This window comes from Phyllobates terribilis, unplaced genomic scaffold (assembly GCF_046119375.1).
Source record: "Phyllobates terribilis strain yellow unplaced genomic scaffold, ASM4611937v1 Scaffold_11__3_contigs__length_659146591, whole genome shotgun sequence".
Taxonomy (NCBI): domain Eukaryota; kingdom Metazoa; phylum Chordata; class Amphibia; order Anura; family Dendrobatidae; genus Phyllobates; species Phyllobates terribilis.
Genome location: NW_027362771.1, coordinates 308,155,381 through 308,227,469, shown reverse-complemented (window position 1 = coordinate 308,227,469; position 72,089 = coordinate 308,155,381). Strand labels below are relative to the sequence as shown.

The window sequence follows — 72,089 nt, the reverse complement described above, 5'->3', positions numbered from 1 at the left end:
CCCTTTATTTTTTTGAGCAGTGTAGTTTAGAGCATATCTGCTATGTTATAGAGGCCTCATCCACACTAAAATACTTTCTTCTGTTACGTCATACACTGGGGGACATCTCAGGGTGCCAAGGGAGGGTGGCTCACTGCGATTGAAGGGGGGTTGGTGGTACCAGACAAATTGTTAGTGAAGGTGCAAGAGGCGAGGAACAAATGGAAGAGGTGATGGGGACGAGCAACAGTCAGAACATGAAGAGGATAATCATCCCCTCTCTGTTCGTGTTTGGTGGGAGGGGACAGAGGAAACAAGCTTCAGAATTACCCAGCCACCAACACAGCATGGGCTTGAACCTCTTCGAAGAGTCCAACATATGAGTGCCTTCTTGCTGCACTATCTGCAACATGATCCCCGTATAGTTATGATTCTAAATAATGCTGACTACTGGCTTGTAATTCTGTTCGATCCATATTATAAGAGTAAATTTTGCCACATGCTTCCCGCCCTGAAAAAGGACCCTCGAATACTGGAGTATTGAAACACGTTTTTACAAAACCTCAAGAGAGTTTTTTCCCAAGACAGCAATGAGGCACTCGGAATGCACTGCAGCTCTACACTTCCAGCCTCTGGCACGTCAATTTATCAACACAAAAATATTAGTAGCAGCAGTAGTGTAAGTGGCAGAAGCAATTTCTGTGAGTCCTTTCACACATTTTTTAGACCAGCTCATGCACCAGCACATCAGAGTACAAGTCTGACACATGAACGACTGGAGAGGATGGTGCACTCCTGATTGAGTCTCCATCTGCTGAGTTGGCTGTAGTGGAAGAGGTTTTGGTCTCTATTATAATAGTTATACTTTAGTGAAATACATTTTTTGGTGCAGATATTGATCTCCACACAGGGGTACACAAACATGTTAAACTTAAAACTGATTTTCAATAAACAACCATTAGCCAACCCATCAAACGCATCTGCTGCTTCTTCCTCCTCTTTTGTTACCATGCAAAGTATTGTCAAGCAGGTCTCCGACTGCAGAACCTCCAGTTCTTTACCCACTTCAGTCAGGCTGAGTGAGAGCCCATCACCTGTAATGGAAGAGGACATGCCTGCTGTTTTTGACCGATCTCCGAGAACGAGCACACCACAACCTTATCCATTGTAACATCTCCGTCTGCATCTCACTCACGGTCCAGCTGTTTGTCCGGTCCACCGTACTCCGCCCTTTCTAAGCACTGCAGCCTGCAAAAGATTGTTTCCTCCTACACATGACAAAGCTAAGAGACTGAACTCCACCATCTCCAATCTGTTGGCCACGGAAATGGTGGTGTCAGGTCCTAATTTTTTGAAATGTGAACACTCCTGGTTGGGTCTTCATTTGCTGGATTCGCTGTAGTAGGTGTCGGTCCCCATTATACTAGTTCTATATCTAGTGAAATTAATTCTTTGGTACAGATATTGTCACAGGAGTACACATGATATAATCGAAATTGGTTTTCTTTGTACTGTACTGTAGTGATTCAGTGGTTTCTCAAAAATTACCCAGATCTGCCAGAGCTGCTCATGAAAACGCCGCGCATGTGCCCATTTTAGAAAGTCAGCAACAGCTTTCGCCACCCTGGCAGTGCTTCAGCAGCGTTTGCAGCTTCCAGCTCACCGACTGGTGTGTGATGTGACCATACGTTGGAAATCAACATTGCAGATGTTGGGAAGGATTTGTGAGCAGCAGAGGGCAGTTGTTGAGTGCCAGCATCAACATGCTCGTTGGAATTCAGGTCAGCCTCCACACATAATAGCTGATGAGTGGGGATGGATGTTTGACATCTGTGTTGTCTCCAAAACTTTGAGGATTCCACGAAGATGGTGAGTGGCGATGACGCCATAATTAGCATCATCATCCCGCTTCTCTGTCTACTGAAATGCTCGCAGCTCACAAAGACAAAGCCTTGCAGGCAGAGCAAGGAACTATACAGGGTGATGCTACACAGCCCAGCCTCATCTTATCTCAAGGCGGATTGGGTGATAATGAGAAAGAGGAGAACATGGACAGTCGTCCTCTTAGTGAGGACAGGGAAGTCTTGGCTTTCTTGGAAGTCTTAATACCCCTCTTTCAGTCTGTGGGAAAGCTGTATGAGTTTCGCTTAATGATGACCTTCAGTGGCTTTCCTTATGCATGTTATTTCTGAAAACACATTGTAGATCAGGCCATTGCCCAACTCTATAGTCATGAAATTCAAGGTGCAAAGAAACATCTTTGTGTGTTGAAGCACCACCAAGAAGTGTGAGCTGATGTTGGACGGGCTGTCATTGCTTATGGAAGAAGCTGCATTAAAGGACTTTCCTGGGAGAAATGACAGCCGGCGTAGATACGGTTTCCCTCTATGCCAGTCCTTTCACCAAGCTAAATAATATGGCTGTGGTGAAATACAATTGTCACCAAGAAGCAATGTCAGACTGAAGAACAGTGGGCCCACTAGAGGATTTGATTCTGAGGGCTCACCTTTCTCCCCTGCTCAAGAGCCCCATAGCAGCTTTAAGGTTTGCATTATGAACTCTCCTAAAGGAGAAGCCAGGGCCCACCGAGGGAGTCTCCGGTTCACTGGTGGGCCCGTGCAACCCTGCCGAGAAGCATCCCTGGCCAACGTTCCCGGACACTCTATGGCTACTTTTTAACTGTGGACTGGCTCCAGCAATCTATAGCATTGCAATCTATAAGATTCATTCACTGACTCCCAATTGCCTAGCATATCCAGTTCAAACTTGCACCTACTGCCACTCAGTGTCTACAGCTCCTTTGTGAGAAACTAATGTTTGGCCAGCCATTCTACCAATTAAAATTCCTGAGATATGGAAATTGTGGATGGCTTCATTTCTGGTACTGGGTGCTAATACCAAACTGTAGCGTGCCATTCACTGGATATTCCTGACTGGTTGGAGACCAGCTCATTCCCACAGAAAAGTACCAGCAGCAAGCTAAGGAGATAGTGGCCTCTGTCATCATGAAGGAGTTTGCTCGTTGTCTAGGGGACCGATCACTGCTGCTGTCTACCTTGTGAACATTGTGTTGAAGCTTGTGAGGATTAAGAGGTTACATTGGCGAGTCTGGTTTTTATACTAACGATCCTACTGTTTTTATATTTTTAAATGAGCACACACCGACCGTGGTTTCTGCAGCAGCGCATCCAGGCCGGGATAGTGGTGGAGAAATTGCTATACCATCAGGTAAAGGATGCAAGACATGCAAGGCACGTGTGTGAGGTTGCCCCGGCATAGGGTCGCCACCAAGGTTGCACCGTTATTGCACACGACCTTCCCTTGCTCCAGGTTCAGTGGAGACAGCCATTGCGCAAACTCGGCCTGGAGAGCTGTCCACAACTCTTCAGCTGTATGACTGTGATCTCCAAGGCATATTCATTTTAACACTGCCTGATTGCGGTGAACCATGGCTGCGCAGTACGGAGGTGGGGGGATTCTTTCTGCACTGTTGGAACATGTGTCTCTTTAAGGCAGAGGTTGAGGGCGCAGATGGAGGCCCTAGAGGAGGCACAGGCATCGGACGAAGTGTTAGATATAGAGGTTTGTCCCACAAGCCTTGAGGATTCCAACACTTGCTGTCTAGGGACACCTTGATGTCTAGTGGTCCAGTTCTCCATCCCCTGGTGTGTAGTAATTTAGTTCTCCAACCATAGCTGTTTAGTAGTTTAGTTTTCCAACCCCTGTTGTCTGTTAGTTTAGTTCTTCATGTTCTGGTGTGCATTTGTTTCATTCTCCAACCTTAGCTGTTTAGTAGTTTAGTTCTCCAATCCCTGTTGTCTATTAGTTTGGTTCTCCATCTTCTGGTGTCTAGAGGTTTAGTTCTCCATCCCCTGGTGCATATTACTTTAGTTCTCCAACCCTAGCTGTTTAGTAGTTTAGTTTTCCAACGCCTGCTGTATATTAGTTTAGTTCTCCATGTTCTCGTGTGTATTTGTTTCATTCTCCAACCCATCCATGCACACCCCCAGGGGTTAACGTCTGATGACGAGGGTTTGGATTCTGTTCGGATCCTACTTCGTCCGGGCCTGGATCAACTGAAAAAAAATGTGGGCATTGCTACACATGCTTTCCCCCTCTCTTGAGTCTGTGAAGCTTTGTATCACACCTCTGATTCCCCAGAATAGAATGTGTGAACAGCTCTGCAGATTCGCCCATTTCTAGTTCCCCACAGTCAGTTGAGCAGTTGGAGATGGAGAGTTGTGATGCGGGGGAAAACAAGGTAATTGGGTTGCCACCTCTGAGGACTGTACTATGTGTGATGTTAAAATGGAGGAAGAAGAGCAGAGGCCACTTGATGCCACGTTTGTCATCCAACGGAACACATTCTTTCTGGCCTGCATCTACAAAGCGTACCGCTGTGTCTGCATCACCGACTTGGCCCTAGCTTGGATCTCTTCATACCTAACCAACCGGACATTCAGTGTCACCCACTCACACACCACCTCTACCTCTTGTTGGTGTCCCCCAAGATTCAGTTCTAGGACCCCTGCTCTTCTCCATCTACACTTTCGGCCTAGGACAGCTCCTACAGTCTCAAGGCTTTAGTATCACCTCTATGTTGATGACACACAGATCTACCTCTCTGGACCTGATATCTCCTCCATACTAACCAGAATCCCACAATGTCTGTCCGCTATTTCAGCTTTCTTCTCTGCTAGATTTATAAAACTTTACATGGTTAAAACCAAATTCATCATCTTTCCACCATCTCATTCACCCCCCCAACTGGCCTATCCATCAAAGTCAATGGCTGCCCACTCTGATCTGTCCTTCAAACGTCAGATCCAAGACCTTTCCACTTGCTGCCGACTACAACTCCAAAATATCTCCAGTATCCACACATTCCTCAACTATGAATCTACAAAAACACCAGTGCATGACCTCATCCTCTCCCGCCTCGATTACTGCAAGCTCCTACTCTATGGCCTCCCTTCTACCACTCTCGCACCCCTCCAATCTATCCTAAACTGTGCAGGCCGGCTAATCCACATGTCATCCCGCTATTCCCCGGCTTCTCTCCTCTCTCTGTCAATCCCTGCGCTGGCTCTCTGTTGCCCAGAGACTCCAGTTGAAAAACCTAAGTTTGGCATACCAAGCCATCGAAAACCTGTCTCCTCCATACATGTGTGACCTAGTCTCCCTGCACGCAACCGCCCATCCTTCCAAGATCTTCTCTACTTCCCTCTTATCTCTTCTTGCCACAATCGCATACAAGATTTGTCCCGTACTTCTCCCCTACTGGGTAACTCTGTACCCCAACACATCAGACTGTTGCCTACCCTGGGAACCTTGAAAAGGAAGCAGAAGACCCACCTCTTCCGACAAGCCTACAACCTGCAGTAACCCTCGCTCCATGACCAGCTCTACCCTCACCTACTGTATCCTCACCCATCCCTTGTAGACTGTGAGCCTTCGCAGACAGGGTCCTCTCTCCTCTTGTACGAGTCAGTGACTCCTTTTCACATGTAAAGCGCCACAGAATAAATGTCAATTGATGGCACTTTCCTGGTGTCTGCCCCTAATTTGATGCGTTTTGGCAGCTTTTGGACCAGTTTGAAGGTGTTGTGTATGCTTTTGTTGTTGCCCTCCATTGAATCTTTTGACGTTCGGCGAATTTTGCAAATTCGACAATCGTAATCTGACCTGAACATTGAAACATTCGCTCATCTCTGCTCACTAACATATCCCGAACAGGAACACATACATTCTGATCAGAGGCATAAGTAAAGTCTGATGGGCCTGGTGCAAGATTTGGACCATCCTCCACCCAGGAAAAAAAAAAAAAAAAAAAAAAAAAAATATATATATATATATATATATATATATATATATATACATATATATGACTTCCATCTGGTATATATGTCCCTCATCATGGTCCCTTATCTTAGAGCCCCATACTGGTATATACGGTATATATCCCCCATTCTGGTGCTGTTCTTTACTGTATAGAAAAAAAAGCAAAGCATTACACTCCCCAGGGGTGAACACAGAAGTCATAGTTCCCCATAGTCCCCCCTACAGTATTATGCTCCTACTTATAGTATAATGCACTCCCCATACTCCTCCATACACTATAATGAACCCCATAGTACTCCATACAGTATAATGCACAGCCCATAGTCCTCCCTATTGTATAATGCACTCCCTATACTCCTCCATATAGTATAATGCACCCTCAATAATCCACCATACAGAATAATGCACACTGTATAGTCATGCATGTAGTATAATGCACAGCCTATAGTCCTCTGTATAGTATAATGCACAGCCCATTCTAAAATATGTTCCCCATCCTGGTATGCGGCCCTCATCCAGGACCCCATCCTGGTATATGGCCCTCATCCTGGTATATATTCCCCATCCTGGTATATGGCCCTCATCTTGGTATTTGGCCCCATCCTAGAATATGGCGCTCATCCTGGTATATGTCCCCCATCCTGGTATATGGCACCATCCTGGTATATGGCCCTCACCCTGGGCCCCCATCCTGATATATGGCCCCGCTGTTGGTCAATACACAGAAAAAACAATAAATGCTCCTACTCACCTTCCTAGTACTCACCATGCTGTGCGGCGTCCACATCTGAAGCTGGCAGCTGATTTTGGTTGATTTTGACAGGAGCACATAACGTCACTGCCATGCACCCCCGGACGCCAATGATTGGCCAGCAGCATGTATTGCGAAGCACGGATCCGGCAAGTTTTTGCGCTGCAATACACTTCAGCTGAATATGTGTTCGAGGATGCACATTCAGCTGAAATAGAGGCTGGCACCGGCGGGCCCCTTGTCCGCCGGGTACGTTACGGCCCTGATTCTGATGTTCTATTGTATACCTGGCAGGAGCCAATATATTGTGATGCCTTCACGATTATATACCACCAGGAGCCCTTACATTATAGTGTCTTTAACAGTGAAACGGCTAGAATGTATGGGCTGCAGTCAAGACCTGGATGGAGACCATACATTGTAGGCTACATTCTGATAGCTTCATTACCATATACCTGGGAAGAGATCATAGATTCTGCTGCCTCCAATAATATATACCAAGCAGGAGCCCATGCATTCTCCTGCCTCCAATAATATATACCTGACAGGAGCCCATAGATTCTCCTGCCTCCAATAATATATACCTGACAGGAGCCCATACATTCTGTTGCCTCAAATAATATATACCTGACAGGAGCCCATACATTCTGCTGCCTCCAATAATATATACCTGACAGGAGCCCATACATTCTCCTGCCTCCAGTAATAAAAACCTGACAGGAGCCCATACATTCTGCTGCCTCCAATAATATATACCTGACAGGAGCCCATACATTCTGCTGCCTCCAATAATATATACCTGACAGGAGCCCATACATTCTCCTGTCTCCAATAATATATACCTGAAAGGAGCACATAGATTCTGCTGCCTCCAATAATATATACCTGACAGGAGCCCATACACTCTGCTGCCTCCAATAATATATACCTGACAGAAGCCCATACATTCTGCTGCCTCCAATAATATATACCTGACAGGAGCCCATACATTCTGCTGCCTCCAATAATATATACCTGACAGGAGCCCATACATTCTCCTGTCTCCAATAATATATACCTGACTGGAGCCCATAGATTCTGCTGCCTCCAATAATATATACCTGACAGGAGCCCATACATTCTGCTGCCTCCAATAATATATACCTGACAGGAGCCCATACATTCTGCTGCCTCCAATAATATATACCTGACAGGAGCCCATAGATTCTGCTGCCTCCAATAATATATACCTGACAGGAGCCCATACATTCTGCTATCTTCCAGAATGTATGGGCTCCTTCCAGGTCCTGGCTACAGCCCATACATTGTAGCTGGCTCACTAGTGAAGATGCTAGAATGTATGGGCTCCTTCCAGGTCCTGCAGGTCCTGACTACAGCCCATACATTCTAGTTGGCTCATTAGTGAAGATGCTAGAATGTATGGGCTCCTTCCTGGTCCTGACTTCAACCAGAGTCTTCTACTCATAGAGCGAGTAGTGATGGATCGGTTCGTGCACTCCTTACCAAGGCTGGTACAGACTTGGGTTGCCCAGGGCGATCCCCAGAACGCTGATGAACTGGTCGGATTGGTTGAGAGGTACCGGGGGGTCAAGGGTTCCGTGGGAAAACAACCTACTCCATATTGGGGATCCCAGTCGGGGGTGCAGCGTCTAAGGTCCAAAGGGGCGGGTGAGGTGGTGCCCAAGGTCCCCTCGGGAGAGATTATTTGTTGGCAGTGTCACAGCCCAGGCCATGTAGCTGACCTCTGAACAGATGGACTGTAGCCTGGGACATCGTTGTTCCAACTTTTCCTACCCCGCCTGCAGTGTCAGCCCGGTGAGAGGCCACAGTCATGTCCAGTGACTGTTAATGGGGTACTGGTGGCAGGGCTCCTGGACTCAGAGAGCTTGGTGACTCTCATAAGGGCTACGCCCCCACACCAATAGGTCCCCAGGAAAAATGTGGGTGTGCGGTGCATCCACGGTGATGCAAAGGATTACCCTATTGCCAGAGTGTCAATACACATTCACTGTGGAGCTGAGTCCCATGAGGTGGGGGTGGTTAGGAATCTGCTCCATCCGGTGATAATAGGGCGGGACTTCAGTCTGTTCTGGGACTTGTGGTGGAAGGCGGGGGTGCCAAGAGTCTAAACCGGGAGCCGGTCACCCCATGATGTATCACCATCGCGGCCAGCGGCAGATGACTTCCCGCTGTGTGTCCTTGTGGAGGACGAAGACGAAGTGTTGACCCCGGAAGATGAGGTCCAAGACTTGGGGGTGTCCGGGGGGAACTTTGGGACTGAGTAGATGCAGGATCTAACCTTGAAATTTGCATTTAACAATGTGTCTGTCAAGAGCCGGGGGCTGACACCAGGTTCCTATATTTTGCACTTAATGAGGAGCTTCTTTATAGGGTCACTAACCCAAAAGGGGAGGTAATAGAGCAGTTGGTAGTGCCGGGACCCTATAGTCATAGAGTGTTAGGCCTGGCCCATTCTGGCATCTTGGGTGGGCATCTAGGGGTAGATAAGGCTCAGGAGCGGGTTGTACAAAGGTTCTACTGGCCTGGATGTTACCGGGAGATTGTAAACTACTGCCGGTCATGTCTCACCTGTCAGCTAACGACTCCCATGTCCCATTTCCGGAGCCCTCTAGTGCCGTTACCTCTCATAGAGGTCCCATTTGACCAGATCGCCATGGACCTTGTCGGGCCCCTGGTGAAGTCTGCCGGGGCCACCAATACATTCTAGCTATATTGCACTATGCTACGCGATATCCGGAAGCGGTACCGTTAAGAAATTCCTCCACTAGAAGTATCAAAAGAGAGCTGGTACATATTTTTTCCCGGACAGTTCAGCCAAAGGAGATCTTGACGGACCAGGGAACTCTGTTTATGTTGAAGGTGATGAGAGAACTGTGTAAAGCCCTCCATAATACACAACTCCGAACGTCTGTATACCATCCGCAGACGGACGGACGGACTGGTGGAACGGTTCAGCAAGACCTTAAAGTCGATGTTAAGGAAAGTTGTGGAGAAGGATGGGTGACACTGGGATTGCCTGCTGCCGTACCTGCTGTTCTCCATTAGGGGAGTTCCCCAGATCTCTTCAGGGTTCTCGCCGTTTGAACTGCTATACAGACGATACCCTCGGGGACTCCTGGACATAGCAAAGGAGACCTGGCAAGCAGAGGTTACACCCCACCGGAGTGTCATCGAGCATGTGGCCCAAATGCAGGACTGGATTGAAAGGGTAATGGCAATCGTGAAGGAGAGCCTTCTACAGGCACAAGAAGCCCAGGCGAGGGTTTACAATCGGGCCACAAGGCTGAGACAATTCAGCCCTAGAGATCGGGTGTTGGTGCCCACAGTCGAGGGTAAGTTCCTGGCTAAATGTCAAGGACCGTATGAAGTAGTTGAGAAGCTGAGTGAAGTCAACTACAAGGTCCACCAGCCGGGTAGAAGAAAGCCGTACCAGATCTACCACATCAACTAACTGAAGCCATGGCGAGACAGGGAACAGGTGGAAGCTCCATGACTAGGGGCAAATCCTGAAGCCAGGGTTGAGGAATTTACAGTGGCAGAGACACTGTCATCGGCCCAGAAACAACAGTGCCGAGAACTCTTGCAGAGAAACCGAGACCTACACAAGTTGTGGAGCATGAGATCCTGACAGAACCGCACGTACAGGTGAACCAAAGGCCGTATCGAATTCCCGAAGCCCGCCGTGAAGTGTTCTCCAAGGAGGTGAGGAGAATGTTGAGCCTAGGCATCATTGAGGAATCTAAGAGTGGCTGGTCCAGCCCGATTGTTCTTGTGCCTAAGCCGGGCGGAGAATGGCGGCTCTGTCACGATTACAGGAAGCTAAACGACATGTCCAAGTTTGACGCCTACCCGATGCCCCGGGTCGATGAGTTTATTGAGAGGCTGGGGCCTGCCAGGTACATCACTACCCTGGACCTAACAAAAGGGTACTGGCAGATTCTCCTGGCCCCAGGGGCCAAGGAGAAAACGGCCTTCTCTACACCCGACGGGTGTTTTCAATACACTAGGATGATGTTCGGGCTACAGGGAGCCCCAGCTACCTTCCAGAGGGCCATGGCCTGGATTCTGGGCTCACATAAAAAATACGCTACCGCTTACTTGGACATCGTGATTTTCAGCCCACATTGGGGAACCCACCTGCAGAAGGTCCAGGCAGTACTGAATGCATTGAGAAACGCCAGGTTTACCATAAATGCAAGAAAATGCGCCTTAGGAAAGGAAGAGGCAAAATACTTGGGCTACGTGGTTGTAAGAGGCGAAATAAAACCGCAAATGAATGAGGTGGAGGCAATCCAGAATTGCCCGCAACCAGCCTCCAATAAACAGGTACGGGCCTTTCTGGTTATCGTGGGGTATTATCGGCGGTTTATTACGAATTTTGCCACAATAGCGGCATCCCTAACCGACTTACTTAGAGGTATGAAGACGGCGATGGTTAAGTGGTCTTCTGAGGCAGAGATTGCGTTCCAGGAGCTGAAACGTGCCCTTTGTAACCAGTTGGTCTTGATAGCACCTGATTTCCTTAAAGTTTGTGCTCCAGATGGACGCCTCAGACGTCGGCATAGGAGCCGTCTTATCGCAGGAGATAAATGGGGAGGAACACCCCATTCTGTAGCTGAGCAGAAAACTCTCGGCCTGCAAAAAGAGTTATGCAATTGTGGGAAAGGAGTGCCTGGCCGTCAAGTAGGCGTTTGATACTTGTGAAGACCCGGGGTCTTCCATGGGCGTAACGCTACTCAGACAACACAGGGTGAAGATAAAACAGTGTGGCAATACTTTATTGAACCACAAAGCGGACAATAAACACTTAGAACAGTCCCAGCAAGTACCCAAAATGGTACAACAATTACACAGTCTCACGCTTCCTTCTCCGCCTGCCTGGGATAGAACAGCTGTGACTTTGGAGACTTCCAGGGCCGACTACCTCAACCAGTGGCCCCCCGCTTCTGGTGGGTCCCCACAGAGAGAAGGTAGCGGCAAACTTAGGAAGCTAGCAGTACAAGGCCAGGAGACCCGAGGGTCCCAACCTGTCCTCTCTCTGAGATTTTCCATGGGGCCAGATAACCGGTGGGTTCCAATCTGGCTTCTCCGAGGGTTGCAGGCGACCGGTGGGTCTCTCCTGGCAGCCCTAAACAACATATCCATGGGGAAAGGTGACTTCTTTGTCCTCTCCTGGTCTCCCCAAAATGTGTCCATGGTCTCTCTCTGATGGTCAAATGGAGCAGATCTGTATCTTTCCAGTCAGGGTTGGTACCCTCAGACAAGAATCATGTAGAATACAAATCTGTGTCTCTTTGGGTAATGCCATGCAATCCATCTACTGTCCTGAAAGATGTCTCTCATTCTCCTTGTAAAGTCTTTCTCCAATCTCTGTTTCAAGTGTGACTGCTACAGAAACACATGTCCCTTTCTGCTTCTCTGGGCTCAGCCCCTTGAATGGCAGAACTGCTCTCACCCTTACCCCTTCAAAGCTAAGTGTGCATTAGTGGAGGTATCTCTCTCAGGTGGACTGCATCACCTGGGTCTACATGTGAGACTCCCTGTGGTGAAGGCTCCACCTGATCTTCTTTCAACACTTACACAATGGGCCTAGACAATTTTTGAACAATGGTAAGAGGCTCCTGAGATACTAATGAGATTAGTGGAATGCTGGACACTTTCCAAGTTAAATTTGTGTACATAAACTGAGGGGTAAGCAGAACATTAATACAACACCTGCAGCAATCGCTAATAAAACACAATAAGGTATTTCTCTTGGATTAACAAATCTAATCATCTGGCTAATTAAGATTTTAGGCTGTATCGTCACAATACCCTTAGGTACTACCTATTAGGCCGCAAATTCAGACTGGTCTCAGACCATGCACCCCTGAGATGGATGAGGGAACGGATAGGAAAAAATGCCTGGGTGACCAGGTGGTTCCTGGCCCTCCACGACTTTAGTTTTTTGGTAGAACACAGGTCCGGAAAACTGCATAAGAATGCCGATGCCCTGTCCAGACTTCCCTGTCTAGTGAGTGAAGGAGCCAAAACCCCCGGCTTTGGGCAGAGGGGTGAAATATGTGACAAAGTCACTGGTAGTGTGTCAGAAGGGAGGTATGGGTTGCTGAGACTCTTAGACTCAGTGATGTGAAAACATGCAAGTTCTCCTGCACAAGTAGGTGCAGAGAGAGTTAATAGAACCACATTTACAAGGGAATGTTTTCAGTGGATAAAGAAAGTGCAGGGTGGGACGTTATCCACCATCCCTCCAATCAGGGGAGTGCCTGGGTTTTAAATATCTAGCCTTGGCACTCAGGTGTTGTTCAATACCTGGGGAAATTTTGCTCCAGGAAGGAGCTAGCATGGGGTGTGCTGAACCTGGAAGTGGCTAAATGTAAGTGGCCAGACCTTGGCCGAGATACAGGATGAGCTGCAAGTTTTTGTATTTTGTTTTGTCTCTTTAGCCGAATGGGCTGTGTTTTCTTTATGGACTTCAGGGTAGTTTATGACTACTAAATAAACTAACCCGAAAATTTAAAGAGACAGTATCCCGTGTTTTACCTCCGCATACAGCCGAGCTTGTCGCTATCCCACAGTAGCTACAATCTCAGAACGAGGCTCCATAGGTTTTACTACGGAATCGGTGGACGTCGTGGGATCCCCTTGCAAGTTTTTTTTATGGATTTAATAAATTGGTGAAAGCGGGACTGTCTCTTGTCTTTATTTATTTAATTCTATCCTTTTATGTCTTCCAGGTTGCCATTTGTGGACTACTTCAGACCAGCATGGCTCTTTTTTTAATTAATAAATTGGTGAACCAGGGAGTTTTTTTTAAAAATAAATTATTTGTGTTTATTTTTTTCCTTTTAAATTACTGGGTTAGGAATGGGGGTGTCTGATAAATGCCTTTCCCTTACTACACAATTGGAACATCTAGTGGGATGCGCCTATTCTGGGGCAGCTGTGGACTGGTATTTTTAGGCTGGGAAGGGGCCAATAACCATGGACCTTCTCAGCCTGAAAATAAAAGCGCACAGCTATCTACTTTACCTGTGCTGGTTTGCAAAAATAGGGGAGACACCACATCATTTTTTTCAATTATTTATTTGCATAATACAAGTACAGTAAAATACACATGCAAAGCACTAATTATATATCTCACGAATATCTATCTATCTTTGCACATCTAACACCTAAACATCTGTCATTTCTATTCTACATTCTACTCCAGTATGTGTCACACGGATGACAAATTCATACACACAGATAGCACTGGTACTGTTTTTTCCAGTGCTAGAAATATCGGGAAGTGTGAAGGAGGCTTTTGAAGCGTTTTTTTTTATTTTTTTTTTATAAATTATGCATAAAATATGGAGCGATTTCTGAGTAAAAGCTGCCTGAAGAATGGCTCAGGTCACTTCTTTTAACCAGTTTGCAGCCTACGAAGCCTGTAGTGGTTAAACGAAGCTGAAAAAAAGCTGAACAAATATTATAGGAATATATCACTTTTCCCCTAATGAGGTATGTTAACAATCATTCATGTTTTCACATGCACCATTACTTTAACCACAAGTGTCAAGTGTGAGCTCTATCTTTTTGTAATCTGATGCTAGCAGAATAACTTAAGTTTCATGAGAAGGGAAGGTTACAGTACTACTTTTATTATTTATTTTCCAATCAAATAAACAATTGTGATCAAGCACTAAAAACTGCCCCAAGAACTAGTCACCTGGCTTACAAGAGTTCAATTGAAATTTAGCTTTAGACCTCCTACACATGAGTGAAAAACCGGTACCGGTGTCATCAGTGCTTTTCATGGTTGGATAAAGAAAGAATTAAATTGCAAAACTTCTCCTATACTTTGCAATGTTAAACACGGACAGCACACGGATGTGATCCGTGATTGTACGTGTTTTCACAAATCCATTGGCCCTTGTCATCCGTGCTGCCAGAAAATAAAATGGATGTCTCCATGTGTTTTGCACAGATGTAAAAATACAGACATGTGCATAGCACCATACAGTGGTGTGAAAGTGTTTGCACCTTCCTGATTTTTATTCTTTTGCATGTTTGTCACACTTAAATGTTTCAGATCACAAAACAAATTTAAATATTAGACAAAGATAACACAAGTAAACACAAAATACACTTTATAAATGAAGGTCTTTATTATTAAGGGGAAAAATAAATCCAAACCTACAGGGCCCTGTGTGAAAAAAGTGATTTCCCCCTAAACCCAATAACTGGTTGGGCCACCCTTAGCAGCAACAACTGCAATCAAGCGTTTGCGATAACTGGCAATGAGTCTTTTGCAACGCTCTGGAGGAATTTTGGCATCTTTGCAAAATTGTTGTAATTCAGCCACACTGGAGGGTTTCCGAGCATGAACTGCCTTTTTAAGGTCATGCTACAGCATCTCAATCTGATTAAAGTCAGGACTTTGACTTGGCCACTCCAAAGTCTTAATATTGTTTTTCTTAAGCCATTCAGAGGTGGACTTGCTGGTATGTTTTGGATCATTGTCCTGCTGCATAACCCAAGTGCGCTTTGTAACGGGTCTGGGAGGCGGAACCTCTGGGCTACTATACAAGGGAGCGGTCCTTGTAAGGGAGCAGGTGGCGACCAGGCAGGCAGTCACAGCAGGTGACCGGGACAGTCTCTGGGTGTACGGGCAGGAGGTCACGGCAAGTGATCAGGGCAGTCTCTGGAAGAACGGGCTGGAGGTCACGGCAAGTGACCGGGGCAGTCTCTAGGTAAAGGGTAGGTACGACCTGTGATGGCTGAACCTCCAGGTAGGCTAGCAAGGCAGATGGAGGATGTGTGCTCCCAGGTGAGCAAGCGAGAGTCTCTGGAATAGTAGGTGGTCACAGCACGTGACGGCGGAGCCTCCAGGTAGGCAAGCAGGCAGGTAGCGGAGAAGCGCTCCCAGGTGAGCGGGCAAGAGTCTGGAATAGCTGGTGGTCACAGCACGTGACAGCGGAGCCTCCGGGCAGGCAAGCAGGCAGGTAGCGGAGAAGCGCTCCCAGGTGAGCGGGCAAGCTGGTCCATAGACAGACTGACCGGAGTTGTAAGGCAGACCGTCGGACCTCAGGCAAGCAGGCAGGTAGCTGATGTGCGCTCCCAGGTGAGCGGGCAAGTTGGTCCTTAGACAGACTGACCGGAGTTGTAAGGCAGACCGTCGGACCTCAGGCAGGCAGGCAGGTAACAGGAAATCAGGCAGGATTAGGACAGCAAGCTGGCAGGAATCTGGCAGGTAACTGGCAACGGGACCTGAGGGCTGAAGCAGAGTAGAACGGTGCAACAACATTGCTCGGGCACCTCCATTTTGGAGGAGGTGCCTTATATATGGTAAAGTCCTCCGGCCATTGGCCGGGGACTCCTTAGGACGGCGCGCGCGGTCCCTTTAAGAGGGAGGGAGGGCGCGCGCGCGCGCCCTAAGCACAGTGGCCGGGAAGGAGAGCGCGCTGCCAGCAGAGCGGGAGAGGGACGCCGGGCACGGAGCAGAGCGGTGAGGGGAACAGCGTCCCTGCCTAGCAGAGGGCAGGGAAGCCGGCACTACAGTACCCCCCCCTTTAGGCCCCCCCTTTTTTAGGCCAGATAGAAATTTAGCTAGGATGAGAGGGGCATGGATGTTCTCCCGGGGCTCCCACGTTCTCTCCTCAGGACCAAACCCCTTCCAATCTACCAGAAAAAAGGTCTTTCCTCTTACCCTTTTGGTGGCAAGAATGTTCTCTACCTCAAACTCGTCCTCAGCAGAAACCGGAGCAGGAGGCGTACCTGTAGACTTGGAAAAAGAGTTAAGCACCACGGGTTTGAGGAGAGATACATGGAAGGAGTTAGGGATCCGTAAGTTGGCCGGGAGTTTCAATTTATAGGCCACCGGGTTGATCTGACTGATGACCTCCAGAGGACCGATGAACCGAGGTCCTAACTTGTAAGAAGGTATCTTGAGTCGAACATATTTAGATGAGAGCCAGACTTTATCTCCTGGACGAAATTGTGGAGGATCCAGGCGTTTTTTGTCAGCGTGTCTTTTCATACGCTCGGATGACAGAAGGAGTGCGGACCGGGTACTCTCCCATATGGAGGAAAATTTGCTAACGAGAGATTCCGCAGCCGGGTTGTCCACAGAGGTGGAGACAGGAAAAGGAATCCGAGGATGCTGACCAAAGACTACAAAAAACGGGGATTTGGAGGAGGATTCGCTCTCGTGATTATTATAAGAGAACTCGGCCCATGGTAGGAGATCCACCCAGTCAGAATGGTGGGCATTAACGAAGTGCCGGAGGTAACTGGTCAGGTTCTGATTGATCCGCTCCACTTGACCATTGGACTGTGGGTGGTAAGCGGAAGAGAAGTCCAGGGTGACGTCTAGTAGTTTACAAGTGGCTCTCCAGAAACGTGAGGTGAACTGTACCCCACGATCCGACACGATGTGGAGGGGCAGGCCATGAAGACGGAAGATGTGGCGGATAAAGTCTTTAGCCAGCTCGGGTGCAGACAGAAGGCCTGGCAGGGGAATAAAGTGAGCCATCTTGGAAAAGCGGTCAGCGACCACCCAAATGACCGTACAACCGGCAGAGACGGGGAGATCAGTTATAAAGTCCATTGCTATATGCTGCCAGGGGGCAGCAGGTACAGGAAGCGGGAGGAGGCGTCCGGCTGGCAGATGTCTCGGGACTTTGTTGCGGGCGCAGGACACACAGGCAGAAACAAAGTCTATTATGTCCTTGTGCAGGGTAGGCCACCAATAGTGCCGGGCAATAAGCTGGAGGGTCTTTTTCTGACCGGCGTGGCCAGCTAGTTTAGACGAATGGCCCCAGTGTAGGATCTTCTCCCGATCAGGTACTGAAACAAACGTCTTCCGGGAGGGAGACGATTTAGACTCACGGGAGCCACCTGCATTACTCTGGCGGGATCGATGATATGTTTAGGTTCTTCCTCGAGATCGGACACCAGAAAGGATCGGGACAAGGCGTCTGCTTTGACGTTTTTGTCAGCCGGGCGAAAATGAAGAACAAAATCAAAGCGAGCAAAAAACAAGGACCACCGGGCTTGGCGCGGGTTAAGTCTCTGGGCATGCTGGAGGTAAGCCAAGTTCTTGTGGTCAGTGTAAATTATTACCGGATGAAGAGCCCCCTCGAGTAGGTAACGCCACTCCTCCAACGCCAGCTTGATGGCCAATAACTCTCGGTCTCCTATGGAATAGTTGCGCTCAGAAGAGGAGAAGAGTTTGGAGAAGAAGCCACAAGTTACCATTCTCCCGGAAGATGATTTTTGAGTAAGTACCGCTCCGGCCCCAGAGGAGGAGGCGTCAACTTCCAGGAAGAACTGCTTGTTGCCGTCCGGGCGATGCAGCACCGGGGCGGAAGAGAAGGCCTGTTTTAGGGAAAGAAAGGCCTCCTCTGCTTCGGGCGGCCACTCTTTGGGATTAGTACCCTTACGGGTGAGCGCGGAAATTGGGGCAGTCCGGGAAGAGAAGTGCGGGATGAAGAGGCGGTAATAGTTGGCGAAGCCCAGGAACCGTTGAATAGCCTTCAACCCCTCTGGTCGGGGCCATTTCTCGATGGCAGACAGTTTCTCAGGATCCATTTGTAGGCCGGTCTGAGAGATAATGTAGCCCAGAAACGGAAGCGAGGTCTGCTCAAAGAGGCACTTCTCATATTTAGCGTAGAGATGGTTCTGCCTGAGCCTGAGCAGGACCTGACGAACATCCCTCCGGTGAGTCTGGAGATCCGGAGAGAAGACCAAAATGTCGTCCAGGTACACCACTACGCAGGAGTAGAGAAGGTCCCGGAAGATGTCATTGACCAACTCTTGAAAGACGGCAGGAGCGTTACAGAGGCCTAAGGGCATTACCAGATATTCATAGTGGCCATCCCGGGTGTTGAATGCCGTCTTCCATTCATCCCCCTGACGGATACGAACCAGGTTGTACGCCCCACGGAGGTCCAGTTTGGTGAAGATTCTAGCCCCCCTCAGACGATCAAATAACTCCGGAATGAGCGGAAGGGGGTACTTATTCTTCACCGTGATCTGGTTAAGGCCTCTATAGTCTATACAGGGACGGAGAGAGCCGTCCTTCTTTTTGACGAAAAAGAAGCCTGCTCCCGCCGGGGAGGTAGATTTCCGGATGAATCCCCTGGCCAGATTCTCCTCAATATATTTGGACATCGACCGGGTCTCAGCAGCGGATAATGGATAAATACGCCCACGGGGAGGAGAAGTACCAGGTAACAGGTCGATAGGGCAGTCGTATGGTCTATGAGGGGGTAGTGTCTCTGCCTCCTTTTTATTAAAGACATCAGCATAAGACCAATAAGGAATCGGAAGTCCAGGTAGATTAGCTGGGGTAGGAGAAGGACGGACGGGATGAACGGGAACCAGACAGGTCTTATGGCAGCCCTGTCCCCAGCGAAGGACTTCTCCGGTCTGCCAGTCAAGAATGGGTGCATGTTTCTGGAGCCAAGGTAGGCCTAGCAAGAGGGCGTGAGAGAGTCCAGGCAGAACATGGAAGGAGATACTTTCAGAATGCAGCATTCCCACCTGCAGAGTAATGGATTCGGTGATGAGTTGGATGGGGCGTGGTAAGAGCCCCCCATCCACGGCAGCAACAGACAAGGGTACAGCCAGAGGTTTGGTGGGGATGCGGTATTTCTCTACCAGGGACTGTGAAATAAGATTCCCGGCTGCTCCAGAGTCCAGTTGGGCTAGTTCGAAATAACGGTTCTCCCCGTAGACGATTGAAACTGACAACAGCAGGGATGGAGAGGATTTATTCTTGTCTAGGTGGACCTCTCTGAGCGAACCTAGACACAGGCGTTTCCCGACCTCTCCGGGCAGGCACGGATCCGGTGCTCCTTACTGCCACAGTAGAAGCAGGTCCCCTCGGCACGGCGTAAGTCCTGACGGGTCTTGACCATCTTGGTCTGGTCGACCTGCATAGGCTCAGGAGGGTGTACCTGGTTAGAGACAGAAGGAGTGACGGGTTTCTGAAAAGTAGGAGCTAGACGTGGTAACCTCCTCTCATGGGTGACCTCTCTGGCACGCTCCTGGAACCGTAGGTCAATCCGGGTGGCAAGAGTTATTAAGTCATCGAGAGTGGTAGGAATGTCCCGACTGGCAAGTTCATCTTTAATACGGCCGGACAGACCCTCCCAGAAGACGGAAACCAGAGCGTTGTTATCCCAGGCCAGCTCCGTGGCAAGGGTACGGAACCGTATGGCATATTGGCCCACGGTGAGACTTTCCTGACGGAGGCGTAGCAACGATGATGCGGATGAGGTCTTCCGTCCGGGTTCGTCGAAGACTTTCCGGAAAGCCGTGAGAAAAGCAGGCAAGTTGGACACCAGGGGGTCTCCTCTCTCCCATAGAGGATTTAGCCAGGCCAGGGCCTCCCCGGTGAGATGGGACATGATGAATGCAATTTTGGCTCGGTCGGAGTTAAACTGGTGGGACAATAGTTCAAAGTGCAGGGTGCACTGATTTATGAAGCCCCGAGCCTGGGCTGAGTCGCCTCCGAAGCGAGGAGGTGCAGAAAGCCGAGGTCCGGGGTAGGATATCATGGTGTTAGTGGACAGCGGAGCTGCCGGATTGCGAGACATGGCACTGGCGGAGGTTGTTGGTGGAGCAGTCAGAGTGTCCAGGCGAGTATTGACATTCCGCAGGTGACCCAGGATGGACTCCTGTTGGGACCTCTGACGGGACAGTTCATGACACAGGTCCGAGAGCGAGGGAGCTTGGGTGCCACCGGGTTCCATGGCCCGAGCAAACTGTAACGGGTCTGGGAGGCGGAACCTCTGGGCTACTATACAAGGGAGCGGTCCTTGTAAGGGAGCGGGTGGCGACCAGGCAGGCAGTCACAGCAGGTGACCGGGACAGTCTCTGGGTGTACGGGCAGGAGGTCACGGCAAGTGATCAGGGCAGTCTCTGGAAGAACGGGCTGGAGGTCACGGCAAGTGACCGGGGCAGTCTCTGGAAGAACGGGCTGGAGGTCACGGCAAGTGACCGGGGCAGTCTCTAGGTAAAGGGTAGGTACGACCTGTGATGGCTGAACCTCCAGGTAGGCTAGCAAGGCAGATGGAGGATGTGTGCTCCCAGGTGAGCAAGCGAGAGTCTCTGGAATAGCAGGTGGTCACAGCACGTGACGGCGGAGCCTCCAGGTAGGCAAGCAGGCAGGTAGCGGAGAAGCGCTCCCAGGTGAGCGGGCAAGAGTCTGGAATAGCTGGTGGTCACAGCACGTGACAGCGGAGCCTCCGGGCAGGCAAGCAGGCAGGTAGCGGAGAAGCGCTCCCAGGTGAGCGGGCAAGCTGGTCCATAGACAGACTGACCGGAGTTGTAAGGCAGACCGTCGGACCTCAGGCAAGCAGGCAGGTAGCTGATGTACGCTCCCACGTGAGCGGGCAAGTTGGTCCTTAGACAGACTGACCGGAGTTGTAAGGCAGACCGTCGGACCTCAGGCAGGCAGGCAGGTAACAGGAAATCAGGCAGGATTAGGACAGCAAGCTGGCAGGAATCTGGCAGGTAACTGGCAGGTAACTGGCAACGGGACCTGAGGGCTGAAGCAGAGTAGAACGGTGCAACAACATTGCTCGGGCACCTCCATTTTGGAGGAGGTGCCTTATATATGGTAAAGTCCTCCGGCCATTGGCCGGGGACTCCTTAGGACGGCGCGCGCGGCCCCTTTAAGAGGGAGGGAGGGCGCGCGCGCCCTAAGCACAGTGGCCGGGAAGGAGCGCGCGCTGCCAGCAGAGCGGGAGAGGGACGCCGGGCACGGAGCAGAGCGGTGAGGGGAACAGCGTCCCTGCCTAGCAGAGGGCAGGGACGCCGGCACTACACGCTTCAGCTTGAGGTCACCAACAGATGGCTGGACATTCTCATTCAGGATTTTTTGGTAGACAGCAGAATACATAGTTCCATTTACCACAGCAAGTCTTCCAGGTCCTAAAGCAGCAAAACAGCCCCAGACTATCATACTACCACCACTATATTTTACTGTTGGTATGTTGTTCCTTTTCTGAAATGTTGTGTTACTTCTACGTCAGATGTAATGGGACATACACCTTCCAAAAAGTTCAACTTTTGTCTCGTCAGTCCACAGAGTATTCTCCCTAAAGTCTTAGTGATCATCAAGATGTTTTCTGGCAAAACTGAGACGAGCCTTTATGTTCTTTCTGCTCAGCAGTGGCTTTCGTCTTGGAACTCTGCCATGCATGCCATTTCAGCCCAGTCTTTTTCTTATGATGGAGTCATGAACACTGACATTAACTGAGGCAAGTTAGGCCTGCAATTCTTTGGATGTTGTTGTGGGGTCTTTTGTGACTTCTTGGATGAGTCATCGCTGCGCTGTTGGGGTAATTTTGGTCGGCTGACCACTCCTGGGAAGGTTCACCACTATTCCATGTTTTCACCATTTGTGGATAATGTCTCTCACTGTGGTTCAATAGAGTCCCAACGTTTTAGAAATGGCTTTATAACATTTTCCAGACTAATAGATCTCAGTTACTTTGTTTCTCATTTGTTCCTGAATTTCTTTGGATTGCATCATGAGGTCTAGCTTTGGGGAATCTTTTGGTCTACTTCACTTTGTCAGGCAGGTCTTATTTAAGTAATTTCTTGATTGAGAACAGGTGTGTCAGTAATCAGACCTGTATGTGGATAGAGAAATAGAACTCAGCTTCCCAAAGATGTGATAAACCAGTTAAATTATGTTTTAAGGGTTGGGGGCAATCACTTCGTCACACACACCTATAGGTTTGGATTTCTTTTTCTCTTAATAATAAAGACCTTCATTTATCCCCTTAATGACCGTTAATATGCATTAAAATGGCGGTCGTTAAGGGGCCTTATTGCTTATTGTCATTTTAAAACGGCAATCGGGAATAAGTGTATAGCGCCACCCAGTGGCGGCAATTCCCCGGGTGTCAGATGTGGCAGTTGACACTCTGCAGGATCGGCCCAGACCAGTTTTGCAACCGATCGGGGCTGGTTAACCCTTTAAATACCTCTGTCAATTGCGACAGCGGTATTTAAGTTGTTGCAAGGGGTCATAAGACAACCTTTGCAACCATCAGACCTCCGTGATGAGAATTGCGGATCCCAATGGTTACCATGGTACCCTGAGGTCATGTGATGACCTCAGGGTACGGTGGCTTGTGAGATCCAGCTTTAAGCTGGGTACTACAGGCTGAGTCAGTGATTCACTGACTGCTCTCATGCACTCAGTGTATGAGACCAGCAGTCAGAAAAAACAAATTATACATGTCCCACAGTGAAAAAATGAACAATGTAAAATAAAATATATAAAAAAAACACACAAAAAAAGCGCGCACAATTCACGAAAAGCCGTTTCACCACTCAAACCGCAGCGTTTGTGATAAAACAAAAATAAATGAAAAAAAAATTACACATAATTGGCATTGCCGTGACTGTAAAGGACCCGCTCTATAAAACTGGCACGTTATTTATTCCGTATGGCGAACGCCGTAAAAACAACAATAAAAAACACACTTTTTCACCATACTGACTCACAAAAAAGTGAATAAAAAGCGATCAAAAAGTCATACGAAAAAAATGGTATAAATGAAAATGCCAAACCCTCCCGCAAAATACAAGCCCTAATATGGCTCATTTGGCAAAAAAATAAAAAAGTTACAGAATATGATATCAAAAATCAACTACAATTGGTTAGCATAAGTTACTCCAAACAGTATTAATTTCATATATTTCTCCAGTGATATTTGTTTGCTTCTAGTTTAGCTCACCATATTGGCAAATGACTGACGTGGTCTATAATAGTGACTCATTGTCTTATGTAGTGCACAGTATAGGGATATTATGCCCATTATATTTTTATTGCACTGCTGCACTTTATTTTCAATGAGCCAATCCCATATGAACTAGATACTATATACTATGTAGAAATTCCAAAGTATTACTGCCTCCTCCTGTGGTTGTGTCAGTGTGTTTTCATTTTTAGTAGATCCTTTAACCCCTTTACCCCTGAGGGTGGTTTGCACGTTAATGACCAGGCCAATTTTTACAATTCTGACAACTGTCACTTTATGAGGTAATTACTCTGGAACGCTTCAACGGATCCCCCTGATTCTTAGACTGTTTTTTCGTGACATATTGTAATTCATGATTGTGGTAAAATTTCTTCGATATCACTTGCGTTTATTTGTGAAATCAGAAATTTGGCAAAAATTTCGCAATTTTCAAACTTTGAATTTGTATGCCCTTAAATCAGAGAGATATGTCACACAAAATAGTTAATAACATTTCCCACATGTCTACTTTACATCAGCACAATTTTGGAAGCAAAATATTTTTAGGTTAGGAAGTTATAAGGGTTAAAAGTTGACCAACGATTTCTCATTTTTCCAACAAAATTTACAAAACCATTTTTTAGGGACCACATCACATTTGAAGTGACTTTGAGGGGCCTTTATGACAGAAAATACCCAAAAGTGACACCATTCTAAAAACTGCACCCCCAATAGGTGCTCAAAACCACATTCAAGAAGTTTATTAACCCTTCAGGTGCTTCACAGGAATTTTTGGAAAGTGGAAGAAAAAATGTTACTTTAGACCCAATTTTTTTATTTTTGCAAGGGTAACAGGAAAAAATGGACCCCAAAATTTGTTGTGCAATTTCTCCTGAGCACGCCAATACCCCATACAGTACAGACCAAAAGTTTGGACACACCTTCTCATTTAAAGATTTTTCTGTATTTTCATGACTATGAAAATTGTACATTCACACTGAAGGCATCAAAACTATGAATTAACACATGTGGAATTATATACTTAACAAAAAAGTGTGAAACAACTGAAAATATGTCTTATATTCTAGGTTCTTCAAAGTAGCCACCTTTTGCTTTGATGACTGCTTTGCACACTCTTGGCATTCTCTTGATGAGCTTCAAGAGGTAGTCACCGGAAATGGTCTTCCAACAATCTTGAAGGAGTTCCCAGAGATGCTTAGCACTTGTTGGCCCTTTTGCCTTCACTCTGCGGTCCAGCTCACCCCAAACCATCTCGATTGGGTTCAGGTCTGGTGACTGTGGAGGCTAGGTCATCTGGCGTAGCACCCCATCACTCTCCTTCTTGGTCAAATAGCCCTTACACAGCCTGGAGGTGTGTTTGGGGTCATTGTCCTGTTGAAAAATAAATGATGGTCGAACTAAACGCAAACCAGATGAAATAGTATGCCGCTGCAAGATGCTGTGGTAGCCATGCTGGTTCAGTATGCCTTCAATTTTGAATAAATCCCCAACAGTGTCACCAGCAAAGCACCCCACACCATCACACCTCCTCCTCCATGCTTCACGGTGGGAACCAGGCATGTAGAGTCCATCCGTTCACCTTTTCTGCGTCGCACAAAGACACGGTGGTTGGAACCAAAGATCTCAAATTTGGACTCATCAGACCAAAGCACAGATTTCCATTGGTCTAATGTCCATTCCTTGTGTTCTTTAGCCCAAACAAGTCTCTTCTGCTTGTTGCCTGTCCTTAGCAGTGGTTTCCTAGCAGCTATTTTACCATGAAGGCCTGCTGCACAAAGTCTCCTCTTAACAGTTGTTGTAGAGATGTGTCTGCTGCTAGAACTCTGTGTGGCATTGACCCGGTCTCTAATCTGAACTGCTGTTAACCTGCGATTTCTGAGGCTGGTGACTCGGATAAACTTATCCTCAGAAGCAGAGGTGACTCTTGGTCTTCCTTTCCTGGGGCGGTCCTCATGTGAGCCAGTTTCATTGTAGCGATTGATGGTTTTTGGAACTGCACTTGGGGACACTTTCAAAGTTTTCCCAATTTTTCGCACTGACTGACCTTCATTTCTTAAAGTAATGATGGCCACTCATTTTTCTTTACTTAGCTGCTTTTTTCTTGCCATAATACAAATTCTAACAGTCTATTCAGTAGGACTATCAGCAGAGTATCGACCAGACTTCTGCACAACACAACTGATGGTCCCAACCCCATTTATAAGGCAAGAAATCCCACTTATTAAACCTGACAGGGCACACCTGTGAAGTGAAAACCATTTCCGGTGACTACCTCTTGAAGCTCATCAAGAGAATGCCAAGAGTGTGCAAAGCAGTCATCAAAGCAAAAGGTGGCTACTTTGAAGAACCTAGAATATAAGACATATTTTCAGTTGTTTCACACTTTTTTGTTAAGTATATAATTCCACATGTGTTAATTCATAGTTCTGATGCCTTCCGTGTGAATGTACAATTTTCATAGTCATGAAAATACAGAAAAATCTTTAAATGAGAAGGTGTGTCCAAACTTTTGGTCTGTACTGTATGTGGGAGCAAACCACTGTTTGGGCACACGGCAGGGTTCGGAAGTGAAGGAGCGCCATTTGACTTTTTGAATTAAAAATTTGTTTAAATAATTAGTAGATACCATGTTGCGTTTGGAGAGCCCCTGATGTGCCTAAACAGTGGAAACCCCCCACAAGTGACACCATTTTGGAAACTAGACCCCTCAGGGAACTTATCTAGATGTGTGGTGAGCACCCTGAACCCCCAGGTGCTTCACAGAAGTTTATAACATGGAGCCGTGAAAATAAAAAAAATCTAACTTTTTCCACAAAAATGATGTTTTAGCCCCAAATCTTTTATTTTAACAACGGTAAGAGGAGAAAATGGACCTCAAAAACTTTTGTGCAATTTTTCCTGAGTACGTCGATACCCCATATGTGGGGAAAATACACTGTTTGGGTGCACGGCAGGGTTCAGAAGGGAAGGAGCACTGTGTGACTTTTTGAACGCGAAATTGGCTGGAATCGAGAACGGACGCCATGTCGCGTTTGGGGAGCCCTTGATGTGCCTAAATAATGGAAACCCCCCACAAGTGACCCCATTTTGGAAACTAGACCCCTCAAGGATATTATCAATGGGTATAGTGAACATTTTGAACCCAGAGGTATGACACAGAAATTGATAACATTAGGTCATCATATTGAATAAGTTGTCATTAGTCTTGAGCGCAAGTGCTCGCTACTTGAGTTTGCATCAGTAACTCAGGTATGCACCATGTATCGTGGGTGCTCGAGTGACATGTTCGAGTCCCCACCCCGCATGTTTCACGGTTGTTAGACGCCCAAAAAAAAAAACACGTGGGGATCGCTCGTGCATGTCAGGTAATTCCCGCCAGTTTTTTTGGTCGCGAAGCATATGGGGCTGGAGACTCAAGCATGTCACTCGAGCATCCGATTCAAACTCAAGTAGCGAGCACTTGCGCTCAACACTAGTTGCCATATCGTCATTTTTTTTTCTTTAGTTTTGAAAAAATCCCAAACCCAACACAACCCTAACCCTAGCACAACCTAGCATATGGGGCGGGTAGTCTAGCATGTCACTCGAGCACCCGATTCAAACTCAAGTAGCGAGCACTTGCGCTCAACACTGGTCGCCATGTCGTCATTTTTTTTTAGTTTTGAAAAAATTCCAACCCCAACACAACCCTAACCCCAGAGTTTATTTTTTACACCTTTCCTCGTGCCGTATAAGTGATTGGATGACTTTATTCTTCGGGTCGGTGTGATTACAGCGATACCAGATTCATAGCGGGTTTTTATTATTGACAGCTGTCACACACTAAAAGACGCTTTTTTTTTTTTACGAAGACTAGTTTTTGCATCGCCATATTTTGAGAGCTATAATTTTTCCATATTTCGGCCAACAGAGTCATGTGACGGCTTGTTTTTTGCGGGACAAGTTGACGTTTTTATCTGTACCATTTTCAGGCACGTGACATTTTTTGATCACTTTCTATTCCGATATTTGGGAGGCAGAATAAACAAAAACCAACAATTCAGGAATAGTTTTTCTGTTTTATTTTATGCCGTTCCGCATTTGGTAAAATTGATAAGGCAGCTTTATTATTCAGGTCGGTACGTTTACAGCTGTACCACATTTATATCTTTTTTATGTTTTGGCGCTTTTACACAATAAAAGCTATTTTATAGAGAAAAGAATATTTTTTGCATCGCTTTATTCTGAGAGCTATAACTTTTTTATTTTTCGGCTGATGGATCTGTATGAAAGCTTGTTTTTTGCGCGACATGATGACGTTTTCAGCGGTACCATTAGTATTTACATTCGTCTTTTTGATCACGTTTTATTCCATTTTTTTTTGGCGGTATGATGATAAAGCATTGTTTTTTTGCGTCGTTTTTTTTTACTGTTTTCACTAAAAGGGTTAACTAATGGGACAGTTTTATAGGTCAGGTCGTTCAGGACGTGGCGATATCAAATATGTGTACTTTTATTGTTTTGGTTTTTTTTTCATAATAATATTTATTGATGGGTACAATATATTTTTTAAATTTTTTTTTTTTTACTTTCTGATTCTTTTTTAACTTGAACACGTTGTCCCACTATGGGACTTTTTGCAGACTGATCGTCTGTATAGGACAGGAATGCAGCACCATCCCTGTGCTATACAGGATGTCAGCACTGCAGAGGGAGAAGATACTGTGATCATGCACTGCGCATGATCAAAGTATCTTTCTAGTGTCAGGTGACCCGGATGTCGTCATGACGACATCCGGGTCACAGGACAACCACGGGACCCGGCCACAGACAGCGCGGGACGCCGGTGAGGAGGTAAGTAACGGTGCTTACCTCCTCTTGCCACCGGAATGCTGCAATCGACCTAGCATTTCAGGGGTTAATGTGCTGGGAGCGGGACCGCTTCTAGCACATAACACTGGGTGTCAGCTGTGACAATCAGCTGACACCTGGCGGTGATTCCACCCGCACAGCCTGTGTGCTGGCAGAATCGCCAATGCGTACCAATACGTATCTGGTCCATAAGGCCCAGGGCGCAGATACGTATTAGTACGTATCATGTCAGAAAGGGGTTAACAAAGATTAACATTTAATTGATTTACTTCTACCATTTTTGTGATTAGATTTATTTGTGTGATTTGGAGAGCTCTCAGAATATGGCAATGCAAAAATTAATTCATTTTGTAAAATATATTTTTTTTATTTTTGTAAAAATAGCAAAGCATAAAAAAATATATAAATTTGGTATCAACGTAATCGTACTGACTCGACGAACAAATCGGTCTTATCAACTCTACTCTACGGTGAACGGTGCAAAAAATAAAAACAATAACTGAATTTCTGGTTTTTGTTCATTCTGTGTCTGAAAAATCTGAATAAAAAGTGATCAAAAAATATTATGTACCCCAAAATGGTACCAAAATAATCTCCAACTTGTCCCGCAAAAAATAAGCCCCCATACAGCTCTGTTCGCCAAAAAATAAAAAAGTTAGAGCTCTCAGAATATGGTGACAAAAAAAACTACTTTTTACAAAAAAGCATTTTTACTGTGTGACAGCAGCAAAAGAATCTAGATCTAGTATCGCTGTAATCGCACTGACCCGAAGGATAAATCCGTCTTATCACTTATACCGCACTATTCTTGTACTGTTGTCTATTCGTTCATTCTACCTCCCAAAATCAGAACAAGGTTCGGCTCACATTTATCCTGTGCTCTCCAATGAGCGCTTATGCTGGGGTTTCAGTGCAAATTCTCCAAAACAGTGATTTAGACAAAACTCCGGACTGAACCACTCACTTATGAGGCAGATGTAATCACTTAGGACTGGTCTGTGTTTTGGCGGTGTCCCATCATTTTAGGTGTCTTTTTAGCGCACAAGTGTGGGTGATCACAGATCTGTGCACACCTAAAAAGATGGATACCACTGGAACAGACGCCAAAAGGAGTACGAAGTGTCTCTATCTGCCTGATTATGGCGGGTAGTTCCATCGAGGGTTTCGTCTGAATCGCATTTTTGTGATATTTACACGGAAACCCCAGCGTAAATGCTCATCGTAGAACACAAGAATGTGATCCCAGTCTTATTCTGGAAGTGATCGGAAAATATTATGTACCCCAAAATGTTACCAATAAAAACCCTAATTTATCCCGCACAAAACCAGCCCCCACTCAGGTCCGTCATCTGTCACTGGAACTATAGGGGGTCCCACGTTACTGGTAGAACAAGGACTCTAGAAAAGCGACAGCTCCAACTCCCTCAAATAAAATCCAGTGAATTCTGTGCTCCCAAAACCAAATGCCCCCCTCCTTCTGAGCCCCACTGTGCCTAAACCGCAGAAAGCGGCCACATGTTTGGCATTATTGTAGTGGGGAGAAAGCACTTAATTTACAGGGTGCGTATCACCAGAAGCACAAGCTGGGCACAATGTATGGGGGCACAATGTATAGGCACTAAACTGGCATATTAGCAATTCTCCAGAAAAAAAGCCTGGCGTGAATGTTACAAAATAGTCACTGCAGCCGTAGATTAATTCATTGAGCGGTGCAATTTCTACAATGGGGTCACTTTTGGGGGTTTTTCAGCTGTTCTGGCATCTTTGGGGCTCTGCAAATGTCTGCTGTAAACTATTCTAGCAAAATATGTGCTCCAAAAGCTAAATAGTGCTCCTTCGTGCTCAGCCCCGACGTGTGGCCTAACAGTAATTTCTGATGACATATGGGGCATCACCGTATTCGAGAGAAATTGTGCAATAAATGGCAGGGTCCGGTTTCATCTATTAACCCTTGTGTACCTGAAAAATTTGCAGCAAATACAATAATTACATTTTTACCTCTAAAATGTAATATTTCCATGTCTCAATGTTATAAAATTCTGTGAGGCACCTATGGGTTCAAAATACTCACTACACCCCTAGATGAATTCCTTAGGCAGTGGAGTTTCCAATATGGGGTCACCTGGGGGATTTCTGCTGATCTGGCACCTCAGGGGCTCAGATAATGGAGCCCACAATCTATTCAAACAGAATCTGTGTTCTAAAAACCAAGTAACACTCCTTCCCATCCGACTGATCCGTGTACATGAAAGAATGAATGGGGCCATGTGTTGTGAGATTTTGAGTGCAAACCTCCTTCCATCAGCAATGGCATTGAAGATGAAACGAGGCTGGGTTTTTCAGCATGACAATGATCCCAAGCAAACCGCCAGGGCAACGAAGGAGTGGCTTCGTAAGAAGCATTTCAAGGTCCTAGAGTGGCCTAGCCAGTCTTCATATCTAAATCCTATAGAAAACCTTTGGAGGGAGTTGAAAGTCCATGTTGCCCAGCGACAGCCCCAAAACATCACTGCTTTAGAGGAGAACTGAATGGAGGAATGAGCCAACATACCAGCAACAGTGTGTGAAGAATTACAGAAAACGTTTGACCTCTGCCATTGCCAACAAAGGATATACAGTTATATGAAAAAGTTTGGGCACCATTATTAATCTTAAGCTTAATGTTTTATAAAAATTGGTGTTTTTGCAACAGCTATTTCAGTTTGATATATGTAATAACTGTTGGACACAGTAATGTTTCTGCCTTGAAATGAGGTTTATTGTGCTAACAGAAAATGTGCAATCTGCATTCAAACAAAATTTGACAGGTGCATAAGTATGGGCACCTCACCAGAAAAGTGACATTAATATTTAGTAGATCCTCCTTTTGCAAAAATAACAGCCTCTAGTCGCTTCCTGTAGCTTTTAATGAGTTCCTGGATCCTGGATGAAGGTATTTTTGACCATTCCTCTTTACAAAACAATTCCAGTTCAGTTAAGTTTGATGGTCGCCAAGCATGGACAGCCCTCTTCAAATGATCCCACAGATGTTCAATGATATTCAGGTCTGGGGACTGGGATGGCCATTCCAGAACATTGTAATTGTTCCTCTGCATGAATGCCTGAGTAGATTTGGAGCGGTGTTTTGGATCATTGTCTTGCTGAAAGATCCATCCCCTGCGTAACTTCAACTTTATCACTGATTCTTGAACATTATTGTCAAGAATCTGCTGATACTGAGTGGAATCCATGCGTCCCTCAACTTTAACAAGATTCCCGGTGCCGGTATTGGCCACACAGCCCCAAAGCATGATGGAACCTCCACCAAATTTTACTGTGGGTAGCAAGTGTTTTTCTTGGAATGCTGTGTTTTTTTGCCGCCATGCATAACCCCTTTTTGTATGACCAAACAACTCAATCTTGGTTTCATCAGTCCACAGGACCTTCTTCCAAAAATAAATTGGCTTCTCCAAATGTGCTTTTGCATACCTCAGCCGACTCTGTTTGTGGCGTGCTTGCAGAAACAGCTTCTTTCGCATCACTCTCCCATACAGCTTCTCCTTGTGCAAAGTGCGTTGTATAGTTGACCGATGCACAGTGACACCATCTGCAGCAAGTTGATGCTGCAGCTCTCTGGAGGTGGTCTGAGGATTGTCCTTGACTGATCTCACCATTCTTCTTCTCTGCCTTTCTGATGTTTTTCTTGGCCTGCCACTTCTGGCCCTAACAAGAACTGTCCCTGTGTTCTTCCATTTCCTTACTATGTTCCTCACAGTGGAAACTGGCAGGTTAAATCTCTGAGACAGCTTTTTGTATCCTTCCCCTGAACAACTATGTTGAATAATCTTTGTTTTCAGATCATTTGACAGTTGTTTTGAGGAGCCCATGATGCCACTCTTCAGAGGAGATTCAAACAGGAGAACAACTTGCAAGTGGCCACTTTAAGTAGCTTTTCTCATGATTTCATACACCTGGCTATGAAGTTCAAAGCTCAATGAGGTTACAAAACCAAAAAAAGTGCTTTAGTAAGTCAGTAAAAAGTAGGTAGGAGTATTTAAAACAAGAAAATTATAAGGGTGCCCATACTTATGCACCTGTCAAATTTTGTTTGAATGCAGATTGCACATTTTCTGTTAGTACAATAAACCTCATTTCAAGGCAGAAACATTACTGTGTCCAACAGTTATTACACATATCAAACTGAAATAGCTGTTGCAAAAACACCAATTTTTATAAAACATTAAGCTTAAGATTAATAGGGGTGCCCAAACTTTTTCATATAACTGTACATGTATAACAAAGTATTGAGATGAACTTTTGTTATTGACCAAATACTTATTTTCCACCAAAATTTGAAAAAAATTTCTTTCCAAATCAGACAATGATTTTCAGGATTTGTTTTCTCATTTTGTATCTCATAGTTGAGGTCTACCTATGATGTCAATTACAGGCCTCTCTCATCTTTTTAAGTGGGAGAACTTGCACAATTGGTGGCTGACTAAATACTTTTTTTCCCCACTGTAGTTGTAGAAAAAGACATGGACCGTGCATCCAAAACTTATACATAGAACTATAGCAGCTGGCAGTGGGCTTCTGTCTGACCAGAATGTTAACCCCTTTTTGATGTGAGGTGTAATAATACGTACCTGTGCCCTGGGCCTTAATGACCAGGTATATATTATTACGCCTCGGCAACTGTACCAGCACAGAGGCTGTGTGGGCACGATCTCCACCGGGTGTCAGCTGATTCTGACAGCTGACACACCCGGCACTCTGTGTAAGGAGCGGTCCGGCACTCTGTGTCAGGAGCAGTCCTGCACCGCTCCTGGCACAATAACCCCCGAAATGCTGCGATCGAAGTCAATCACAGCATTTCATGAGCAGACAGAGGTAAGACTGCCCCTCTTACCTTGGATCGGAGACCCCGCGATGTTAGCACGGGGTCCCGAACGTTGCCATAGTGACCCGACGACTTCCGGATCACCAGCAAGTCAGTTAGATCATGTGCAGTGCATGATCTATCTAACTTGTCTCAGTGCAGAGCTGACAGCCTGCATAGCATAGGGATGCTACTGCATCCCTATGCTATACAAGCGATCAACCTGCAAAAAATGAAAGTCTTATAGTGGGACAAAGTAAAATAAGTGTCAGAAAGTGAAAAAAAAAAATTGTAAAAATATATAAAAAAATTAATATATTGTAGCCATAAATAAAATTATGAAAAATAAAAAAACAATAGAAATACACAGATTTGGTATCGCCGCATTCGGAGCGACCTGACCTATAAAACTGTCCCACTAGTTAACCCCTTTCGTGAACACCGTAAAAAAAAAAAAAAAAAAAAAAAAAAAAAACAAAACCAAAAAACGGTGCTTTATCATCATACCGTCGAACAAAAAATGGAATAAAAAGCGATCAAAAAGACTAATGTAAATAAAAGTGGTACCACTGAAAACATCATCTTGTCCCGCAAAAAAAAAATAAAAAAGTTATAGCTCTTAGAATAAAGCAATGCAAATAAAATTCTTTTTTCTATAAAATATTTTTTATTGTGTAAAAAGCACCCAAACAATAAAAAATACATACCTACATAAACACACTGCTCGTAAGAAGCATTTCAAGGTCCTGGAGTGGCCTAGCCAGTCTCCAGATCTAAACCCGATAGAAAACCTTTGGAGGGAGTTGAAAGTCCGTGTTGTCCAAATGAGGCTCAGTATTGTGTGTGGCCTCCACGTGCTTGTGTGACCTCTCTACAACGCCTGGGCATGCTCCTGATGAGGTTGCGGATGGTCTCCTGTGGGATCTCCTCCCAGACCTGGACTAAAGCATCCGCCAACTCCTGGACAGTCTGTGGTGCAACGTGACGTTGGTGGATGGAGCGAGACATGATGTCCCAGATTCAGGTCTGGCGAATGGGCGGGCCAGTCCATAGATTCAATGCCTTCATCTTGCAGGAACTGCTGACACACTCCAGCCACATGAGGTCTGGCATTGTCCTGCATTAGGCGGAACCCAGGGCCAACCGCACCAGCCTATGGTCTCACAAGGGGTCTGAGGATCTCATCTCAGTAACGAATGGCAGTCAGGCTACCTCTGGCGAGCACATGCAGGGCTGTGCAGCCCTCCAAAGAAATGCCACCCCACACCATTACTGACCCACTGCCATCCACCAACGTCATGTCGCACCACAGACTGTCCAGGAGTCGGCGGATGCTTTAGTCCAGGTCTGGGAGGAGATCCCACAGGAGACCATCCGCAACCTCATCAGGAGAATGCCCAGGCGTTGTAGGGAGGTCATAGAGGCACGTGGAGGCCACACACAATACTGAGCCTCATTTTGACTTGCTTTAAGGACATTACATCAAAGTTGGATCAGCCTGTAGTGTGTTTTTGCACTTTAATTTTGGGTGTGACTCCAAATCCAGGCCTCCATTGGTTAATAAATTTGATTTCCATTGATGACTTTTGTGTGATTGTGTCGTCAGCACATTCAACTTTGTACAGAACAAAGTATTCAATGAGAATATTTCATTCATTCAGATCTAGGATGTGTTATTTGAGTGTTCCCTTTATTTTTTTGAGCAGTGTATAAATGTATTATCGCTGTAAACGTACTGACCCGAAGAATAAAGCTGCCTTATCAATTTTACCACACGCGGAATGGCATAAAAAAAAAAAAAAATCCTGAATTGTTTTTTTTGTTTATTCTGCCTCCCAAAAATCAGAATAGAAAGCGATCAAAAATTGTCACGTGCCCGAAAATGGTACGAATAAAAACGTCAACTTGGCCCGCAAAAAAACAAGCCCGTACATGACTCTGCCGGCGGAAATATGGAAAAATAATTATAGCTATTAAAATATGGTGATGCAAAAACTAATCTTTGCAAAAATAAAAGTGTCTTTTAGTGTGTGACAGCTGCGCAACATAAAAAACCCGATATGAATCTGGTATCGCTGTAATCGCACCGACCCGAAGAATAAAATCGTCTAAACACTTATACCGCACGAGGAATGGCGTAAAAAATAAACTCTAGGATTAGAGTGACGGCTAGGGTTAGAGTTGTGTTAGTGTTAGAGTTGTGTTAGGCCACGGCCTCACTATCAGTATTTGGTCAGTATTTTTTCTCAGGCGTGGGAGCCAAAACCAGGAGTGGGTGATAAATGCGCAATTGGTGCACTTGTTTTTATTATACCTTTTCTCTGATTGCTCCTCACCTGTTTTGACTCCCACTCCTGAGAAAAAATACTGACCAAATACTGATAGTGGGGCCGTGGCCTTAGGGTTAGAGTTGGGTTAGGATTAACGTTACGTTATGTTTTTTTCAAAAGTAAAGAAAAAAAAAAAAAAAAAAAGATGACGAAATGGAAACTAGTGTTGAGCGCAAGTGCTCGCTACTTGAGTTTGCATCGGGTGCTCGGGTATGCACTGACTATCGCGGGTGCTCGAATGACATGCTCAAGTCTCCGTCCCATATGTTTTGCGGCTGTTATACAGCTAAAAAAACATGCGGGGATTGCCTGCCATGCACGGGAAATCCCCGCATGTTTTTTTTGGGTGTCTAACAACTGTGAAACATGCGGGGCGGGGACTTGAGCATGTCACTTGAGCACCCGCAATACTTGGTGCATACCCAATGCAAACTCAAATAGCGAGCACTTGCGCTCAAAACAGATGACAACATATTCAGAAATATGATGACCTAATGTTATCAAATTCTGTGTCGTACATCTGGGTTCAAAATATTCACTATATCTCTTGATAAAATCCTTGAGGGGTCTAGTTTCCAAAATAAGGTCACTTTTGGGGGGGGGTTCCACTGTTTAGGCACTTCAGGGGCTCTCCAAATGCGACATGGCGTCCGCTCTCAATTCCAGCCAATTTTGCGTTCAAAAAGCCACACTGTTTTTTCCCCACATATGGGGTATTGGCGTACTCAGGAGAAATTGCACAACAATTTTTAAGGTCCACTTTTTCCTCTTACCCTTGTGAAAATTAAAAATTTGGGGCTAAAAGATAATTTTTGTGGAAAAAGTTTGATTTTTTTTTTCTTTTCACGGCTCTATGTTCTAAATTTTTGTGAAGTACCTGGGGGTTCAAGGTGCTCACCACACATCTAGATAAGTTCCAAAATGGGGTCACTTTTTGGGGGTTTCCACTGTTTAGGCACATCAGGGGCTCCCCAAACATGGCACCCGCTAATTATTCAAGCAAATTTTACATTCAAAAAGTCAAATGGCGCTACTTCCCTTCTGAACCCTGCCGTGCACCCAAACAGTGGTTTTCCACCACATATGGGGTATTGGCGTGTTTAGGAGAAATTGCACAACACATTTTGTGGTCCATTTTCTCCTGTTACCCTTGCGAGAATAAAAAAAAAATTGGGTCTAAAGTAACATTTTTGTGAAAAAAAAAGTTAAAATGTTTGTTTTCTTCCACATTCCAAAAATTCCTGTGAAGCAGCTGAAGGGTTAATAAACTTCTTGAATGTGGTTTTGAGCACCTTAAGGGGTGCAGTTTTTAGAATGGTGTCACTTTTGGGTATTTTCTGTCATATAGACCCCTTAAAGTCACTTCAAATGTGATGCGGTCCCTAAAAAAAATTATTTCATAAATTTTATTGAAAAAAATGAGAAATCGCTGGTCAACTTTAAGGCTATGTGCCCACGATGCGGAAATGAAGCAGAAATGTTCTGCTTCATTTCTGCATGTCCTCTCCCGGATAAACGCATGCGGAATTCCGCAAGAGTTTATCGTGCGTTTATCGCGCAATTTCCACATGCAGAATTGCCTTGTGTTTTTTATTGCACTGCAAAGGCAATTCCGCTTGCGGAAATGCAAAATTAATGAACATGCTGCGATTTTTCCCCGCATCAAAAACGCTGTGGAAAAATCCGCAGCATGGGCATTGAACCTGCGGAATCCCCTTGGGGACCATGGGGGGCGGATAACATAGCGTTTAACAAGCGTTTAGGCTGCGGAAATTCCACAGCATATCCGCTTGAAATTCGCTACGTGGGCACATAGCCTTAATCCTTATAACTTTCTAACAAAAAAAAAAAATTTGGGTTCCAAAATTGTGCTGACTTAAAGTAGACATGTGGGAAATGTTATTAAATATTTTACTTATACTACCGTTCAAAAGTTTGGGGTCATTTAGAAATTTCATTATTTTTTAAAGAAAAGCACATTTTTTTCAATGAAGCTAACATTAAATGAATCATAAATACACTCTATACATTGTTAATGTGGTAAATGACTATTCTAGATGCAAACATCTTGTTTTTATTGCAATATCTACATAGGTGTATAGAGGCCCATTTCCAACAACCACCACTCCAGTGTTTTAATGCTACATTGTGTTTGCTAACTGTGTAAGAAGGCTAATGGATGTTTAGAAAACCCTTGCACAAGTATGTTAGCCCAGATGAAAATGGTTTGGCTGATTTAAGAAGCTATAAAATTGACCTTCCTTTGAGCTAGCTGAGAATCTGGAGCATTACATTTGTTTGTTTTATGAAACTCTCAAAATGGCCAGAAAAAGAGAACTTTCATGTGAAACTCGACAGTCTATTCTTGTTCTTAGAAATGAAGGCTATTCCATGAGAGAAATTGCCAAGAAACTGAAGATTTCCTACAATGGTGTGTCCTACTCCCTTCAGAGGAGAGCACAAACAGGCTCTAACCAGAGTAGAAAGAGAAATGGGAGGCCCTGCGGCACAACAGAGAAACAAGACAAGTACATTAGAGTATCTAGTTTGAGAAATCGACGCCTCATAGCTCCATTAAATAGTACACGCAAAAATCCAGTGTCAACGTCTACAGTGAAGAGGCGACTCCGGGATGCTGGCCTTCAGGGCAAAAGTAGCAAAGAAAAAGCAATATCTGAGACTGGCTGATAAAAGGAAAAGATTAATAAGGGCAAAAGAACACAGACATTGGACAGAGGAAGATGTGGAAAAAAGTTTTATGGACAGACGAATCAAAGTTTGAGGTGTTTGGATCACATAGAAGAACATTTGTGAGATGTAGAACAACTGAAAAGATGCTGGAAGAGTGCCTAACGCCATCTGTCAAGCATGGTGGAGGTAATGTGCTGGTAAAGTGGGAAATTTGTACAGGGTAAATGGGATTTTGAATAAGGAAGGCTATCACTCCATTTTGCAACGCCATGCCATACCCTGTGGACAGAGCTTGATTGGAGTCAATTTCATCCTACAACAGGACAATGACCCAAAGCACACCTCCAAATTATGCATGAACTATTTAGGGAAGAAGCAGGCAGTTGGTATTCTATCTGTAATGGAGTGGCCAGAGCAGTCACCAGATGTCAACCCCATTGAGCTCTTGTGGGAACAGCTTGACCGTATGGTACGCAAAAAGTGCCCATCAAGCCAATCCAACTTGTGGGAGGGGCTTCAGGAAGCATGGGGTGGAATTTCTCAAGATTACCTCAGCAAATTAACAGCTAGAATGCCAAAGGTCTGCAATGCTGGAATTGCTGCAAAGGGAGAATTCTTTGACGAAAGCAAAGTTTGAAGGAGAAAATTATTCTTTCAAAGTTTGAAAATTGCGAAATTTTCAAAACTTTTGACAAAATTCCGATTTTTTTTCACAAAGTAACGCAAGTCATATCAAAGAAATTTTACCACTATCATGAAGTACAATATGTCACAAAAAAAAAAAACCAACTATCTCAGAATCAGGGGGATCCGTTGAAGCATTCCGGAGTTATTCCCTCATAAAGTGACAGTGGTCAAAATTGTATAAATTAATTGTATTAAACTAAGAACTTCATATTCAGCTTTGTACATTTTTGCTTAGCCGCAATAGATCAAAGTTTTGGATGTGCAGTCCATGTTTTTGTCTACAGCTAAGCACTTTAATGCACTTACACATTTAGGAAATAAAACTGTTCTTGGGAGTGATTCTAACAAGTAGAGTGTTTGTCATTCATTTCTGATATATTGTCATATACATCATAAAAAGTCCCCCTTCAACACCCCCTTTAATTTACAATAAGCTCTGGAAGCAGGTTCTCAGGGAGAAAGGTGTCCGGCCCATAGAGGTTAACAGCTCCTTCACCGATTAAGATAAACGTGGATTTCTTGGGAATAAGAGATCGTATCACAGATATCATTTTATAGAACCTTCTAAGATCTACATGCCCATATAAATGGCTTAGGAAGTTTGATCCTACTGAAAGATTCCCTTTAAAAATTTGTAATTTAATTTATTTTATAAGATTTCCAGCAACTTTTAGCCATCCCTTTAATGCTTATGTATTTACAGGAAATAAAGCTTTCTCCATGGGTAGAAGAAAACATAACTTTTCACTACACATAACAGGATTCCATCCCGGAGTAGCCTAGTTTCCAGTCTGGATATTCCCAAATATTTATTACAGTAGGAAGGGCATGCAGGAAAACATAACATTGGAATGAAACCCCTACATACCACTGTTCTACGAGAAGTATATTTCTAGTCCACACAAAAAAAAATAAATGTTCAGCTGTTTTGTATTTAAATGTATGAGATTGTAATAATTATACAGTGTCTGCAAAATCTGAAAATATCATTCTTTGTACAATCATTTTATTTTAAAACTGATTTTGTGAGATTAAAATTTCTGGAAAAAAACAAACTTTAGATGGTGGTGAGGGGATAGCATTATTTCGAAAATAGTCCTCAACAACGTTTTGGATTTACAGAACACAGGCATATTCATCTCTTGACAAGGATGAAGCTGATGGCGGGGAGGTGACTAAACTGGAAATCGCCTGGTAAAGAATGGGCATCTCGTGGCCATCATGATGAGCTGGAGCTGCTGCCTTGCCATTGCCTAAATATTCTGAAGACTTTGTGAGATTTCTCTGGAACACTCTGAAACAAAGTTTAACAGGAGTAAGTATTTGTCAAAATATAAAAATACGTACAATACTATTACTGACAACAATGGACCATAACTGACGACAGGTAAGGCGTAGAAAGGCATCTCCAACTGCACCAAAGGTCTGACAAGTACTATTCAACCATAAGGCACATGTATGTGTTAAACTCCTACAGTTAAAACACCGGTTACAATATAGTTTTGTTGCCAGGATGTATGAAGGTCCTGTTTTGATTTACACATCCACATCTGACTGCTCTATGAACCTGCTGAATGTAGAGACTCCAATGTATACACTGGGTCTACAGAACATCCATATGAAAATGCATGTTGAAATAACACCGCACCGCCGTACAGATTTGGTCCCCAAGAACTTGCTCTTTGGCCACGTTCACATGGTTGTATTTAGGTCAGTATTTAACATCAGTATTTGTAAGCCATGAGCAGGAGTGGGTCAGAAGTGGTGCACGTCTTTCTATTATACTTTTCCTCCGATTGTAAGCCAAAACCAGATGAACAAATACTGATGTGAAATACTGACCAAAATACTGGCGTATGAACGAAGTCTTAAGGAATTTAATTCATTTTTCAGAAGCGTTTAGGTAACCGTTTTAGGTGGACTTTTTATTATAAGTTGTAATTATGTCCTACAGGGAAATACATAAAATACGCCAAATTTAGCGCATGAGCTGGCCCAAATATGCACCAAAAATATGTTTGTATTAAATGTAATATTTCCTTATTGAATTACAGGTAACATAAAAAAATTGGCAGTGGCTATACTATATGTTGGATAAAACAATTATATCAATAATCTGGATGCTGGAGAAACTATGTAATTGGCTCTCCTGGACTTATCACCTGTTAACTGTCACAGAGCAGTCTCAACTCACCAGACGCAAGGAAACTCCTTTAGCACCAGTGTGCTTACTCTCTACAAGGTGTTTTACCAAATTTAAGTTAAAAAGGACCTCCATGCACCCTCACCCTTAAGATCTCTATGGGACATGGAATAATAGTACTTAGTGGCAGTATGGTGTATACTCTCACTCTCCATATTAAAAGGTAGGCAAAAGTGCATCCAAGACAACCATTCAGTCTAAAGCTGCCTATACAGAGAGTAATGCCAGAAGATCCCAACAACCTGATAATCTAAGGAGTGTAGGGGTGTCTTGACTGAAGGTGTTTATGGTGTAATTTTTGTTACTTACTGAGGAATCTGCTTCCAACCGGGTCCTGGATTTTTCCTCTCCAAGCAATACTCGCAACACCTCCTTCCATCCAGCAACTGCTGCGACGTCTGAAGTTCCATTTTCTTTTGCTTCTAATTTACCTTTGTCACCTCCTTGTGCTACGGTCAACCAAGGACACCAACTTCTGTGCTGATTCAGTGGATGAAAACAAGCCTTAGGAGAGAGATCCTGAATGACCGAAATAAAAGTTTTAATTTGTGTACAAAATGACAGAATAATATACACAAAAAGGTCGCAAGTTAAATCCAGTAATAAATGATAGAACATAGTATTGAAAAAAAAAAAATATATATATATATATTTCGGCCAGCTTATCACAAGACTTACTGTACTACCAGTGGAGCAGAGTCTAGGGCGTTTAGCCTTCCGGTGAGGACTTGAACAGATTTCAGATGCAACTCCAGAGTAGTCTCCATGTCCCATGCTGCGGGTCACTGGGCGGCTCCGGACATTATCTGACTCCGGTGAAACTGAAGATCCTCCACTGCGAACTTGTGTGTTAGCCAAAGAGGGACTCTGGGAAAACAATTTTTCTTTAGCACTGACCGTAGCCTTGCTCAACCTTCAGTGGTCCCTGCAGTTAAAGTCCCAACATTCCCCAGTTCAAGCTGCTCTGTGTTTTCTAGTCCAAACCTCAACACACCGGGATTAGTTAGAAAAGCCCGCAGTGGTAACCCACCTTAGTGGGCAGTTGTAAGCATTGGACCAAGAGCTATGGCCAATTGCCTGGACAAGTTTGGCTTCTTTTGAATAATATATATCCCCTGAATCACCCCTTAATTATTCTCCACTGTCAGTCTTTACTGCAATTTGTCAAAGTAATAGTTGGATTAACTAACCAGTGTCCTAATCATACATAGACCGAGCCATTAGGACATGAAGATTATACAGTCTGTAATGTGTAGGTAGCGCAGCAAACTAAAGCAATGAAATCTGAGAAGATTTAAAGGGTGTTCTTTACACATCAACAATGGTTAAAATTGCAAAGTGCTTGTAAAAATCAGCAATTTTGATCTTCTTAAAAGTCAATGCACTCTATGAGATGGATTTAAATAGGTCATAACATTCCATATTATATCCCCCCCCCCTTTCCTTTTGTCTGAGTCTGTGTTTGTTCGTGAGCTTTTACTCTTAATATACTTGAAAATATGTAACCGAATGTTAAGGTATTATTATAGAATAAGACTGGTCGGTTGACAACCTATAAACGATAGTGAAAATTTTAAAATGGCTAATTTTTATTTTTCTTCTTTTCCTGTAAAAATTACAATTAAAAAAAAAAATCAATGCCTACAAGATATTGTTAATATAGCTTGAACGCACTAATGTAAAACTGGCTGGCAAGCTTTAGTGTCCCGGCACTCCTCTGATGCTGCCGCAGCATTGTAGCAGGACACAGTACAGACCAATGGCACAACCATGCCGCTGGTCTCAACTGTCAATCCTCAGGAGTACACTGCCCCCAGTAAACTGAGTTGGGGGGACATTGTGCTCACAAAAAAATGAAACTTTAGAACAACCCTTTAAGCAGCGGCCCATAGTTGTTGATTTTGACCATCTAAGCGCTGCTTAAAATCAAAGTCTGACTTTCCCTTGGATCTAGTTTCAATATGCAGAAAACACAGGATACTAGATCAAGCGTAACAAGAATGTATTGCACAGTCTTCATTGTGCACAATAAAGCACTTATTAGTTTGACAAAGGTACTTTAAAAATTTAAAAAAAGAAAATATTTCTTTAACTAAAATGGTTCAAGGGATTTTACCACAAACAAAGTACATTTTAATCAATAGATATTGGAATAATAATAAATTCCACAAGTGGATGTGTTTAAATAAAATGTTCCTGTGCTGAGAATCTTATAAATATGTCCTTGCTATGTACTGTGTAATGCCTGTGTCTGACTGTGCATGAACATGGTCTGATCATACCACATCTCCTGGGCAGAGGAGGAAGCAAAAGAGTATACAGACAGGAGAGCCAGGGGATCACAGCTGATTCTTTCAGATAAAACATTTTTAAAAAATTTCTCTGCCTGTTTTATATCACAAAAAATAATCAGCTGTGATCCTGTGCTGTAATGTCTGTATACGCTTTTGCTTCCTCCCCTGCCCAGGAGATGTGGTATGATCAGACCATGTTCCTGGAGGGTCAGACACAGCCATTACACAGTACACAGCAGGGGCACATTTAAGATTATAAATGGAACAATTTTTTTAATCACATCCAAATTCCAAGAGCTATTGATTAAAATCAACTTTGAAATTAACTTTGTTCATGGGAAAATCTCTTTAAATTACCCAGCTTACAACACCATGGGATGCAGCATAGTATACCTGCCGTCTGGCTCTCCGGGCTCGTTTATTGGTTGAGAAGACTGACAAACACGGCTCTCCCCGAAATGTCAGGTGAGAGTACACTGTGCAGCTCCTAAACACTTCTGTAAGCTACTCACAGCCCCAGATCTACCACTATTAGCACCCAAATGTTACTACTGGCCTGCGGCCACCAAAGCGACCCAGGTGTTAATATATATATATAATAATAAATAATAATAACAATAACAACAACAACAACTTTTTTTTTTATATAGAAGTTGCATTATGCTACTGTTCACAAATGTGTTGGACCATTTTTCATAAGTGCTGGATCTGTTTTCCATCCATCTTTTGGATCCATATGTCTGTTTTTACCATTCGGGTAATATTTATTTATTTACATACAAGAAAAAAAAACTAAAACATGTAGCCAAAAATAATATACAGACATGTGCAGAATTTTTCAATAATGGCAGCTGATGGACTTTCTATAGACCCCCCTGCATCAGAGGCCATAACCAGAATTGGAGCATTGTGCAATCCAAGAAGACTTTGCTAAAAATGAAGGTGGCACTTCAGATAAGAAGAAATAGAAGTACAATAGTTCAATACAAACTGACTTAAAGGGATTGTCCACTACAATCCCTTCTCAATTTTTATGTTGCCCCCTTGTAAAATGATAACACTAATATTCACCTCTGGTGCCGGCGACATTCCCGCGGTATCAGCACCGGAATGATATTGTTATATCATGCGATCCCTGCGGCCAAATCATCACTGGCTTCACACTCCCCGCCTTTGGACAAATAACATACATGTGGAAGAAGTGACAGCTGCAGCACTCTCACTTCCTTCGGGTGTATGCGATTTGTTTGAAAGGGGGAAAATGAAGACAGAGTTTACAGGCTGCAGGGATCATGTGACATAATGTTATGCGATCCAGGGAGAGCCAGTGCAGACAACTGCTGGAACGGCATGGGCACCATAGATTAATATGTGTGTTATCATTTTACATGGGGGGCAACATAGGGATTGAGAAAGGGTTGTCCGAGTAGTGGATAACACCTTTAAAGGGGTAATCCGGGACCTTCAATATTTTTGCCATGGAGCTGACTGTCAATCAGCAATATGCCTGCAGTGATGCCCTGTCAACAGAGCAGACCAGAAGATCTGCTCTGTCGATGAGGGGTGAAGTCATCCACTTAGATTGTCCCCATGCTAACTACCAGCCTGCTCTTTTTGTGTATGGGACTAAGACCTATTTAAAGTCCTGGATAACCCCTTTAACCAAAAGCCAAATCCACAACAATTTACAGTACAATACACGTGAAAAGGCCTTGAAATCCTCATCCATGCTTGGCTAAAAAGCCAGCACAGGTTTGAGGGCAAGGTGTGGATTTTCAATTCTGCAGCATGCCAATTCCATTTTGGATTTCTATAGCACAGTTTACACTTTGAGTGAATTGAACATCAAATCTGCTACAAAATCCAAGGCAAAAAAAATCCTGTGCGTAGACATCTCGTTGCTGCGTCAAAAGAAACCATTTTTAATTTTTTTAACGAATACAATGAAATTAAAAACTACCTGTTCAAGATCCCGGCTACGAGTGAACCTTCTGTTGGGGGACATAACCCCCAAAGGTGTTCTTTCACCAAAAACTTCTCCTGGAGACACTGGAGTGCTAGGCGGTCCTAAAGAGGAGTCCAAATCTACAGACTCCAGCTGTTGGAAGCTCCACAAGCCAACCTTCCTCATACACCGAGGACACCGAATGATAGAGAAGGAGCCAGAGGAAGGGCTGGATAAAAATAAATACAGATTTGGGTTACACATGTAAAACACTACAATTCTTGATCTTAGAGTCTGGTCTGCTTTAAGCCATGTCTTAAATGTGATCTGTCAGTAGGATCAACCCTCCTAAACCATCTTTTTAGGCATGCATGTCATAGGAATTTAAATAAAATGAAACCTTTATGTCTGCAATCCGATGTCTTCTTCCAGAGAAATACACACTTTTCTTAATATGCAAATGAGCTGTTTAGATCTATGGGCCGGACACAGATCTTCCTGAGAATCTGCCTCTGGTGCTTATTTTAAATGAATAGGGATGTTACTAGTGTAAGACATGTAATGACTGACAGTCTGCTCTCCTCATTTACAATAAGCTCTAGAGGCAGATTCCCAGGAAGATCTGTGTCCAGCCTATAGATCTTAACAGCTCATTTAAATACATACAAAACTCCACTCTTCACAAGTCAGGGACTGTCTTTTTGTGCATTTTTTTTTTTTTTTTTTTAAACTGCACTTTTGCATTTTTTAGCAAAATTTCTCCCTTCTGAAAAAGGATTGACCCCAAAAGAATACTACAGCAACAGGCCACAAACAGCAGTGTGGTCTGTATGACCGTCAAATTAGAATAAAACCATGGTTCTAAAAATTAGTACTGGAAATGATGCACACACTTTGTGCTGAAGTCAGAGTTGTTTGTTATTTCTTTCAGCAATATTAGTGGCTTGCTTATGCATAAATTAAAAAAAAAACACAACAAAAAATAAGTGATTGAATTGCAGCAGCACTAAAACCACACTGATCAAGAAAGCAGCAACTGCTAGCCAGGGCTGTGGAGTCGGTGAGCCACCCTCCAACTCAGACTCCTTAATTTCCCTGACTGACTCCACAGCCCTGCCTCACTACTGAGAGTGTACATAAAGTGCAGCACAGATTCATCTCCACTAAAAGCCGAGAGCCTTAGATCAGGAACAGAACAGACATTTATAGGACATTTCATAACTTTCCCAAATTCTTATGAAACTTAACTACTGTACCCAATTTATTATCTATTGTCGGAGTCTGAGTCGGTCCATTTTATACCTACTCCACCACAATGGACACCGACTGACTCCACAGCCCTGGTTCCTCCTGACCCGGCCTCAGTATATCAGGCACGGAATCTCCTAGCTCTCTCCCTCTCTATTAGATCGGTATTATTTTTACTCACACAATTTTCTTTTCTGCTCTGCTGACACACACATACTATCTGCAGTTTCTTCAGTGGTTTATGGCTTTCTCAGTAATTCTATGTCAAAGCTGTGACTTCTACTCACTATCCAGAATCAAAAAGAGGATGCTGCATTTCCTGCTTTTGCTTTCATACAGGCTATGATAGTCACTCCTATTCGGTTGAGCTATGCCATGCTATGTGATAGCTGCAAGGCACTAAGGGGAGCAACATCTAGCTGAGCCAGAGGACATGTGATCCTTACCTGACTGATGCAATCTTCTGCAGTGTGAAAAATGGTGAAGTTTGGACTCTAACAGTGAACCTTTCTCACTTGATAGACTCCATGCTAGATTTGAAAGTTGCATATATTGAGCAGGGAATAAGTATTCTTTTTAACTTTTATTGGTGCAGCTTTGTTGTTTTCGTATATTATTTATATGGGTGTGTCTGTGTGTGTTTTTTTTAAGGAAAAATAAATCATACCGTTTTTATCCTTCTCTTAATGCGATACTACTTACCATTATAAGAACAAATTAAAGCCGACATAGTGCTTTAAAATTTCTTAAATAATAGATAAGAAAATCTAGATAAAATAATTTATTAACAGACCTGCTGTTCCATCCGCAAAGTGCCAAAATGCAGGCAGAAATGTGCACTTGCAAAGATTCACTGGCCAAGCAGTGAGTGGTATTCTCTCGTCCTTGCAATTCATCTTCAACCAAGCGAAGCAACAGGCTGACCGTATCCTCCGTAATGTCCTAATATAAACACAATAGACATCTCTATTACAAAATGTGATCTTCCATCAAATGAGGATAATTCTATTCAAATGTTCTGAGTGAAAAAGAAACTCCAAACGAATGTGGCGCTAGTCACCTAAGGATTTCTTAAATATATCCAATTTCAGTGAAAAAAACTGTTCCAAAAAATTTAATTTCTCAAAGAAAATGTTAAAATACAGTACAACGCGTTTCGGCTGCTATTTTTACAGTGCAGCCTTCATCAGGTAACAAAAAGAACAAACAACATACAAAAAGCACTATAAAGTGGTGTTACAAGCTCAAAGCTTTCTTATTTATCAGGGTTCCCAGAAGGGATTAGCAGGGCGCGACCCAGAATCTAACCTCCTCCCTGACAAATATCTACATAGTTGCGTCTATCCAAAATGAGCTTTTAAATACCTGGTGTTACATTGTTGCAAACAATCATAAAAATACTTAAAAGTATAAATATAATATAATTCTAATACTTTCGTAAAAACACTTCTATCATCTCTACATAAATCAATTCTTCCCAGTAAAAAGAGAGCGATGCAATAAACAATAAAAAAAAAAAAATGGGGGGAAAAAAAAAAAAACAAAAACAAAAAACATCTTTTGGCGTAGGGGGCACTGAATATTCATTTTCTTAAGCAGCGGGAACAGTGTAGGCTGCTGTAGCCCCCCCCCCCATAACCCCACCACCCACAGCAACAAGACAGTATAGAATAGAAGGTTAGGACTATAAAACACCCGCCCCACTTTCCTGCAAAATTTTGGAGGGAAAAAAGTGCGTATTATAGTCCGAAAAATACGGTAGATATTTGTCAGGGAGGAGGTTAGACTCTGGGTCGCGCCCTGCTAATCCCTTCTGGGAACCCTCATAAATAAAAAAGCTTTGAGGTTGTAACACCACTTTATAGTGCTTTTTGTATTTTGAATGTTGTTTGTTTTTTGTTACCTGATGAAGGCTGCACTGTAAAAAATAGCAGCCGAAACGCGTTGTACTGTATTTTAACATTTTTTCTTTGAGAAATTAAAATTAATTTTTTTTTTTTAACAGTTTTTTCACTGAAATTAGATGTATTTAAGAAATCTTTAGGTGACTAGCGCCACAATCGTTTGGAGTTTCTTTTTCAATTTGCTACCTATGTAGATCCGAATCAAGATCAGTACATAGTACTCCAAAGTGAGCTGCACACCTTATTGGATTGTACAAGACATGGAGGAGAGGTGCCCAAAGAATAGATTCCTTGAGAATCTCAACGTGCATTTCTTACTGATTAAAGGTGTGGATAACAACAACTAAAATAATTTTTTATTGTTGGTAAAAACGTATTACGCTCAGAGGAAGCGCCACACATGTCTTTCTTCCCTCTCTCCCTAAATTAGGGTTCTTCTAAAGTCTATTCAAATGTTATAATAAAACCACAAAACCTTCCACATTTAGCAAAATCATATAGAGTAAATTAAAATATAGAAACTTCTACATGCTGACAGGCCTGTAAAATATCATCACGTACAAAGCTGGGCATATGAGCTTGAAGTTTACTAGATTCTGAATTTACCATGCGCTCTTACATTATAAAAGCATATGATGTATAGGGTGTTCAATGAGCCATAATATTTATATGGCACATGGCAGTATGACTGGCAGCAATTACCAAGCTTTTCAGATCATCATGCTTCAGGGATGGAAGTTGCAACTCCAAGTGACAAAGATTTTGCAAACGTTCAATAAAATCACTGATCAGTGAAGAGTGCTCAGATACCAAAAGGGTCTTGAAGTGTTCTGTAATGAAGATATGAAGAAGACAGTGCTGTTCACATAATTGTACGTTTAAAATGTAATTTACTAAGCCAAGTAATCTAAATAAATCACCAATGGATAAAGATTTCTTTAATTTGGGACCTCAAGTTAACTAAGAAAACAAGTTAGTAAGTTCAAAAGCGCCCCAACCTCCTGATATAGGCATGTTCAGAATGAACTTTATCATTGACAGAAGGAGATCAGATGACGTATAACACAGCAAACCTTTTTTGCATGCTTTTATTTTTATTGAGAACTATTATCAGGTGAAAGTAGTAAAGTAAAAAGAGGAGTAAGGCTGAGTTCACACGATGCGTTTTTCATGCGTTTCCGCGGCGTTTTTGCAGTTGCGTAAACGCCGCGGAAACGCATGAAAAACGCATGGTAGAAGGGCAGCAATGTTCCCCAATGGAAATCCGCATGTGCTGTGCCCATGATGCGGATTTTTCCGCAGTGTAAACGCTGCGGTCAAAAATCCGCAGCATGTCAATTAATTTTGCGGAAACGCTGCTCTTTTGCCGCCATTGACTTGCATTAGACCGCATGGAATCCGCATCACTGTATATGTTGATGCGCTTTTCATGCGGTCTAATGTGCGGATGGTACCCGGGTGTGGATGAGAGGACTCTCATCCAGACCCAGGTACCATTAAAAAAAAAAGAATAAAATAAAAAATATATATATTCTCACCTTCTGACGGCCCGCGCTGCGTCCTGCCGGCTTCCCGCGCACTTCGCGGTTGAATGAAGGACCTTCGCTGACGTCAGAGTCATGTGACGGGTCACGTGACGTTGACGTCGGAAGGTCCTACAGTCTTCACTGCCGGCAGCCGGGACCGATGAAGCAGGACACCGGGGGCCATCAGAGGGTAAAGTATATATTTATTTTTTATTTTTTGACATTCACACACTATATAAATCCATTCCGGTTGCATGGATTTATATAGTGTGAAGTTGACAAGCACTTTCCAAGTGATGCTAAAATCGCCTGGAAAGCGCTTGTCAACCCGCATGCGGAAATGAAAGTGAAGACCGCTTCATTTCCGCATGTCCCTGGCAGGAAACCGCATGTACAATCCGCATGCGTTTTTTCCTGCCAGAGAGATGCAGAAACGCTCAGGAAAAAATCCTGAGCATTTCTGCATCGTGTGCACATAGCCTTATACAGCAAAATTAGTGCAACCAAATACCACTGTAATTACTAAAAACTGAGGAACATATGGGTGGGGAAACATAGGTAATAATAATAATATTTATTTTTATATAGAACTAACATATTCCGCAGCGCTTTACATACATTATCGTCGCTGTCCCCATTGGGGCTCACAATCTAGATTCCCTATCAGTATGTCTTTGGAGGTACTGTACAATACTACAATAGAAAATGTAATGTTCGGATATAGAACACTGAACTGTTCAAAATGAGTCTTAAGAGGATTGGAGGAAAAAGGCACATCCACAAATCTCATTAAAAAAACTTCTTTAGTGATTATTCATAGGAAACAGAAAAAAAAAAAAGATTAAAATCCACATGACATGGTCCAAAAATTCATTGACGAGTTTCTGGCTTTTCTGTGCCCTTTTTCATAGTTCACTACACACTACATGCCATGTGGGTCTTAATCTTTTTTATATCTTTGGGATAATCAATAAATAAGTAACTGATTTTAAAATAAGAAAAGCACCTGAAGGGTTAATAAACTAGCTGACAGCAGTTTGGAATATGTTGAGGGGCGCTGTGATAAAAACTATCACTTTTAGGCCTTTTCCAATACACAAGTCCACCAAAGTCACTTCAAAACTAATTAAGTCCCTAAAAAAATAAAGTTTTGTAAATTTACTTGAAAAAAAAAAATAAAAAAATTGCTGCAAAATTTTTTAAACCTTCTAACATCCTAACAAAAAAATTTGACAAATGGTGCTGATGTTAGGTAAACACCAAGGTTACTTACCAGTAGCCGGTTTTTCCAGAACCCATGACAGTACATCTGAGAGAGTGATCCGCCCACCAAGGACAGGAAACCTTCTGAAATAAAAGGGCGGTACCTCTCCCCCGCTTCAGTTGGTTACAGAGCATTGAGAGGACCTCTGTAAAAAAGTTATACACATAACCAACACCACATCACACAACACCCAAATATAGTGCACACCCATATGGTGAGAGAAAGGGTGTGTTTATGTGTGTGTGTGTGTGTGGGGGGAATATACGGGTGCTATCATGGGTTCTGAAGAAAACGGCTACCGGTAAGTAAAACCTTGTTTTCCCTTCACCCATGACAGCACACCTGAGAAACCAGGGCTGTGGAGTTGGTAAGCCAAACCTCCGACATTTCCATGACACCGACTCCCTCATACATGGCTCATGTTTAAGTGATAAATTTACTGTAGCACAGATTCATCTCAGCTAAAAGTCTAGACCCTTAGATCAGGAATATGACATTTCAGAACTTTCCCAAATTCTTCTGAAGGAAAATATCCCCCACAAACAGCATTGAACTACTGTACCCGATTATATATTTTAGGAGTTGGAGTCGGTCCATTTTATACCGACTCCACAGCCCTGTGAGACTTCTGGAGAATTTGAAACACCCTAGGGAGGGACCACCGCTTGCAGCACCCTCCTACCAAAGGTTAAGTCAGTCAAGTAGGACAGATCCAACAGATAGTGTTTAAAGAAGGTAGATGGTGAAGACCAGGTAGCGGCCTTACAGATTTTATCTATTGATACCTCTGCCTTCTCAGCCCAGGAGGTGGCCATGGCTCTGGTGGAATGAGCCTTAATGCCGTTAGGGATCGGAGTGCCACTAGCAGAATAGGCTAAACTAGTGGCCTCCCTAATCCATCTAGCAATGATCCCTTTGGTTACCCTGTAATCCTTCCTATTTCCCTGAAATGCTGGCTAGTTACATGTACAGTACAGGCCAAAAGTTTGGACACACCTTCTCATTCAAAGATTTTTCTGTATTTTCATAACTATGAAAATTGTACATTTACACTGAAGGCATCACAACTATGAATTAACACATGTGGAATTATATACTTAAAAAAGTGTGAAACAACTGAAAATATGTCTTATATTCTAGGTACTTCAAAGTAGCCACCTTTTGCTTTGATGGCTGCTTTGCACACTCTTGGCATTCTCTTGATGTGTTTCAAGAGGTAGTCACCAGAAATGGTTTTCACTTCACAGGTGTGCCCTGTCAGGTTTAATAAGTGGGATTTCTTGCCTTATAAATGGGGTTGGGACCATCAGTTGTGTTGTGCAGAGCTCTGGTGAATACACAGCTGATAGTCCTACTGAATAGAGTTTTAGAATTTGTATTATGGCAAGAAAAAAGCAGCTAAGTAAAGAAAAACGAGTGGCCATCATTACTTTAAGAAATGAAGGTCAGTCAGTCCGAAAAATTGGGAAAACTTTGAAAGTGTCCCCAAGTGCAGTTGCAAAAACCATCAAGCGCTACAAAGAAACTGGCTCACATGAGGACCGCCCCAGGAAAGGAAGATCAAGAGTCACCTCTGCTTCTGAGGATAAGTTTATCCGAGTCACCAACCTCAGAAATCGCAGGTTAACAGCAGCTCAGATTAGAGACCAGGTCAATGCCACACAGAGTTCTAGCAGCAGACACATCTCTTCAACAACTGTTAAGAGGAGACTTTGTGCAGCAGGCCTTCATGGTAAAATAGCTGCTAGGAAACCACTGCTAAGGACAGGCAACAAGCAGAAGAGACTTGTTTGGGCTAAAGAACACAAGGAATGGACATTAGACCAGTGGAAATCTGTGCTTTGGTCTGATGAGTCAAAATTTGAGATCTTTGGTTCCAACCACAGTGTCTTTGTGCGACGCAGAAAAGGTAAACGGATGGACTCTACATGCCTGATTCCCACCGTGAAGCATGGAGGAGGAAGTGTGATGGTGTGGGGGTGCTTTGCTGGTGACACTGTTGGGGATTTATTCAAAATTGAAGGCATACTGAACCAGCATGGCTACCACAGCATCTTGCAGCGGCATGCTATTCCATCCGGTTTGCATTTAGTTGGACCATCATTTATTTTTCAACAGGACAATGACCCCAAACACACCTCCAGGCTGTGTAAGGGCTATTTGACCAAGATAGAGAGTGATGGGGTGCTACGCCAGATGACCTGGCCTCCACAGTCACCAGACCTGAACCCAATCGAGATGGTTTGGCGTGAGCTGGACTGCAGAGTGAAGGCAAAAGGGCCAACAAGTGCTAAGCATCTCTGGGAACTCCTTCAAGATTGTTGGAAGACCATTTCCGGTGACTACCTCTTGAAGCTCATCAAGAGAATGCCAAGAGTGTGCAAAGCAGTCATCAAAGCAAAAGGTGGCTACTTTGAAGAACCTAGAATATAAGACATATTTTCAGTTGTTTCACACTTTTTTGTTAAGTATATAATTCCACATGTGTTAATTCATAGTTTTGATGCCTTCAGTGTGAATGTACAATTTTCAAAGTCATGAAAATACAGAAAAATCTTTAAATGAGGTGTGTCCAAACTTTTGGTCTGTACTGTATGTACAGCAAAAGAATCCTTCTAACATCGAGGTTATGATATTTCTGTTCCCCTGGAGTCTTCGAGTTGTTACAAAAGGAGGGCAGAACAATTTCTTGACTCCTATGAAATTTGAGAGCTAATTTAGGTAGATATGCTGGATCAGGTTTTAACAATACTCTATCCTCAAATATGTGTGTGTATGGAGGATTTATGGACAGGGCCTGTAAATCGCTTCCTCTACGGGCTGACGTCAAAGCCACCAAAATAATTGTTTTGAGAGTAAGGTATTTTGATGACAACTCCTGAATTGGCTCAAAGGGCTCCTTGGTCTATGCTTAAAGCACCAGGTTCAGGTCCCATGGAGGGACTTTGGGTATTGCGACCGGCCTGGATCTACCACAGGATTTAATGAACCTTGCAATCCACTTATTGGCTGCAAGGTTGCAGTTATATAATGCCCCCAAAGCGGATACCGTGATCTTAATCGTGCTGGTAGCTAGTCCCAACTCGAACCCCTTCTGCAGGAACTCCAAGATGGCATTGACTGGAGGCTTGTGACTCAACGGCTTTCCGAAAAAAATCTAAACATTTTTTCCACGTTCTACCGTAGATTATAGTAGTTATAGGTTTTCTACTTTTTAACAGTGTGGAAATAAAGCCTGGTGAAAAAGCTCTGCTACTCAATATCGCCTCTGAAATTTCAAGCAGCAAGGTGGAAACCCTTTGAGAGTGAAATATTGGTCCCTGTGCAAGAAGGTCCGGGATCTCCGGCAGGATCCATGGATCTGATAGTGACATTCTCAGGAGGGAGAACCATGGTCTCTTTGGCCAAAAGGGGGCAATGAGAATCATTCTCGTCTGATCCTCCCTGATCTTTTTCACTACAAGAGGAACCATAGCTATCAGAGGGAAAACATAAGCCAACTTCAAGCTCCAGGCGATCTGGAGAGCATATATCACAAACAGGTTTCCACTTGGGTCTAACGAACAGAACCTTTCTACTTTTCTGTTTTTGTTGGCGAACAAATTTATGTCTGGCAGCCCCCATAGCTGCACTATCTGCTGGAATACCCCAGGGTTCAGGGCCCATTCCACCTGCCTCAACTTCTTTCAGCTTAGAAAGTCTGCCTTGGTGTTTTCTATACCCTGTATGTGTACTGCCGTAAGGGATAGAAGATGTTGGTTTGCTATCTGAAAGAGTCTGCTCACTGCTTTCACTAGGGAGTGGGACCTTGTTCCCCCCTGGAGGTTTATATATGCCACTATAGCTTGATTGTCTGACATAACTCGAACATGGCGGCCACAGAATAGAGGGAGGAAGCCCTCCAGGGGGTTCCTTACTGCCCACAATTCATTTAGATTTGATGACCCTTCTTTCTCAGGGAATGTCCAAGATCCCTGAATCATGTAGCTCCTCAGATGTGCCCCCCAAGCCGAGTTGCTCGCATCGGTTGTGATGATGTTTTCTATTGGTTGTCCCCCATTGGACCCCTAGAGCTAAATTTGACCTGCCTGTCCACCACAAGAGGGAGTTTTTGACCTCTAAGGCGAGATGTACCTTCCCTTCCAAACACCCTTTCAACAATTTCTGTGCCAACAGGATTTCCCACTGATGGTGTCTGGTGTGAAATTGGGCCCATCTGACTGCTGGAATGCATGAGGTCAGGGTTCCTAGTAGGGACATAGCTTTCCTCAGGGACATATCTGGGATTTGTATGGCTGCTGAGGTCAAATTTACGACTTTGTCTATCTTGTTTTTGGGTAGGACACAAGTCTGAAGCTCAGAATCCAGAAGAAACCCCAGGAAGGTCTTAACCTTTGCGGGTTTTAGTCTCGATTTTTGGGTATTCATCATCCAGCCTAGGTTTTGCAAGACAACTGTCACCTCTTGTAACTGTGTAGCACAGTGGTTCTCTGAACTCTTCACTATAAGGAAGTGGTCTAGATAGGGAATGATGATTGTATTTTGAACGCGTAGAGAAAGACGGCATCTCGGCTATCAGTTTGGTGAATACTCTTGAGGCTATTGACAACCCAAAGGGGGAGGGCTCGGAATTGGAAATGTCTGCACTCTCCTTGTATGTAAAGAGCAACTCTTAGGTATTTTTGATGATCTGGGTGAATTGGGATATGATAATATGCATCTTTTAGATCGATTTTCACCATAAAACAGTTTTGATATAGGAGTTTTATGGCCGTATTCACCGACTCCATCTTGAACGTATGGTTCCTTACCAGGCGATTGAGACTCTTCAGATTTATAATGGTTAGTCTGTTTTTTTTTAAATAAAAAATCCCCTTCCTTTTTGTTTGTTCGGGAGTTCGCAAAGGAACTGTTTTCCCACTAGGCTCAAGATCTCTGTTTCCAGTGCAAGTTGCTCCTCTGGTGACTTCCTGATAGGGGTTTTCACAAATGAGTGCCGTGATTGCTGAAAGAATTGTATTTTCAGTCCTTCCCTCACTATATTCAGGACCCAGGTGCTGGAGGAGATGTTCTCCAAAGCCTAAACAAAGAGGGACAGCCTTGCTCCCACTTGTGGTCTGTCGTCATTGGGAGGGTTTCTTGGAAGTGGAGGAGGGACCTCCGAACATGTACCCGGATTACCTTTTGTTTTTGAAATCCCACTAGGTCTTCCTTCAATCCGCCGAAAACCCAGGGAAATTCCCCTTCTTGTCATTCGCCTTATCAAGGACATCATCCAACCTCTTTCCAAAAAGAAATTGGCCATCACAAAGTATGGAACACAATCTATTTTTTTGACTGTAAGTCCCCAGGGCATCCCTTAAGCCATAAAGCCTGTCTTGCCGTGTTTGATAGTCCGCCCGATCTAGCTGCCAGTTTCACAGAATCGGCAGATGTATCCGCTAGAAAGACTGCAGCACCATGTAATAGGGGCAGATTGGACAAAATCTTATCCCTTGAGGTCTTCTTATCCTTCAGCTGATCTTCCAGCTGCTGTAACCACACCATAAGGGAACAGGCAGTACAGGTTCCTACGATAGCTGGTTTCAGACCTCCTGCCGCCAATTCCCATGTATGCCATATGAATGCATCTGCCTTTTTGTCTAAGGGGTCTTACTTCTAAATCCTTAAAAGGGGAGCGCTGATCTTTTTGATGACCTAGATACAGTGCCGTCAAGTTTTGGGACCCTATTCCAAGTCTTTTTCCATGTAGGGATATTTCCTCTTCGAGGATGAAGGTATGGTACCTGTTTTCTTCGGTTTCCTCTATTCTTTACTAATGAGTGCTTGGACCTTGGCATTTACAGGGAAGGTGCGTTTTTTTCTTTTCTTCCAACCCTCCAAACATTGTCCTCTAGGGACTTGGCTGATTTGCCCTCATTTAAGCCCATAGTGGCTCTGACAGCTTTTACCAATTTGTCAGTGTCCTCTACTGGGAAGCACGGTCTGCCCCCTCTATTACTGTCCGAAGAGGATGAGGGTGAAGTATCGCTGTAACACTGTCCATCCGACAATGCAGAGGAGTCAGGATCGGAAGAAATTTCCGATACTTTCTTTTTTTTCCTTCAATAGTGTTCTCAGGGAACTCTATACTTCAAATCTGATGACAGACCTGAGGCTAGCTGCAAAGTCAGGGGTACCCTCACGGATAGTCCTGTGAATGCAGTCTGAGCAGAGCTCTTTCTGCCAGTTTGCCGCTAGTGGGTTTTTGCATAGTACACATTCTCTGTTCCGCTTCTTGGCGGTAACTTTCTTGGGTCCCTCCTAGTGATTTAAACACATAATAAGAGGCCCATTAGCAAAAACCTAGCGACATTCACGAAGATCACTCACCCCCGCTTTTCATTGAAGATACCGGATTTGATGTCTGTTGCGGGATACAAGACATTTCTTCTGGAGACCTCGGGAGTCTTGAGAAGCTCTGCTCCTCTGGCTAGGACGGCTGCTGCTCTTACCACTTGAGCGGCAATTTCTTGGTCGGCAAGCAGATAGTGGTGACTGCAGCGGCGACTGCTGCTCTTGGTCTTGATCAGACATGGTGACCAGACTGTGTGAGCAGTGTCCTGACCCCATAGATCCCCTTTTATACAGGAGAGTGGGTGGGGTCAGCGCCACCTCCAGTTCCCATGCGGCTCCCTCCGGTCCTCTACTGATGATATTTTCATAAGTAAACACTTGATAAAATTCACCTCTAACAAAGTTAAATGTTACAAAAAAATATATATAGAATCTCAAAGTCAATGGATATGTTGTAATATTTCAGTTATTGCTACCTAAAGTAACATGTTAGATATGAAAAATTTGGGCTGGTCACTAAGAAGAGACAAAAAAAAAAAAAATTGTCTGGAAACATTCATTTTCTAAACATTAAAATATAAAGAGTAACTAGACCAAATAGACCAATTTTGGGAAGCGGGAAACCTCAATTTATTTTAGGAATAGATTATATTGTGAGCCATCTTAATTCTTACTATCATAATACATGTAGTGTTCTTAATCTCAGGCACCTGTATCACTACATATGTCTGCAAAGCTGTATGCCCAGGAGTAAGAAATCTGCTGGACAAATTACCTCTATTTTCAGGTTTCTGTATAATGCAATCAATTCTATATTTCAAGTGTAACTGTCACTATGTAAAAGTATTTATAGATGGCAGGCGCTGCACAGTGCTGCTGATCGGTGGTGGTTCAGGTAATAAGACCCACGCCGATCAGTCAGAATACTGCTCTGAAGTCCGCAGCTCCAGTATGAGTTGAACGCACAGACCAGTGATCAAGTCTATTGATCCGTATATTCACTCTCACAGAGCTGTGCACAGACCCAAAGACTTCCTATTGAGCCCATAGGCGGCTCTGTGCACGCAGCTCATGTAGGAGCTGTGGACACCCGAGCGTTATTTTGACAGATTGTTCCAGGACCTGGGCCCCCCATCGATTAGTAACACTGTTTGGTGGCTGTTATATATAAAAACTTTCATAAAGTGACAGTGAAACTTTAAAGAAACAAAACATCTGAAATACTATTCACAGTACCTGAACATGGACTATCTAGCCATAAGCAATATTGTTCATGAGAGGTCCTGAGTGCTTCCTGTAATTCCAAACATCGCTGCTTATCTGAATGACACAATAAACAGAGAATCAGAAACTAGATATCAATCCCTATTCCAAAAAAAAGTTGAGAGGAAGTGCAAAAAGTTTAGAAAACAAAAATGCCGTAATATTAAAAACTCTTATAACCATGTTTTATTCACAGCAGAACATAGAACACATTTCAGAAGGTAAAAGTTAGAGGATTTCCCATTTCATTTGAAAAAATGATCTCATTTAGAAATTGATGGCAGCAACACATCAAATCCATTGGTGCAGGGTTTACAACAGGCTGGAAAATTCAGTGGTACTAATGAAAAAGAGGCGGAGGGTCAGGTTTCAACTCAGTCACAGAACTATTAAAAGAAAATATTAGAGAAGCAGAGTAAAGATGGTCAGAGGTTCACCAATAGATGAACTGTGCCTAATTGTGGAACACTTTTTATAAAATAAAAAAAAAGGATCCTCAACATAAAATTGCAAAAACTGATTATTCCACCATCGGCAGCACAGCACATAATATCAGAGATTCAAAAGAAATCCAAGTGCACCAGAGACAAGGACAATATTATGTTTATGATATACAGGTCCTCAGGAGACACTACATTAAAAAGAGGCTCGGTCATGCAAATCATTGCATGGGCTCAAGATTAGTTCCAGAAATCATTGCCTGGGAACACAGTTTGCCTTGCAATCCACACATGGAAAATAATATAAGGATTCTTCTTTGGATGATCGTTTTATCACAATCCAGAAACACTGCCGTCTTATCTGGGCCAAAGCTCATTCAAAATGGACTCCGGCTAAATGGAAAACTGTGCTGTGGTCAGATGAACCAAAATCCTTTATGGAAACCAAGGATGGTGTGCCCTGCGGACTCATGAGAGGGACCACACAGCTTGTTATCAGCACCAGTACAAACGCCTGTATCTCTGATAGTATGGGGCTGCATTAGTGCCTATGGCATGGCCAGCTTAAACATCTTGAAAGGCACAATCTATGCTGAGCATTATATAGAGGTTTAGAACAAAATATGCTGCCATCCAGACAACATCTCTGGGAAGGATTACATATGACAGCAAGAGAATGCTAAACCACATACTGCATCCATCAGAACAGCATGGCTTCACAGAAGTAGAGTTTGGGTGATGAACTGGCCGCCTGCAGTCCAGATCGTTCATCAATAAATAATATTTGGCTCGTTATAAATTAGAAAATCTGATGTATACAATTGTAAAAAGAAGAGGGGATGCTACACAATGGTAGACATGGCCCTGGTCCAACTTTTTTGAGATATGTTGTTGCCATCATCTCTAAATTAGTTTCTCTAATGAAATGGAAAAAATGTTTAATTTTCAACTTCACATGTGTGTTCTTACTTCTGAATAAATTATGGTTATTAAGATTTCAGAACCACTGAATTCTTGTTTTCTTTACATCTAATGAAATGTCAAAACATTGTTATACAACCTAATTTCCAAAAATGGAATATTAAAGTGTGTAACTAGAATTCACATTTATGGCTATGTTTTAGATGTCCGGTATCTCCTGCCAATCTTTAAATGAAGCTTGAGTATATCTAAAGCGAGACTTAATACTTACACGTATTGAAGTCCAAGGCTGGCTGGATGGTAGCATAGAGGTAGGCGCTGCAGCTGGAGCACTTCAGCATGTCACACTCTGTGTTTGACCATCCATACTGAGCGCAGATGAGAGGTGACAATTCCAGGGGTTTTCCAGCCCATTTTAGGGAGTGTTTAAATTAAGGAAACGTTAAATCCTAGTATGTTTAGAGAAGAGATCACTCCCATTTAGAGAAAAAAAAAAGTTTAAAAATACGGCTATAAGAGTGTAGCATTCAAATGATTAGTGTAATAGACAAATCAGTTACATAGCCATATCTCCAAGTGACTACATCTGTTAACCGACAGTGTATATCACTCAAGTTATTAGACACCCTGGTCTATTGTCAGACTTCAGGAACATATTATAAAGTAGAGGAGCAAAGGTGAGATTTCTTTTTTGTGTCCCCATATACATGCATGCTTGAATCTGAGCCCAGCATGTTTGTGTTTTCAACCTCTAGTGGCAGCTTATGCCTCCTGAGAACAAAAGCATCAGGCATGTTAAAATCCAACATGTCCGATCCTTTGGGAAAAAGTCGAGGTGGCATATTTAGAATAGGAACACATTCATTGTCGTTTTCACACGTAGGTTTTACTCAAACAATTTCTGTAATTAATTTCAAAAAATTAAAATTATCAAGTAGTAATATACAGTGATTGTATCACCCTCAGCTTAGAATACATCTGTCAATATAAAGGATATGGAGAAGGTTTCCACCCTGGAGAAGAAGGCTTCTTTGCTTGTTGCCTCATATGAAATCGAATCATCAAGAACTTGAAAGCTATTGTTTTCTTTTGAGAGAATACTTGTGTCCTTACTAAGATCATCATTACACAAGAAAAAAAAAGCAAGTCAGATCACTGAATGCGGGTATGGTATATAGAATATGCTCAGGAACAGCTAAAATATTGGAGACATTAGGAGGCAGTTTGACCAATCAATGATACAACTTAAGCTGTAAAAGGAACTATCGTAGTAATTAGTAGAAAACAGGTAAAATAGTTACACTGTTTCTATAGGCCTTTACTACAGTGTGATCACTTCTAAGCTAGACATACCATAATGAAATGAAGGTATCTGTGCTTCTTAAAGGGCTGTCCCCAAAAAACAAACAAACAAAAAAAAAAAACAACAAGTTATGCATGGGGGATAACTTGCTGATCGCTGGTACTCCCAGCGATACTGAGATTGGGGTCCTGAATGTCTATGGGACATTTGCGCTCTGCACTCAGCATTCCCATACAAAATGGTGTGTTGGCCGTGCATGCTCACCTCCATTCAGAAAGAGGTTGCAGGGCTCTGATCTCATGGTAGATGGGGGTTTCAGACCCCCAGCAATTAGAAAGTTATCTCCTAATCCCTGAATAGGGAGTAACTTGGTTTTTGGGGAACGGCTCAGTAAATACAGACCACCGCTGTTTACTGCCACCCGTGTACTGAAGCGGAGTAGGTGCGCTGTGACTGACAGCTCAGTGCAAACAATATCATGATCCCATCCTCACAGATCTATATCTGTACTCTGATCTCCCACTCACCGCCTGTCGCCGCTCCGCTCCTCGCCCACAATCCCCTCATTGATCAAGTCCCGGACTTTTACAGGAGTTCCTATAGGAGATTTCAGCGGAGTTCCCGAGGTCTCACTACTTGGCGCCGCCATCTTGATGGACCCGGAAGTGTGCAGGTGAACCGGAAGTCGAGAACAAAGCCCCAGCGCTTAGGTTCCGGGCAGACTGTGACTCAGAGGAGCAGCTTCTCACGCCTGGCAGTGCAGAGCATAGAATGGAACTCAGCAGTGTAAGCACACAATATATTCCTGGGAGAGAGGAGACTTTTTAAGGATTATTCACAGCGGTTTCTAGACATGAAACCTTACCTATGTGGAGTGTGTGCTGAGGCCAACTATCTAGGAGAGAGCTGCAGAGTACATTGTTTTCTTATGCGCTTAAATGGCATACTGATGCCTGACTGAGGGCAACAGGACAATGGTTCGGCCTCTGCTGGGTAATGGGGCCTATAGAAAAGCCTGATGCATGTGGTCACTGGGCTTAGAGTAAATGGACTTGTGGGGTGGTTTCTGATTTTCACCAGTATTGACACAGTACATTTTGTGGACTTACTAAACTGCATATTGGGATGATGGGCTGCAATGCTAGACTCGACCACTAGATGGCAGCACATTTTTCAAATGCAGACCAGGAAATGACTTCTGGCCTTGATACTGGATTAGAAGAAGCAGCAGTTTTTAACTCTTGACCTGTAATATAGAAAGAAATCAGAGGGAATTCAATGGAAATACTAAAATGAATCAGAACATCCATACGGCTGGATTAAAGTTTAATAATAGAACCAGGGAAAAAAGATTGTAACTATTTGGGATTATGTGTAGAATATCGGGGTTACACACGCCTGGTGATATATCTAATCAACATCTCATAGGAATATAGGTATAATTATTGTTCTGTATGGGGATTATGGGTGAAATATCACAACTACACATGCCCAGGAACATATTTCATCTACTTCTCATAGGAATATGGGTATAACTATTGTTCTGTATGGGGATTATGAGTGAAATATCACAAATACACATGCCCAGGAACATATTTCATCTACATTCAATAGAAATATGGGTATAACTATTGTTCTGTATGGGGATTATGGGTGAAATATCACAAATACACATGCCCAGGAACATATTTCATCTACTTCTCATAGGAATATGGGTATAACTATTGTTCTGTATGGGGATTATGGGTGAACTATCACAAATACACATGCCCAGGAACATATTTCATCTACTTCTCATAGGAATATGGGTATAACTATTGTTCTGTATGGGGATTATGGGTGAACTATCACAAATACACATGCCCAGGAACATACTTCATCTACTTCTGATAGGAATATGGGTATAATTATTGTTCTGTATGGGGATTATGGGTGAAATATCACAAATACACATGCCCAGGAACATATTTCATCTACTTCTCATAGGAATATGGGTATAACTATTGTTCTGTATGGGGATTATGGGTGAAATATCACAAATACACATGCCCAGGAACATATTTCATCTACTTCTCATAGGAATATGGGTATAACTATTGTTCTGTATGGGGATTATGGGTGAACTATCACAAATACACATGCCCAGGAACATATTTCATCTACTTCTGATAGGAATATGGGTATAACTATTGTTCTGTATGGGGATTATGGGTGAAATATCACAAATACACATGCCCAGGAACATATTTCATCTACTTCTCATAGGAATATGGGTATAACTATTGTTCTGTATGGGGATTATGAGTGAAATATCACAAATACACATGCCCAGTAACATATTTTATCATTTTATTTTAAGAACATATATATATATTTATCCCAAATAGTCATTCCCAATACCACATTTGATAAATTTCCCATAATAATATGCATATAATTATTCACCTACATGGTAATTCAATGTGTAATATTATGTTTACAGAGGCCAAATAATTTTGCAGCTTTGTTTGAAAAAATATCTTTAAAAACTTGTGGGCACCTAAGCTCCATAATAAATGAATACATATATGTACATTTATATTACAGCGTCAAATAGGCTAAGTAATTTCCTTTTAAAGCTTCGTAATTCTGCATTCAATGGCGCTGTAATAAGTCAGTATAGGCTGTTTATTGTCTCTATATGACGGCTTTTCATTAATATTGCGAAAACAGTTTGAACTATTAATTTGAAAATTTCAGCATTGATTTCCTGGACATATGCAGTGTATACGCTCAACGATGCTGAAACAGGGCTGTAAAGATGGGTTTAACAAAGTTTTTGCTTTTTTTTTTTTTTTCAAGATTGTGAAAACTGTCTGAAGCATTGACTTGAAAATAGCTTTTGTGATTTTATTGATATATTTTGTGGTTGTACGTCAATGTTGCTGAAATAAGCAAATAAAGGCTGATTTAAGAGACTGTTGACTGTTTATCTTCAGTACTGAAAAAATTGCTTAAAGCTGACCTGTCATCACATTCAATGCCACCAAGCCGCAGCTATGGTGGGATAGCTGACAGGTCCAGCAGTGTAGAGAGACCTTTGTCCACCTCCCTGGTGTCTCCTCACTAAAATATTACACTTTATTCCCCTCGGCGGGCACCACTGGAAGCATGAAGTGTCTGTATCGGTCCGATGGAGTGTGAACAAATCTGCGCTATCTACAATGCACTGCGTCATCAGTTGCTGGGCAGGAATTTTTTAACTGCCCAGCGACTGATGACGCGACACAGCGCAGGGCTCAAGCACTGGTTGGTTCACACTCCAAAACACCAACAGGACCACTTCCTGATTTCCGTTACATGCGCCAAGGGGGCAATAAAGTTTAGTATTTCAGTGAGGAGGCACCCAGGGAGGTGGACAAAGGTCTCTCCACACTGCTGGACCTGTCAACTATGCCACCATAGCTGCGGCTTGGTGGCATTGACTGTGTTGACAGGTCCTCTTTAAAGCGTTGAGTTGAAAATAGCCTGTGTTTTCCTGGTGAAGTTTTATTCTTAGCTGCTCAATCGTGCATAGCGTGTGCTGTCAACCAACAAACACCTTACCCCACTAATTTCACATAAAATGGAATGTGATATGATCATCAGATGTGGATGATTATATTATTGATTATTATCAATATTTATTTATATGGGGATTATGATTTGGATAACATGGCTACAAATCCCAACTCCCATATTTATCCTTTACCTGATAAAAATATCCAGTAGAGTCTCTTTTATCCAAGCTAAACGAGACCAGAGGGTGCTTGGATTAGTGAAAAACTTGGAACTCAAACAACTGAATAAAATGCCCCCCTTTGTATCCTGCTGTCCCACTTTGGGTCTTCCTGTCCCTCTTGTATCCTTCTGTCCCTCTGTGTATCCTCCTTTTGTGTCATCCTACCTCTCTTTTATGTTTTACTGTCCGCTTTTGTCCCTTTTTTGTGTCGAAAAGGGGAGCCCTGGGCAGCCGCCTGGATGCTTGGATAAAGCAGTAAATTGGCTGGCAAAGTACTGTATACGTTACCCTCATCTTTTTCCCACAGACACACCAAAAAACAAAAACACACACAAAAAAAAAAAATGAAAATAATTTATTTTTTGTTAAAGGGACTGCCACTGCCAAATCACATGTTTTGTGCTCAGCAGGCCTGCATTGACCTGCTGCCGCACAGCACAGTGATCCCAGCCGTGCTCCGATCCGATGAGCCGTTTGGGTGCTACGGAATGGAGCGCGTGCTGGGCTGGGACTAGTCCTGTGACGTAGCTCCCCCATTCATGTCAATGGGAGGAGACCCCGTGACCGGGACTAATCTCGGCACTGACAGCCAGCATGTGCTCCATTCCAGGGGCCGTAGCACCCGAACAGCTCATCGGATCAGAGCGCGGCTGGGATCACTGTGCTGTGCTCAGCCGGCCTGTATTGGCCTGCTGACGCAGAGCATAGTGAGACCAGCGGCTCTCCGATCCGATGTACCGTTCCGGTTCTACGTCCCCTGGAACGGACCGCACACTGGCTGTCAGAGCCGAGTTTAGTCCGGTCACATGGTTTCCTCCATTGAGTTCAATGGAGGAGCTGAATCATGGGACTAGTCCCAGCGCTCTGACAGTCAGCACGTGCTCCATTCCAGGGGCTGTAGCACCCGAACGGTACATCGGATCGGAGCGCCTCTGGTCTCATTATGCTCTGTGTCAGCAGGTCAATGCAGGTCTGCTGACAAGCAAAGATGATTTTGAGGTGGCAGATTAAATGGCTTTTACAACTGCAGCATGTCTTTCTCTATACATGGAGAGATCCAGCTCAGGATGGTCACCTGACCGTTACCAAAGCAACATCTTAGGGGAAAAGTTACAAAGTTACATATATTAGATGCTACTACTAGCCTCTCAGTGACCCTCCCAGGATGAAGGAGAATCTGCCTACATTCTTAAACTGAGTTTTCTTTCTCTGACCATTGTACCAATCTAATGGCGAACAAACCATATTTAAGAAACAAGAAGGATGACCTTACAAATGAACAGATTATTGACCTGATTGAAAAGGTAGCTAGAGGAGAAATTCCAGAAGAACTAATTATGCATGGTCCACCAGTGACTCCCAAAGGAGGAGAAATTTACATCTTTGTGCCTCTAAATAGTCTTCAAGAAAATGATTATTCAAGAGATCAATACAGATGGATTTCCAGAGGAAACAACAAGCAGCGCAAGTGGTATGTGGAAACACAACTCTAAAAAAAGGTGGGTTTCTAAATAATTTTTCCATTGTGAAAGGGAATTTGCAAAAATCTGTGCAACACAAAGCTGACTGTAAAAATAAATCAGTTTGTCTTTTTTTTTTTTTGTCATATGTTGCTTCAGTTTATCTGTAAAGAGCAACTGTGACCAATTATTTTTTTATGTTACTACAGTGGTTGACCTTGTATTTTGCACCTACAGTTCCACATATTAAGGCTTCTGTTCTGCATCGCACGTCAGTGACGAGTGTGACCATGAGCCAGAATTTCAGCCTCGACACAGGCTGCCTGTGTTGAGCCAATGCTAATCAGGAAGGCGTTGCTGCATTGCATTACTCATGTCTTGCTATGACACCCGCACTGAGCTGATGCATTAGCATCAACTCAGTGCAGGCCCAACCGCGAAACCTGTGTGAGGCAGCCTGATTCTAATTTCATGGGTGGCACTGCATTGCATTACGCCGATGCAGCGTCGGCCACAAAATTAGCATCAGGCTGCCTCACACAGGTCTTGCAATAGCGCCCGCACTGAGATGATGCATAAACTCAGTGCAGGCGCCAGCTATAGCGAGACCTGAGTAATGCAATGCGGCGCAGCCCTCCTGATTAGCATTGGCTCAACACAGGTGGCTATTGTCAATGCTGAAATTGCCGCTTCGCACCCACAGCTACCAGAACGCAGCTTCTGGTCCACATCGTATGTCAGTATTGTTAGGTTAGGTTCGCACCTGCTTTAGTTCACCCTTGTTACCCTCTGGTCTTAACTACTTTCTTTACGGTGAAGTAGCGGAGCGTTACTAATCTCCATTGACTTGGATTGATAACACAAGTGGCACGAATGTACACAGTTATAATAATGGTCACCGGACAACGGACGCATCAAGTTTCGGTCGTTATTCGTGAGCGGCCAAGTGACTATTACGGTATCCAAATGTTAAAAATTCCATAGATTTGCATACATACCGTAACTGATCTAGTTTTCCCACTATTTTACTGGTACGGATATCCATCTGTACAAGCCCTCTGACAGCTCGCTGCCGGGCCGATCTGGACCGGCAGCGAGTTGTCCCGCATTGGCCGGCACCCACCTGCCTCCCCTCGCAGTTTAAAGTACTCACCGGCTCTGTCGGGTCCTCTATGGGCGGCAGGGATGGCCTCTCTGCCTCTCTTTGCAGAGGAACCCCGTCTCCTTCTGCATTAGTCAGTTGGTGCAGTGACATGGAGGTGGATGGGTGCCGACGGGTGCATGGCAACTCACTGCCGGGCCGACCTGTCAGTGGAGCGAATGGGTGCTGATGAGCTCCCCTCCCTCATCCAATCACAAGAAGGTACTGCCTGTGATGTCAGCTCTATAAAGAGCTGACAGAACCGGCAAAAATGACAGCTTTATGCAGGCCTTATGCCATAGCTATCCGAAGGGCCATAACGAGCCCGTCCATAAGTGCAAACTCAGCCTAACTGACATACGATGTGGACCAGAAGTCGCAATCTCTGGAGTTGCGGTTGCAAAATACAAGGTAAATAGTGACATTAAAAAACAAACAAAGAAAAAAACATGGCTAGCATGCTGATAGATGCAGCTAACCAATGGTGAAAAAAAAGATTTTGGTGGCAGTTGCTCTTTCAGTTTTTATTAATTATTAAAAAAAAAAAGGTGATTGAACATCCTACCATCTTAACCCCTTCAGCCCCATGCCTGTTTTCACCCAAATGCCCAGGCTATTTTTTGCTAATCTGACCAGTGTCACTTCATGTGGTAATAACTCGGGAACACTTTTACCTATCCAAGCCATTCTGAGACTGTTTTCTCGTGACATATTGTACTTCAAGTCAGTGCTAAATGTGAGCCACTGTATTATACCTTTCTGTATTAAAAAATACAAAATACGCAAAAATTTTTGAAAAATTCGCTATTTTTTAACTTTGGAATGCTCTGCTTTTTACAAAAATACTGATACCCCCCATATTTTTTCTTAGTTAACATTCTCCACATTTCTACTTTATATTGGCATCATTTTGGAAATAAAATTTTTTTTTTTTAGGACGTCATATGGCTTAAAGTTTTACGCACAATTTTTAAAATTTACAACGCAGACTTTAGAGGGGGAGCGGGAGGAGATCAGGAACTTTTGCGTTGGAAATAAAGAAAAAAAAGTTTTGCACCTACCCTACCACTAGGGAGCGTGGGGTGGGAGCACGGGTGGGTGGGGGTGAGCAAGGGGGATATGGACTTCAGGGGGGGGGGGAGCGGGGGGAGATCAGAAACTTTTGCAAAGAAAATAAAGAAAAAAAAGTTTTGCACCTACCCTAACACTGGGGAGCGGGGGGGAGGTGGTGCGGGTGAGCAGGGGGAACCAAGGGGGGTGGGGGTCGGGGGGGGTGACCAGGAGGGGTCAAGGGGGTCTGTGGGGGTGAGCAGGGGGATACGGGGAGCGGGAGGAGATCAGGAACTTTTGCATTGGAAATAAAGTTTCCAGTGCAATAAAGAATTGCACTTACCCTAACACTGGGGAGCGGGGGGTGGGTGGAATGAGCAAGGGGAGATACGGACTTCAGGGGGGAGCAAGGGGCGGATCAGGAACTTTTGAAAATGGAACAAAGAAAAAAAAAAGTTTTGCAAGTACCCTTACACTGACGAGCTGGGGGGGCAGGGGCGAGCAAGGTGGGGTGGGGTGGTGAGCCAGGGTGGTCGGGGGGTTGGCGCGTGAGCAAGGGGTGGGATACGGACGGGAGGGCAACTAAAGTGAAAAAAAATTATGAAAAATGTTTGCCATTGGGACTTGTGGTCGTATTTCCACAAGTCCCAATGGCTTGTAGCAGGGCTCCCTGCCGTCTGACTGATTGTGGCTGTTTAACATACTGTGAATACTGAAAGTGCCATTTAAATGGTCTTGCAGAACCACATACACCCGCAATTAAATTCATGGCCGTCCATGAAACTCACATGGCAACCGGAGGTCTTGTTAAAGAGGAAGTATAGGTTCAACTTACCTGCCGGATTCGGACCCACGGCGGCACGATTATCACATCTGGATTAGTTTCTCCTGGTCCCGACGGCTCCTTCACCCTCTTCTTGGCCTGGTTAAGTCCCGACACAGCGCTCCATGCACCAGCAGAAAAGTCGGAGCTACTTAAAGTAGCTACTTTTTGCTACTGTCAAACACAAATTCAAATCCAATAGACTTAAAGGGGTAGGACCAACTTCAAGATCCCCCCCCTCATTATACAGAACACAGCAGCATATTATTTTTTGTAATATGCTTCCTATGTCCCTGTGGCCGCTGGGGGGGCTGAAGCAGGACACCCCTGGAGCGATGCTATTTGCATCACCCAGGGATATGTCCTGTAGTTCTATAACTGGGCTGGCCAGACATGAGCACTAGCGCATACTCTGGCCAGCATTCCTGGCTATAGCTCGCTACAGCGCATGTGTGTCTATAGCCATGGCTATAGCCACACATGCGCCATGTGTGCCATGACCCCGAGCGTTTATGGGAGTTGTAGTCTCCCATGAGCTCGGGTACACAGTCGCTTTCCCCCTAGCGGTGGTCATCCATCCACAGCGTTCAGCGGGAGCGCGCGCCGGGACTTTTGTGGGTCACGCTGCGGTGGCGGGAGCTGGCACCACAGTGCGACCCCCATCATTAGGCTGCTGGGACGACTGGGCAGCCCTCCCCAGAAGTCCCAATAGTTGGGCCAAACCCTTTAAACGGACTGTTACCATTTGATCAACACAACATGCATAGCATTTTGAATGTGCAAAATAACTTATGACAGACAATGTTTTACTATGTCTCTTTAGTTCTCATCTGAAAAAAGATGTTTGTTTAACATTATATTTATTTTTTTCCCAGGTATGGCAATACATGACTGGGCCACACAAACATATAAAAGTTATACAATATCTTGGAGATCATTCTGTAAATTTTCCAACCCCTCATGGAAATTCAAAATCGAACCGTTTTTTCATACCGTCCACTCCATCGCTATTAATAAAATGTAGACAACATTACTCCAGTGCTCCAAAAAACACATACTCAAAATTGCATAGTGAGGCATCTGCAGGAGGAGATGATGGAAGAGTAGCAGTAAATCGCCCAAGAAATCTAAAACAAGTACAGAATGTTCACTATTCAGAAATTATCAGACGCAAAATTGGTAAAGATTAAATTTTTAGTACAATACAGCTGGCAGAATGAACAGATTTTGTAAGACATGTCACAATATATCCAGATCTTGTGGTGTTTGCGTGGTCAAAAGAGTTATTGGATTTTGGAAAACAGTTAATAAAAAGTGCCTTACAAGACATCGAAATACAGTTATATGAAAAAGTTTGGGCACCCCTATTAATCTTAAGCTTAATTTTTTATAAAAATTGGTGTTTTTGCAACAGCTATTTCAGTTTGATATATGTAATAACTGTTGGACACAGTAATGTTTCTGCCTTGAAATTAGGTTTATTGTACTAACAGAAAATCTGCATTCAAACAAAATTTGACAGGTGCATAAGTATGGGCACCCTTATAATTTTCTTGTTTTAAATACTCCTACCTACTTATTACTGACTTACTAAAGCACTTTTTTTGGTTTTGTAACCTCATTGAGCTTTGAACTTCATAGTCAGGTGTATGCAATCATGAGAAAAGCTACTTAAAGTGGCCACTTGCAAGTTGTTCTCCTGTTTGAATCTCCTCTGAAGAGTTGCATCATGGGCTCCTCAAAACAACTGTCAAATGATCTGAAAACAAAGATTATTCAACATAGTTGTTCAGGGGAAGGATACAAAAAGCTGTCTCAGAGATTTAACCTGTTAGTTTCCACTGTGAGGAACATAGTAAGGAAATGGAAGAACACAGGGACAGTTCTTGTTAAGGCCAGAAGTGGCAGGCCAAGAAAAACATCAGAAAGGCAGAGAAGAATGGTGAGATCAGTCAAGGACAATCCTCAGACCACCTCCAGAGAGCTGCAGCATCAACTTGCTGCAGATGGTGTCACTGTGCATCGGTCAACTATACAACGCACTTTGCACAAGGAGAAGCTGTATGGGAGAGTGATGCGAAATAAGCTGTTTCTGCAAGCACGCCACAAACAGAGTTGGCTGAGGTATGCAAAAGCACATTTGGAGAAGCCAATTTCTTTTTGGAAGAAGGTCCTGTGGACTGATGAAACCAAGATTGAGTTGTTTGTCATACAAAAAGGCGTTATGCATGGCAGCAAAAAAAACACAGCATTCCAAGAAAAACACTTGCTACCCACAGTAAAATTTGGTGGAGGTTCCATCATGCTTTGGGGCTGTGTGGCCAATGCCGGCACCGGGAATCTTGTTAAAGTTGAGGGACGCATGGATTCCACTCAGTATCAGCAGATTCTTGACAATAATGTTCAAGAATCAGTGACAAAGTTGAAGTT

General features: G+C 43.7%; 1 protein-coding gene across 1 annotated transcript; it reads right to left on the bottom strand.

Annotated features, from left to right (window-relative positions):
• Positions 1-39,690: 39,690 nt before the first annotated feature.
• ZC3HC1 (zinc finger C3HC-type containing 1) lies at positions 39,691-62,112 on the bottom strand. Its single transcript, XM_073652506.1, has 10 exons — positions 61,953-62,112; positions 61,121-61,234; positions 60,394-60,545; positions 58,735-58,818; positions 49,075-49,202; positions 47,262-47,410; positions 45,236-45,449; positions 41,660-41,848; positions 41,291-41,500; positions 39,691-40,072 (listed from the first exon to the last, which is right to left on the bottom strand). Exons 1-10 carry the CDS (start codon positions 62,072-62,074, stop codon positions 39,998-40,000), a joined length of 1,437 nt encoding a protein of 478 aa, XP_073508607.1. The 5' UTR covers positions 62,075-62,112; the 3' UTR covers positions 39,691-39,997.
• Between the last annotated feature and the right edge of the window lie 9,977 nt (positions 62,113-72,089).

What these genes read in the sequence shown, in the direction of transcription:
- ZC3HC1 (XM_073652506.1), bottom strand. Translation starts at nt 62,074, where the DNA reads ATGGCGGCGCCAAGTAGTGAGACCTCGGGAACTCCGCTGAAATCTCCT. An exon ending in GCTAGATAGTCCATGTTCAG is followed by an intron (nt 49,203 to 58,734) that starts GTACTGTGAATA and finishes TCTTCATTACAG; the next exon opens with AACACTTCAAGACCCTTTTG. An exon ending in ATGATGATCTGAAAAGCTTG is followed by an intron (nt 47,411 to 49,074) that starts GTAATTGCTGCC and finishes TGTTTATATTAG; the next exon opens with GACATTACGGAGGATACGGT.